Raw genomic sequence first — 72,089 nt, forward strand, 5'->3', positions numbered from 1 at the left:
CCACATCTTCTTCTTTCTTCTTCTCCTCTGCCTGAGCCGAATCCTCCTTCCCTCATCTCTCGCGAAGCCGGTTTTCTCCACACCGACGCCTCTGCCCTAGTGTCGCACAGCACCGCCGACGCCACTGCCGACACCGATTTCCCAGCGCCGACCGCCGTCGCCTGTGACTTAACATCGCTGGGTGTTGCTCCTCAGCCCTCGCGTCGGCCTTCCCTCTCCTTTCCGAGGCAGCGCCGGCCACGGGAAACCTAGCGCCGGCTATCTTCTTCTTCCTCTTCTTTGTGGAGCCGAGCCTCTTCCCTGTGCCTTAGCCGCCAGCCACCGAGCGCCTTCGATTACTGCCGCCGAGCCCTAGTCTCACTTTTCTGTGCCTTAGACTCATCATCGGGCCGATTTTTGTTTGCTCGTCTACCTGTTGTTGGCAGAGGGAACGAGGGGCTCTACCTTAGGGTCGACAACAGGTTTGTGGCAGCAAAGTCTTCCGGCTAGCATTGTCCAGCATCTGTATCTCCTGGCCGTGTGTTCACAGGGACAATATTGCACTAGGGTAAGGGCTGGAAATTTATTTCTAATTTAGTTTACTGTGAATTAATGCTGTATGGTATGGGATAATTGATTCAGAAGAGGCGGTAATGGGAATAGGGAGGACTTGCTGAGGTTTTCTTGGTTACGGCAGAAATTTCAACTAGTAGCACTCCTGTTCCAGCAACCAATAGGGTTGTGACTTCAAGGTATGTTGTAGGAATTTTAGCTACGTGTGGTAGTTATATAATGGATCATGTGTTGATGGGTTATGTGAATCTGGAGTTCGTTAATGTTAATAAGAGGTGCTAATTTAGGTGAAATCATTGAATTAAGATGAATTGGGAGTTTAGTGGATTAACTGTGTGTAGTTGTAGATCAAGGATTAAATTGAATATTGTGGTTGGTTGTTTATTTATGGTTGAGTTGTCTGGTGGTAAGTTGAAGACTGAATTGCCACTAGAATTGATTTAAGTATAGACTTAGAGTTAAATGGAATTGATACTCTAGCTTCCTAATCGGATTAGGATTTAGTTTAGCTAATTTTGTTTATAATGAAAATTAGCTAAATCTGAATATCTATTGGATACAGGATTTTGACGCGAGACGAGTATCTCGGAGTCAGATTGGACCTTTCTATTTTCGGAGGCGGGTACTTTTGACTTTTTGTCTTTGATATGCTTAGTAATGAAATTAACATATTACATTAATTATGTCCTTTATTTGTTTCGGTTAGTCACTACACAATATCTGATACATGATTGATTGATTGCTTGATTTGCATCCCATGTATACTTTATTTGTTTATACATGCTTATAGGGGGTAGTGATATACCATGCTTCACCATATTCAGGACCTAGGTTTTTATACCTTCTGTGTACCTTTGATTCGATATGATTCGTTGACCTAGGGTGCACTTTTCTATATATATGGATTAGGTCAGGATGTTTATATGGTTATTGCCATGCATCATTTGCATGATTGCATGCTGTGCGATAGTCCGCTCCATTATTGTTGAGCACATCGCCAGTTACATGGATCTGCACACACCACCACTCATGGGTTAGTGGTCGATTCAGGTAGAGTGTGTTGCAGCAGGGACTCTGTTAGGCACCGTTGGTCCGCTCATGGGTAGTGTGACACAACGTGTTATCTGGCAGGGATTCCTCCCCGTAATCGTGTACCGGGAGTTGAGAGCATTGCGCTCCCCCATCTATGATTTGGGGTAGGAGGATAGGTGTACTCCGACAGCATCCCGTCCACTCGGTCACTCATCAGGAGTAGTGACGACAGAGTGCACGGTTGTCACAGCCCTATCCACTCGACCTCACTATGTGTGTGAGATGATCGACTGGCGTCAGGGGTGACCAGGACGCATCATTGGCATCATATGCATGATGCATTTATTGCTTGTGTTTGTGGTTGCTGCATTTATATGCTGCATATTGTTTGGATAGCTATGTTTGACATGCATACAGGATTCCTATACCACTCGGACTGTTTGACCTTATACTCAGGACCTGGTTAGTACAGCATTCTCCTGTTTACTTCAGATGCAATTTTATCTTTCTTATCAGGAGATTGTACGCATGATTAGTGCTAGGTGTTGTTTCTTTACTTTGCATATCAATTGTACCTGCTGAGTGTTGGACTCACCCCACCTCCATTGTTGATATTTTCAGGTTGATGCTGTCAGGAGGGAGTTCCAGTCGCTGGTCCCCACAGCACGTAGTGCTACTCCTCTGCTGGTTTTTGAGTTGTTGTTTTATTTTAGCTTTTCACTATCAGATTTTGTTTTAGTTTTGTTTTGGACTTTACATATGGATATTGTATGGAATCTTTCCGTTTGATGGACTTTTGGTATGATTTGGATTTATTCTACTACATGCCTGCCTGGACGGCAGAAGAGGTGAGTTCGTCGGATTTGAGCTTTACGAGTGTAGTGGAGTAGGGTTGATTTCGAGTCAGGGTATAATCTATCTGTTTACTTATATAAACTGCGTGGTAATGCTTTATTTTGTTGTTATTATTCCAGCCGCCTGTGGCTGAGGTATTTGTGAGATGTAGAAAAGTTTCAGATTGTCCACCGTACAGGGGAGATGCTGCCGAAATTTTCTCGGACAGGGACTCCTCTGGGGCGTGACAAAGTAAGTTGTCAGTAACTTATTTAATTAGTGGGCATTCATTATCTTAAACACAGGGAGACTAACATACTCATAATAAGAAGGAGCCCAAAAAATTTAATTTGGGATTGGTGCGGTAGTTCAATAATATTTCTCTAGTGGAATGAATTATTATTGATAAAATTAGTTGTGTGTTCGGAGCGAACACGGGATGCTTAATTTTATCGGGAGACCAAAACCAATTCCTCCTCTCTGTCCCTATCGTAGCCTCTTAATTATAGAGTACTATACCCTCCTATACTCACCTTCATACCCATCTAGAAGGGGTCGGCCAAGCCTTGCTTGGAGCCCAAGCAAGGGGCCGGCGAAACCATGTTTAGATGGGAATGATTGCGGCCGCCCCAAGCATGGGTTCAATCTATGTGTAGCCGACCATTAAAAATAGAAAAGGAATTTTAATTTTAAATTTTTTCTTATGTGGAATACATGATTTAAAAGAGAGTTTAAAAATTAAAATATTTCCTTTTATAAGATTCTACAAAAGATTAAGAGAAGAGTTAAATCTCTTTCCTTATTTGTAGATTAAAAGGTTGATTTTAATTTTGGTAAAAACTTTCCTTATTTATAAATCATCCACATGTTGAAAAGATAAATTTTAAAATTATAGAAATTTCCTTTTATAACATCAACCATGAAGGGATTATTAAAGATAAATTTTATTTTAAAATTTTTCCGGAAGCAAATTAGGAAGCTTTAATTTTTCTAGCGAAAAATTTCCTTATTTGCTTGTTTCGATGTGGCCGGCCATATGCATTAAGAAAAGGATTTTAATTTTAATTAATTAAAATTTTTCTTTTCAATGGCAAAAGAATTAAGGAAGGTTTTATTAAATTTTCCTTATTTGCCAAGGCTAAGGATTATAAAAGAGGGGGTTTGGGTGCCTTCAAGAGACACAACCTCTATTCTATTTCTCCCTCTTTTCTACCCTTTTTTTGGCCGGCCTCTTCCTTTTCTCTTCTCTCCATCTTTGTGGTAGAACCTCCTCTTCCTCTTGGAGATCAAGTGGTGGCCGGATCCTAGCTTGGAGAACAAGAAGAGGAAGCTTGCATCCCTTGGAGCTTGGTTGGTTGAAAAGGTTCTTCATCCTTAGGAGGTTTTGTGCTTGGCTGAAACTTGAAGGAAGAAGAAGAAGGTGCTAGGTGGTTCTTGTCTCGGAAGATCGTTCCCCACACAACATCCGAGATTAGAAGAGGAATACGGTAGAAGATCAAGAGGTCATTATCTTCAAAGAAAGGTATAACTAATAATTGTTTTCCGCATCATGTTAGTTTTGTTTCTTTGTAAAAATACCAAATACAAGAGGCATGCGATTCTAGTTTTTTCGAATTAGTTTTCGAAGTTGTGTTCTTTTGTTTTTTCTTTTCCTTGTGATGTGATTGTTCTTAGTGGTTAACCTAGGGTTACTATGGGAAGGTTAAATATTTAATTTCCTTAAAAGGCTTTGTCTAGTCGGTGGTGGTTGCTCCCATATCCAAGAAGGCCAAGTGCCTCGCCATGCAGTACTGGAAGCTGATTTTGGAAATAGATATTTAATTGTGTTCGTGACCTAGGTGATTTGGATCGAACGTGTTAAGTTCTGCAGGAGATCCAAGTCTAAACCTAAAAGAACAAATAAGTTAAACTTAGGATCAAACGTGTTATGTTCGGCAGGTGATCCAAGTTTAATTTAAAAGAACACATGGTAGCTAGGAAAAGGTTCAGATCTTTGTTCAAAATTTTTATACAGTGGAACCGTTAGGCTTTCCGAGTAGCAACCAACAGAGAGTACCTCTTAGGAGAGTTTAGGAGTTACTTATCATAGGTCGGGATTCAATCCCAATTGTCTGCACCTGGTACACCCCAACAGAATGGTGTGCCAGAACGAAGGAATATGACTCTTATGGAAATAGTTAGATCAATGATGAGTTATTCAAAATTACCAAATTCGTTTTAGGGATATGCTGTGAAAATGGCAGTATACATTCTGAACATGGTACCTTCTAAGTCAGTATGCTCTACTCCCAAAGAATTATGGAATGGCCATAAGCCTAGTCTGAAACACATTCAAATTTCGGGTAGTCAAGCATATGTGCTAAAGGGAGACGCTGATAAGTTGGAATCACAAATAGAAATTCGCTTGTTTGTGGGTTATCCTAAAGAAACGAATGGAGGTTTATTTTATAGTTCTAAAGATCAGAAGGTCATTGTTAGCACCAATGCTCAATTTTTAGAAGAGGACTATGTAATGAACTACTAGCCCATGAGTAAAATTATTCTTGAAGAAATAAGAGAAGACACGTCTATTTTAGTACCAACAGTACAAGATGAGATACCACAAGAAACTACAACACGTGTCACAAATGATGGACAATTACAAGCAAGTACCACGTCGTAGTGGGAGGGTTGTTCGACAACCTGATAGATTCATGTTTTTGGGAGAGTCTTCGAACTTGATCCTTGGAGAACATGAACCTGATCCCTGCACATATGATAAAGCACTCCAAGATAAAGATGCAGCATCTTGGCAAAGTGCAATGAACTCTGAAATAGAATCTATGTATTCTAATCAGGTCTGGGAGCTTGTAGAACCACCAAATGGTGTAAAAGTTATTGGGTGTAAATGGGTCTTCAAAAGAAAAAGAGGGACAGATGGGAAGGTGGAAACTTTAAAAACAAGGCTTGTTGCAACAAGGTATACTCAGAAAGAAAGAATCGATTATGAGGAAACCTTTTCGCTGGTAGCCATGCTTAAGTCTATGCGGATTCTTTTATCTATTGCTGCTCATAAGCATTATGAGATTTGGCAAATGAATATCAAGACAACTTTCCTTAATGGAAGTCTTGAAGAAAACATCCATTTGAAGCAGCTAGAGGGATTCATTACGAAGGGAAAAGCGCATCTTGTATGTAAGCTCAATCAGTCTATTTATGGACTAAAGCAAGCTTCGAGATCTTGGAACATTCGGTTTAATGAAGTTATCCAGTCTTATGGATTCATTCAGTGTCCAGATGAGTCTTGTGTATACAAGAAGAGTGACAGAAACGTGGTGGTATTTCTTATACTATACGTAGATGATATTTTATTCATTAGCAACAATGTCAACGTGTTGTCAAACGTAAGGGTATGGTTGTCCAAGCAGTTTTGATATGAAGGATTTGGGAGAATATGGACATATTCTTGGGATCAAAGTAATAAGAGATTGTAAGAAAAGAATGTTATCCTTATCCCAAGCTTTATATATCAATAATATCCTAGCTCGTTTTAGCATGCAAAACTCCAAGAAAGGTTTTCTTACCTTTTCGGCATGGAGTACCTTTATCTAAAAGAGATGTGTCCTAAGACATCAAAGGAGATAGAGGACATGAAGGAATGCTTCGGCTGTAGGGAGCCTAATGTATGCGATGTACAAGACCAGATATCTATTTTGTCATGGGCATGGTTAGCAGATATCAAAGTAACAAGGACAAGGACATTGGACTGTCGTAAAACATATATTGAAACACCTAAAAAGGACTTGAAATTATATGCTGGTTTACCAGGCAAATGATTTGCTCCATGTGAGTTACATGGATTTTGACTTCCAATCAGAAAGGGACAATAGTAAGTCTACCTCGGGGTTTGTGTTTACTTTGGGAGGGCAAGCCATAACATGGAGGAGTGTTAAGAAGAAATGTGTTTCGGACTCCACCATAGAAGCTGAGTATGTGGCAGCCTCTGAGACATCCAAAGAAGCTGTATGGCTCAGAAACTTCATGATGGATTTAGGTGCGATTCCTGGTTTACCCAAAATTATCATAATTTATTGTGATAATAGTGGTACAGTAGCAAACTCGAAGGAACCATGAGCCCATAAGGCAAGTAAACACATTGAGTGCAAGTACCACCCGATACGAGACATCATAAACCAAAGAGAAGTTGTTGTCACCAAGATTGCATCAGATGATAACCTGGCAGATCATTTCACTAAGGCCTTTCCGGTGAGAGCTTTTAATGGGCATGTTGAGGGGATGGGAATCAGATGTATGGCAGCATAGTCTTTTAGTATAAGTGGGAGATTGTTAAGATGTGTACTAAAAGCCTAACTTTTTGTATGAACATTTATATTTTGAAATAAGAATACCATTGGTCAAATATCTACATTTATGTTAAATGTAGTTATCCATTTAATTTATATTATAGATAACATGATGTGTGGTGTAACACAGAAGATCATGTTATCAGTTCCTTATAAATTATAAATAGTAGCTCACAACCAAGATGGATTGGGACAAACTATTGGAATGGTTGTAGTGTAATTAGGTATCAGTTTATCCTGACTATAAAAATATACTATTACACGATAAGTGTATTGAGCAGGACCATTTGAGGTTGTTCTTTCATACTGACAGCATAAAAGAACAAGACCTCTGTTATTATAGAAGTGTATACTCATAATCCCAATATAATAACAACCACATATACTTAGTATTTATTTCTTTTGTAAAATACGACAACAAAATAATAATTAAAAATAAAATTATTTGAGAAATAATCTTAACGGAATTTTTAGGAATTTTTAGAACTTTTTTTGGAATTAATCGGAGCTTGTGCGGCGTATTTTGAGTAGATGCATTTATAGGCTCGAGGAAAGCCTGTTTGGAATACCCAAAAATAGGAGTTAATTGAGGAATAAACTTAGGTCTTGATTTATCGAAACCTAAGTTCTAAATATAAATAGCTCCTCTCCTAAGCTCTCAGCACCAAACCCCTTGCCTTGCCCGTGCCCTAGCTTCCCCTCCCTTGCCACCAAATCCTTACCTTCAGTCGCCAATCCAGCTTCAAGACCGGTGCTGGAATTGAATCCCTATTCCGACAAAAAATTCTAACCAGGCATAGTTGATTCGACAATGTAACCGAAAGGTGAGTGGTTGAGTATGTGATCTTCTGCCTAGTTAAGGAAGTGTTAAATTTTGATTTAGGGTGTGGGTTGGGTTGCAGATTTTTGATTGTGGTCATCCTTGTGGTGTGGAGGATTGCTGTTACAGATATGGATTGAGGTAAGTTATGGTGGATTCATACATGTAGATTCAAATTGGAACAGTGTAATTGTCAATTAGATGTTATGGACAATGATTACTTGTTTTGAAACATGGATTAAATAACGGCATGAGTTAGGGAGGTTTAATCTTTTATTTAATGGATCGGTTGATGAATGAGTGTTTAATAGTTGAGTTTGATGAGTACAGGATTGTAATCAGATTCTTTGGATTTGGATAGGTTTAACTAGGGTTTCTTGGTTAGAATTGGATTTAGGTAACTATTTAATGTATGGAGGGATTTGCTTGTAATCGTACGATTTATTGCAGGACACTGATACGAGGCAAGTGTTCAGAAATAAAGAAAATACAATATGATCTACAGTTAAAGGCGGGTATTTCTTGCTTTGTTTTCTTTTAGTACTTTGACCTTAGTGCATGAATTATTTTGGATAAGGACTGTTTTTACCTTGACTCCACTCTTACTTTCCTGCGCTTGATACTTCCACGCAATCTTTGAGAAATTTGTTCCATATCTATACAGTCTCTTGTTGTTGTCCATGATTAGTAGCAGATACTAGATACCATGTTTATATGCTTTCACTGTTGTTTATTATGTACGGTATTGAGCATGTTGGCTTCATGTAGCATACCTGTTTCTGCTTATATATATATATGATGACTGTTGCATTGTTCGCATCATGTCATTGCATGCATGCCGCATCCTCGGCCACTCGAGAGAGTGGTAGTTGGAGTTGATGCCGCTTGTCCTGTCGTGCCGCACTCGGCCACTCATGGAGAGTGGTAGCTGGAGTTCGAGCAGCAGGGACCCCATCGGAGATGTAGCTAGTTAGCTACTATGCAACTGTCCCCTCGGCCATTCGTGTGAGTGGTAGCTAGAGTGGTGTACAGTCTGTCACTGACCTGACCTCTTGACCATACAGGGGTCATGATGCAGAGAGGTGGGCGGGAGTGACCATCCGTGCATACGCTATTGTTATTGTATTTATTTTGGCTGTTGCTGTTTGTTTATGCTGTTATTCTTACTTACTGATGTTGTTCACATATGCTGATATGCTTACTTGTGTTGAGATATATTCTCATTATAAATGTTTAGTCATTGGAAATTTGTATATACCTTGCTTATTACCTCTATAATTATGAGCAGTACTGTAGCATATTAGTATCAGTTCTGACCTACTATACCTAGCCTAGGATATGGTTTCAGGTATGGGCATTTATTTTGGTTCTATTGTAGTATCTGCTATTCCTTTTATGAGACTCTATACTCTTGACTCACTTTCTAGTTGTATTATATGTTCATGCACTATCTTTCCTTACCCGCTGAGTTCCAATACTCACCACCTCGCAAATTGGTTTTCTTTTGCCAGGTAACAGGTAGATGAGTCATGGGTACTTGGAGAGTCCCGGCTGCCAGTCCCACGTCACACTCGAGGATGTTTTCGTTTTGGTTTTGTTATCGCTTGGTGTGGTACATTGATTTTGTGTATTACGTTTTTCAACAAGTCGATGTGAATTTTGGGTCAAGTCTGTGATGACAGGTATTTTGTTAGTGCCATTGTTGGTTTTTTGTTCGTATCGTTTTATGTCTTCCGTTGCTGTGTGTTTATGTTCAGCCATGTATGCTTATTAAACTGCATGGTTGTATTTATTTTGTTCCAGCCGAGTGGCCTGATGTTATAAACTACGTGGTTATGTTATTTCTATTTTGCATATATATTCCAGCCGAGTGTGGCTGAGGTATATTTGTATGTAGTAATGCTTCAGATTGTCACCCGTACAGGGGAGATGCTGCCGGATTTTTGTCTGGCAAAGACTCCTCTGGGGCGTGACATCTTTAATTTATAAATGGGTGAAATTTATTCAATTGGGTCAATAGGCCCGATAAGTTGAGAAATATTATTATTTATATGGTGTGTTGCTGATTATAGAAGGAAATTTTGTCCTAATAATCTAGGATGATGATGTCCACTTGAGGAGCTCATAATGACTGTCAAGTAAACCCTGCAGGTGGACCTAATCCGACATGATAATGAAGTTGAGTGGTGATACTCTTGGATCTAGTTGTTAATTAAGTGAGTGACAGTAACTCATTTGATTAATGAGCATTTGATATCTTTAACACAGGGAGATTAACGCACTCATAATAAGAAGGAGCTCATAATGTAATATGGGATTGGTGCAATAGTTCAATAATAACTCTTTAGTAGTATGAGTTATTATTGATGAACTTGAGTTGGGTGTTCAGGGCTAACACAAGAAGCTCAAGCTCATCGAGAGACCAAAACCAATTCCTTCTCTCGGTCCCTGTTGTAGCCTCTATAAAGCCTTGTATCCACCAAGTCCACTCTTGCCCAATTAATGGGTCGGACACATCCTTGGTTGGAGCAAGGGGGCCAACCAAGCATCAACTTGGAGCCCAGGAGGTGGCTGGCCAAAACCAAGCTTGGTGTCCAAGCATGGGGCCGACCACACCACTAGGATTAAAGGGAGATTTTATTTTGTTAAAATCTTTTCTTTTGTAGCCATTCATGAAGGAATTTAAAAGAGAAATTTTAATTTTAAAATTTCTTTTTATAGTCATCCTCATGGTTTTAAAAGAGAGTTTTAAAATTTTAAAATCTTTCCTTTTATGGCTATCTACAAAAGATTAAAGGAAGATTTTAATTTTTGTTAAATCTTTCCTTATTTGTAGTTATCTATAATGTTTAAAAGAGAGATTTTAATTTTTGATAAAACTTTCGTTTTTGTAACCATGATTTAAAAAGAGAAGTTTTAATTAATCTTTCCTTTTTGTAGTTGTCTACATGTTTCAAAAGAGAGTGATTAATTTTAAAACTTTCCTTTATTACCATGTACAATAGGAAATTTAGAAAAGAGATATTTTAATTGTTGTTAAAATTTTCTTTTAATGGTAGGTCACAAATAAGGAAGTTTTAATTATGTTTAAAACTTTCCTTTTTTTTCATGACCAAGAATTATAAAAGAGAGGAAGAGGTGCCTCATAAGGGGAAAACTTTAAGCCCTCTCTCTTTTCCTTGGTGTGGCTGGCCCCTTCCCTTCTCCCGTTCTCTTTGGTCGGCGCCCCAATTATCTTCTTTTTTACTTCCTTAGGGTCGGTGGTATCAAGGATTGAAAAGTCCTTGTGGTCGGTTGCTTGGACAGGAAGAAGAAGAAGAGGAGAAGCACTTGGTGGCCGGTTGCTTGGAGGAGAAGAAGAGGAAGAAAGTTTCCTATTTTGGCATCCCTTGGTGGCTCAAGAGTCTTGAAGGAGAAGAAGTGGTTTGGGTGGATTCCATCTTGGTAGATCGTTGCCCATACAACATCCAAGAGGTGAAGAGGAATACAATAGAAGGTCAAGAGATCTTTAACTACAAAGAAAGGTATAACTAACTAATGGTGTCCGCTTCAAATTAATTAGTTAGTATTCTCTCTATGGTGTTAGGATGTATACTAAAAGCCTAGCTTTTGGTATAAACATTTATCTATAAATAAGAATCACATTGGTCAAATGTCTACATTTATGATAAATGTAGTTCAATTAATTTATATTGTAGATAACATGGTGTGTGGTGTCACACTCAGAGGATCATGTTATCAGTACCTTATAAATTATAAACAGTAGCTCACGACTAAGATGGAAAGGAACAAACCATAGGAAGGTCGTAGTGTAATTAGTTATTAGTTTATCTTAACTATATAATTACACTAGTACACTTAGAGTGTATTGAGTAGGACCATTTGAGATCGTTTCTTTTATACTGATTTAATAAAAGAACTAGACCTTAGTTATTATGGAAGTGTGTGCTCTTAATCCTAATATAATAACAAGCACATATATTTAATATTTATTTCTTTGACTTATCAAAGGGTGAGATTTAGTTCGATAAATCAAAATGCCCGATAAGTTGGGAAATGATGTTACTTATAGTGTGACTTGTTGTTTATAGAAGGAAACTGTGTCCTAGTAATCTAAGTTGATAATGCCCCCAAGAGGAGCTCATAAAGATTGTTATGTTAAACCCTGCAGGTGGACTTAGTCCGACATGACGATAAGGTTGAGTGGTACTACTCTTGGACTAAGATATTAATTAAATGAGTTGTCAGTAACTCACTTAATTAGTGGACATTCGACATCTTAAACATAGGGAGACGAACACACTCATAAAAAGAAGGAGCCCAAAATGTAATTTGGGATTGGTGCGATAGTTCAATAATAATTCTTTAGTGGTATGAATTATTATTGATGAAGTTAAGTTGTGTGTTCGGGGCGAACACGGGAAGCTTAATTTCATCGGGACATAAAAACCAATTCCTCCTCTCGGTCCCTATCGTAGCCTCTTGTATATAGAGGTTTATACCCACCACATGCCCACCTTCTTACCCATCCAATGGGCCCGGCCAAGCTAGCTTGGAACCCAAGCTAGGGCCGGCCAAGACCAAATGGTTGAGCCAAGTTGGTAGCCGGCCAAAGCTTGGGTCCCAAGCTTAGGTGGCCGGCCACTAGAATATTAAAAGGGTTTTTTATTAAAATTATTTCTTATGTGGATATCATGATTTAAAAGAGAGTTTAAAAATTAAAATTTCCTTTTATAGCTTTCTACAAAAGATTAAGAGAAGAGATTAATCTCTTTCCTTATTTGTAGATTAAAAGGAAGGTTTTAATTTTTATTAAAAACTTTTCTTATTTATAAATCATCCACATGTTTAAAAGAGAGTTTAAAAATTTGAAATCTTTCCTTATTTGATGATTAAAAGGTGGATTTTAAATTTTAAGAAAACTTTCCTTTTTAAACATGTTCATTATTTAAAAGAGAGTTTAAAAAATAAATATTCTCTTTTATAAATTTCTATAAAAGATTAAGAAAAGATTTGATATCTTTCCTTATTTGTATATTGAAAGAGATTTTAATTTTTAGAGATAACTTTCTTTTTATCCACATGTTTAAAAGAAAAATTTTAATTTATAAAATTTCTTTTTTATTAACCACCATGAAGGGAAAAATTATTTGAGAAATTTTTATAAATTTCCGGAAGCAAATTAGGAAGTTTTAATTCTTGTGTGAATTAAAATTTCCTTGATTAAGGGATTAAAGGTGGCCGGCCATTATCATGATGAAAAGAAAATTATTTTTAATTAAATAAATTTTCCTTTTCAATGGCATGAGAATTAAGGAAGTTTTTATTAAATTTTCCTTATTTGCCAAAGATCAAGGATTTTAAAAGAGGGGGTAGAGGAGGCTTCATTAAGAACAACTCTATTATTTTTCTCCCTCTTTTCTTCCTTGGGTGTGGCCGGCCCTTTCTTTCGTCTCCTGTCCTTTGTGTAGCCGAAACCTTCTCATGGTGGAGATAGCTTTGGTGGTCGGATCTAAGAAGGAGAAGAAGGAGAGAAAAGAAGCCTCTTTTCTAGCATCCCTTGGAGCATGGTGGTGGTGGCCGAACCTCTTCATCCTAGGAGAAGTTTTGATGGCTGAAACTTGTAAGGAAGAAGAAGGTGCTTGGTGGTTCTCATCTCGGAAGATCGTTGCCCACACAACGTCCGAGGTTAGAAGAGGAATATGGTAGAAAATCAAGAGGTCTTTCTAAAAGGTATAACAAGTATTTTTCCTTTCCGCATCATACTAGTTATTTTTGGAAATAATACCAAATACAAGAGGCATGCGATTCTAGTATTTCGAATTTATTTTCGATGTTGTGTTCTTTGTTTTTTCTTTTCCTTGTGATTTGATTGTTCCTTTCGGTTAACCTAAAGTTATTTTAGAAAATTAAATATTAGCTTTCCTTAAAAGGTTTTGTCTAGCCGATGGTGGTTGCTCCCATATCCAAGAAGGCCATGTGCCTCGCCAAGTCAGTACTGGGAACCAATTATGGAAATTAATATTTAATGGAATTAATAACTTAAGTGATTTGGATCGAACGTGTTAAGTTCCGCAGGAGATCCAAGTCAAAACCTAAAAGAACAAATAGATTAAACTTTGGATCAAACGTGTTAAGTTCCGCTGGCGATCCAAGTTTAATTTAAAAGAACACATGGTAGCTAGGAAAAGGTTCAGACCTTAGTACAAAATTTTTGTACAGTGGAACCATTAGGTTTTCCGAGTAGCAACCAACAATTGGTATCAGAGCTAGGGTTTTACCTCTGTGTATTTGGTATTAGTTTAATTATGCACATGTCATACATAATTTAAGCAGGATAATAGTAGGATGTGCTAACTTTGTGGATGCAGGATCCAACTATTATGGCTTATAGATATTGTGTGTGTGATTGGACCCTTGGACATGTCAAGGGCATTTTATTGTGTGTGCATGATTGTATTATAAAATACAGCAGGAGCTGTATTTAGTTTTATTAGGATTTTATTTTTTGATCTAGTTACATGTACATTCCTTTTATGGAATATAGGATCGATGGATGTAAATTTTATTTTATGTTCGATCTAGTTTACATGTATATTCCTTTGAGGAATATAGGATCGAAAAATGTAAAATTCTATTTATGTCACGGATCGAATCTTGCAAGGCGTGGAACCTTTTGAGGATCAGAGGCGTAGCGGAACAAGGAGCAAGATGGATGCGACAACTAGACCCGGTGGCAGTGGCCAAAGATGGCAACAGCTAGGGTTAGCGACACACGGAGGACAACAATAGATAAAAAGCCATAATAGTTGAAAATTAGTTTTTCTATTTATTGCTTTTTATGTTGTGTTGTGTGTGCTTGCTAGTACGCATGCTAAGTAGGGTAGCATAGTCAAAATTCCTCACTTTAAATAACTAAGTGGGAGAGGGATTTATTTTTAAATAAATTCTACAGTCTCCATTACTGGTTTATAAGTGATGCAACAAGCTTGCGCGTTGGCTCTGAGTGCCTTCCTCCATATCGGATGAGCTTGTTTGCGGATCACTAGCTTAAACTTCCATTTTGGATTACTATAGGAAGTTAATTAAGAGCGTGTGATCTTCCCCATCGGAAGGGGCACAATCTTATTAATGGACTTAGTGTCAAGTAATGGTAAACACTTAGGCATGTCTAATAGTATCCTCCCCATCGGAGTCACTGCCATTATTTGTGTGACCGAAGAAAACCAACTATTAATTTGTCAAATAAATAGGTTGACAAGATAATAAAATTAAAAACTTCTCTTACAAATGTTTGATTTTATATATGTCCACACTATCGTGGCATACAAAATTCACGGTGTTTGAGGTAATTTTATTTGTCATAAAGATTTATTGATAAGATAATTAATGGGTAAACCCCTCTTACAAATGTTTAATTTTGTATACGTCCACACTATCGTGGTATGCAAAATTCACGGTGTTTGAGGTGTTGGTGAATTTAAATAATATTGTTTGAGGAATCAATGTTATTTTAAATTCAAAAGTTTTGATCAAATATTTGATCAAAGACAGATTAACTATTAATTTTATTCATCATAAAGAAAAGATGCTGAGATAATAAAATTAATGGATAAAATCTCCTCTTTGATTTTGTATACGTCCACACTATCGTGGCATACAAAATTCATGGGAATTTTAAGGAGTTGATCTTGTCCAAATATTTTTGTGACTCTTAGGATTTAAAATGTTTGTCAATTCCCTAGTTGTTATACTATAGAAAAGACTTAGTAGTCCCAATTGTAATGATTGGAAATAGGACTTGGACATCAAGGTAGATTGTCTTCTTAGAACTAAGAACAATATAGGTGTATTTAATTTATTAGTTGAAACATGTCTAGTGGTGTTATCTACCAGAACCTGGAGTGTAGATACAGATGTAACACCCACGAAATCATAAGATAGGTATATCAATATTATTTTCCTTAGAGCATAGAAATAAAAAGAATAAGAGAAAAAAGAAAATGAAAAACAAAAGAAAATCTAGAATAAGAAGAGGTGAGGTCAAAGATTGAACCTTGAACCTCCCACACTTGATGGAGATAAATTGATGAATGATAACCATTAGGATAAGGAGAAATGATTAGATAGAAAGGCATGAAAAATTTAGTTAAAGGAGAAAAGAAAACTAAGCAAAAAGAACAAGAGAAAACCAAGTTGCTTACCTTCTTTTCCCTCTTGGTTAAGAAAAGGAAGCAAGCAAAAGAGGGATTGTCTACTCCCCTCCCTCTCTCTATTTTCGTGGGAATTAAAGGAGTGGGGGAAAAGAGGAGTTGAGGGAATGAATGGGGACATGTTTTATTTGGCAAAGGGATAAATAGGGTTAGAGAAGAAAAACAAAGGATTTAATTCATTTTCTTCTTCCTCCTTCTCCCTTCTTCATTCTCACCGAACCAAGAAACCCCTTTCCTCTCCTCATACCAATTTCTAAGTTAAGTTCTTCTCCAAGAAAGCTAATTTCCGAGAAGAAACCTTCAAGTTCTAGCCCTTACAAGCAAAGGAAACAAAAGGAGGTACAAGAATAAGAAGCTTCCACCTTCCTTATCACCTAGAACACTTTTCTCTCTAAGGAAAACCACAAGCGAAAGGATGTAAGTTCCCCTCACCTGTGGTACAATAGCTCTTATTTTTCCATGAAGATTCGGTCACATAAAAAGCTAAGAAAACATCATGAAGAAATTCTAACCAAGATAAGACCAAAGGAAGGACCTAGAGAATGAAAGGACCTAAAATTAATATGCTTGATATTTCTCTTGTAGCATGTATTTTATGGTAAAGATTTATCTATGTTAAAATGTTTGGTAGAACTTAGATTCATGAGTATTCGGCCATGGTAGAACTAAGGGCCTAGGAGAACTTTAATTTAAAACTAAGTATGCCAAGATCTCCTTAAGAGAAGATATGAAACTATTATGATATGCCCATGATTATATGTTAAGTTAAACTCTATTTCATGTCCATGAAGGTTCGGTTAGGTTTGGATATTTAAAGCCTTGGAGAATTTAAAGCAAATCTAAGATGCTCATGATCTCCTTGATGAAATGTTATGTAGCTAATCTAATGTGCTTATGTTTATTGTTGTATGGAAATTAAATTCATGCTCTATATCATTCGGCCACTTCATGATTTAGGGCTTAGGAAACTTAGAACCAAACTCAACTATGCTCATGTTATTCCTTAATATATTTGCTATGAAAGTTGCTTAAGGTTCTCATGTTTTTAGGGCACTTGAACCCTAATATCAAGCCCTAAAAGTTTCATCCACTTCATGATTTAGGGCTTAGGAAACTTAGAACCTAACTCAACTATGCTCATGTTATTCCTTGATATATTTGTTATGAAAGTTGTTTAAGGTTCTCATGCTTTTAGGACACTTGAACCTAAGTTTTTACCTCTATAACATTCGGCCATTTCAGGATTTAGGGCTTAGGGAACTTAGAACCTAACTCAACTATGCTCATGTTATTCCTTGATATTTTTGCTATGAAAGTTGTTTAAGGTTCTCATGCTTTTAGGACACTTGAACTTAAATTTTAAGTCCTATAACATTCGGCCATTACATGATGAAGGACTTAGGAAACTTAGAACCTAACTCAAGCATGCTCATGTTATTCCTTGATATATTTGCTATGAAAGTTGCTTAAGGTTCTCATGCTTTTAGGGCACTTGAACCCTAATTTGAAGCCCTACAGGTTTCGGCCACTTCATGATTTAGGGCTTAGGAAACTTAGAACCTAACTCAACCATGCTCATGTTATTCCTTGAAATGTTTGCTATGAAGGTTGTTTAGGGTTCACAAGCTTAAATGATAGTTTTTAACCCAATGTATGCTTGATAAGTTTCGGCCATGATAAGTTGTAAGTTTAAGTAACCTAGAACTCTACCTAAACTTGCTCATGATAGTTCTTATGGTATAAGAAATGATGCTTACTTAGGGTTCACATGTTGGGATGAAGTTTTACCAAAAAACCCAACCTATATGGTTCGGCCACTAAAAGACATTAGGGTTAGAGATCGAATTATGTTTTCCATGTATCTTATATGCCATGATTTTGAGATATCTATGCTTCTATGTTTAATTATGCACACTTATGATCTATTCATGATGGAAACCCTTATGCTATGGTGTGTATTATTTATGATGAAGCTATGTGCAAATTATCCATGATATATGTGATGAGCTGTGTGCCCAATTTATGCATGAAACGTATGATGTGCTGTGTGCCCAATTTATGCATAAAATATATGATGTGCTATGTGCCCAAATCTTTACATACCATTATGATGAGCTGTGTGCCCAAAAGTCTATATGGTATGATATGATATGTGACACGATGTACAAGAAAAGATAAGAACCATGATATGTAAAAACATGCTATTTTACTTTATGTATGGCTTGTACCAAGGGTGGGCTCCATAAGCGCCCCGGGGTCGATGGACTAAGAAACGGGCCTCGTTAGGGATGGGCTCCTAAGTGCCCCTAGGTCGATGGACTAAGAAACGGGCCTAGTATGTATGCCTTGTAGGGTTTAAGACTTGCTACCTTGGACCTACATAGGACGTGCACATTTATGTATGTGGTACAAGCCGGGGCCCTAATCATGTTAAGATTATGTTTAAGTATGTATATTATAAGTTTTCAAAGGACATATTGCATATGTTTTCATGATACATGTTTAGGAATTCACATTGCATATACCATATGATTATGCCATGATATTTATGATGATGTTATGATATGTCAGGGTGCAATTGATGATTATGTTATGTTATGCCATGATACCTTACGCTTATGTTATGATATGCCATGATATGTAACGCCCCGCCCCTCCTGCTAAGGCCACGGGGGTTACTCTACCCTACTTAACAGCTTATTAACTTATTACAGCGGAAGTCTTACTTGTAAATTTTTTTGAAACATAGAATCCATATGTCATACCTTACATTATTTCAAAACATGTAGGAATTAACATGATAAAATGTCATGGAGTTACAATCATAAAAATATCGACCAAGCATAATTCATATTTAATGAAAGCAGGTCTTTTCTTCTTTAGCCAGTCACTACCACACACATCCTGCTAGCCCCTCCTGCTGCTCCCCTAGTCCATCCAACCTTCGCCCTTATCTGTGGTACAAGAAAGTAAGTTGTGAGCACTCATGGCTCAGTAAGTTCCTTTCCTACTCACAAAATCTGTATAGCATGTCAACAATCATAAAGCATATAATATCATAGCATATCGTACATGATCATTATATATATCATGAGCACAATCATAGATATCATGGCATAATCATAGCATAAACACAAGGTAGCATGGCATATCATAACATGATCATCATACTCATCATGGCATATTCATAAAGTATGTGCAAGGTGAACCTTTAAAACATGCATCATGTCTTTTTAAAACGTATAGCATAAATACTTAAACATAATCTCAACATAAGAGGGGATCCCGGCTTGTACCACGTACATAAATGCGCGCGTCCTAGTAGGTCCAAGGTAGCAAGTCTTGAACCCTACAAGGCATATACTAGGCCTGTTTCTTAGTCCATCGACCTAGGGGCACTTAGGAGCCCATCCCTAACGAGGCCCGTTTCTTAGTCCATCGACCCCGGGGCGCTTATGGAGCCCACCCTTGGTACAAGCCTTAAAAGTAAAATAGCATGTCATATTTACATAGTCCATATCACTCATGTCATATTCATGTCATGAAGAGTGCTATTGATCCCACTTATAGGGAAGCAACTCTTTTAGGCATAGCTTAAAGCATGTATAATTGAGCACACAGCATATCATGATTTTGAGCACACAGCATATCATGAACACATGCATAATTAAGCATACAACCTATCATGATCTTAAGCACACAGCATATCAAGAATTTGAGCACATAGCATATCATGAGTTTAGGCACATAGCATATCATGAATTTGAGCACATAGCATATCATGAGTTTAAGCACATAGCATATCATGAATTTGAGCACATAGGATATCATGAGTTTATGCACACAGCATATCATGAATTTGAGCACATAGCATATCATGAGATTTAGCACAAAGCATATCATAAAAGAAATAAGCACATAGCATATCAGGAAACTTAGCACACATCATATCATGAATAGGACCTAACATATATAAATGAACATCACAGCATGTCATACTCTTCCACATATCATAAAGCATTGCATGTGAAGTTCATGGAAGAACACAATTAGGTATCTATCCTAGTGACAAGTGGTGGCCGAAACATGTAGAGATGGTTTAGGTTATCAAGCAACAAAAGAACATATGAACCCTAAACATCTATCATTCCTTATGACATAAGAGACATCTTAAACATGTTAGGTATAGGTTCCAAGTTTTCTAGGTCCCTTTTCATAACCTGGCCGAAACTTATTAAGCCTCCTTTTGGGTTATTAACAACATATAAGCATGAACAATCCTAACAATTTTCATATCATATTCCATAAGAAACCACTTGAACATATTTGATTTAGGTTCCAAGTTCTCTAAGCCTTTAACCCTAACATGGCCGAAACCCTAGCAACATGTTTCTAGGTTACAAGCAACATGAAAAGGCTGATCTTCATACTAACATATCAATACATATTATGAGAATCACCATAAGTACTTTTAGTCTAAGTTTCAAGCTTCTCAAACCTTTTAACCTAATGTGGCCGAATCTTGTAAGCATGAGAATTAAGTTTCTAGTGGCATATTAGCATGAAGACCATAAGAATTTTCCTAGCATTCATTTCAAAGAATAACATGGACCACTTAGTTTAGAAATTTAAGCATCGTAGGTCTTAAAAACAATTGTGGCCGAATGCTAAAGAACAAGAATTCAAGTTTCAAGCAACATGTGAACATTAATTTATTTCATATCTCTTCATCAAGTAGATCATAAGTATCTTAGACTTGATTTAAACTTTCCTAGGGTTCAAGTCCTAAAATGGCCGAACCATCATATACATAAAAAGTATTGTTCAACTTAATCTAAGATCATGGCATGTCATATTAGCTACATATCTTGTCTTATGAGAATCATAGCATGCTTAAATTTTTAGGTTTAAAGCCCTTCTAGGCTCTCAACTCTATCATGGCCGAATATACATGAATATGAACTCAAGTTTAACTTGACATACAAGTGGGAAAAACATTAACAACACCATTTATCATTAGGTACATATCATAAGAACAAGGTAGCATGCTTGGTTTAGGTTTAGAGCTCTTCTAGCTCTTTTGTTCCTTCTATGCCGAAAATCCAAGTTCATAAATTTATGTTCTAACCAAACATTCTAGCATGAAAATATTAGTTTAACCCTCCCACCATAAGGTACATAACATAAGCAACATCATGAACATATCTTAGTTGGTTTTCAAGGTTCTTTAAACTCCTTCTTTTTGTTTGGCTGAAACCCTCATGAAATAACCATAGGTTTTTTTTTTAAACAATATTTTCACATAAAAATCACATAGCTATTGTACCACAGGTGAGGGGAACTTACATACTTTCGCTTGTGGTTTTTCTTAAGGAGGAAAGTGTTCTAGTTGTTAAGGAAGGGAGAAGTTTCTTCCTCTTGTGCCTCCTTTGATTTCCTTTGCTTGGGGAGGGCTAGAACTTGAAGGTTTCTTCTTGAAAATTGGCTTCCTTGGAGAAGAAATTGACTTAATGCTCGGATCAAGGAGTGGGTGGATCTCCTAGTCTCGGTGAAGAAAGAAAAGAAGGAAGGAGGAGGAAGAATGAGGAAAATGAGAGGTTTACTTCTCATTTTTTTCTATTTATTCATCATGAGAGAAATTTATGCCCCCATTAATTTTCCCTTTAATTCATCCATTATTCTTCTCTTGATTCCCATGAAAAATGAGGAGAGGGAAGGGTGAGGAAAACAACTTGTCTTCTTCTTATTCCTTCTCTTAATCAAGAGGGAGAAGAGGTGAGCAATTTGGTTTTCTCTTGCTCCTTGTTTTATTTTTCTTCTCTCCTTTAACTAATATTTTTATTCCTTCCTATGCATATGTTACTTTCTATCCTAGTGGTGATCATGCCATTAATCTTTCTCCATTATTGGTGGGAGGTTCAAGGTTCAATCCTTGGCCTCCACCTCTTACCTCTTATTTTTATTTTGTTTCTTACTCTTCTTTTTCTCTTATTCTTTTTATTTATTTCCATGCTCTTAATGAGAATAATACCAATGTATTTATATAACAAAAATTCATGGGTGTTACATGATATGCTGCATGATATAATGAATTGCCTCCATGTGTTATGTCTTGAGATTTGGATATGTTATACGTTTTTTTTTGTGAGTAGGAAAGGAACTTACTGAGCCATGAGTGCTCACAGCTTACTTTCTTGTACCACAGATAAAGGCAAGGAATGGATGAACTAGGGGAGCAGCAGGAGGGGCTAGAAGGATGTGTGTGGTAGTGTTGGCTAAAGGAGAAAGACCTGCTTTTGTTTAATAAGAACTATGCCTAGTTATGTTACTGCATTATGACTCCATGACATTTAATTTTGTGTTTGGGCATTATGACTTAAAATCATGTTAAGTATGCTATGTGGTGTTATCCAGGTGATTAGTCATGTTGATTTTAAAGAAAAGAAAAGTTTTTAACTTCTATAAATAAGACTTCCACTGTAATAAGTAGGTATGTATAGGTATGTGTAAGTAACCCCCGTCACCTTAGCAGGAGGGGCGGGGCGTTACAGTTTGGTATCAGAGCCAAGTTTAGCCAATTCACTACACACATGTCAAGCCTCCATCCTGCCGCTCCATGTAAGAATCTATGTGCTTAATTTAATTTGTTGTTGTTTGTTTTATGATGCTTTAATATTATGCATGTTTATTTATGTCGTTATTTAGTTTAGGTATGCATGATGGTAGGATACGAATAGTACTAACCTTTTTGGCAACCGAATAGGAATAACGATAATTTATTGTTATTTAATGAAGATAAGCATGGCTAAGAGACGTACTACCCGAACAGACGAGACACCGACTCCACTAGATCTGACCCAGGTAGTCATCGATCTCCAGCGTCAGATCACGGAGCAACAACAGCTGATCACTACGCTAATGGGTCAACAAGGAACTCCTACCACCCCACCAGTAAATCAGAATGCGATGCTCATCGTGCCAATAGTTGCACCAGTACCACCGGTTGCCCCTGCCCCAGTGGCTCGAGTGGAAACCTACTTGATACAGTGGTTGAGGCTGAAGCCGGAAAACTTCTCGGGTACTTGCGAGCCATGGGATATCCAGGCCTGGTTCAAGACAGTAGAAAGCATAGTGGAACTGCTGGACTGGCCCGAATCAGAGAAGATCAAGTGTGTATCTTTCTGTTTTTCCGGAGACGCGAGAATGTGGTGGGAAAGAGTGAAAGCAAAGAGACAGATTAATCTGATGAACTGGACGAACTTCGAGACAGAGTTCTTTGAGGAGTTCTGATGTGTGTAGATTATATACTCTTTTATACATGTTTTTACGCACATTTACATACTTTGAGCATGCTTGATCTATGTATTTTTATACTTCCAGCTTTCCTTTTAGCATATTTACTCTTTTGGTTAGGAGATCTGCTTTTTGTGCATTTTCTGTACACAGGAGTCAAAATTGGTGAAGACTATGCGTCCTCGAGCAAGCTTGGAAGGAATTGAAGGGAGAGAGCATCAGCCCGTGTACCACACACAGCCGTGTAGTTTTAACAGGAAGGGAAGAGGACATGGCCGTGTGAATCTCACACGGCCGTGTCTTGATTTGAAGAAATTAGAGCAGATGCCTTACATGGTCGTGTAGATCTACACGGCCGTGTGAGGTTTCCAGAGGCCAAGCAGGTGGTGGCCGTGTGCGCCACACGGCCGTGCAGCATTTCCAGAGAACAGAAGGGTCCTGGCCGTGTGGAGTCACACGACCGTGCAGCTTTGGCAGAGAAGGAAAAGGACATGGCCGTGTGAATCTCACACGGCCGTGTCACGGGGCCGTGTGGCTCCCGATTTCCTCCTCTATTTAAACCCTCCTTCATGAATTGAAAGGGGATCTCTCCCCCTTTGGGAGAAGGCAAGATTTGGTGGTATCCTCCCATTCTTGGGAGGATTTCTGGGCGATTCGAGGGGAGTTCTTGACGATTTCGACTCCGGAGCGAGGATTGGATCCGAAGATGAGGCTTCTTCGTAGATAAGTTTTCTCTTTCCCCCTTTTCTTGGTTTCTTGGATTGGGGATTTAAGAAATGCTTGTAATCTTTATTTCTTCGGTTATTCTTCCTCGATTCATGGAGTAGATCTTGTATTCTAGGATTAAGGGAGTATTTGTATGATGGATTGATGTAATCTCTTGTGGATTTGCCATTTTCTTGTTTCAATGACATTGTCTTGCTTGTATCAATTAGATCTTGAATGATTAATGGTGATTTGTGCTTAATTCTCATTCTTGATTGATTGTTTGGATTTCTTGTAGACTTTGTAAAGATAAACTCTCACTCGATCATCCGAGGGATCCACGTGACAGGTGCAAGCCCATGTAAGGACGTTTGAGAGATAATCTTGAAGAGGAAATAGGAATATTCATGAGAGTAGGATGGATCTTGTGATTAGTTTCTTGTATCTTAATAGATTAATAAGTTGTGGGCTTCTATGTTGATATCCGAGAAAGGCATAGTAATAGGTGCGCTTCTGTGTAAGGACAACGTAGGTTCATGTCTAATTGATCATATTTAGATACATTTCTCAGTCCTTAGCCGGTTATCTATTGCAAGAGAGAACCGACAACTTTCTACAAGTGTTTGGCAATTGAGGGATAAGAATTGGTGAACCATTTACATTCAAGAAATCTTAGAAAGAAACCGAAACTCCTAGAATCTCCCTTTATCATAACCCAAAACACTAAACTCTTGTTTGTTGATCTTTAATATTAGATTTGTTTACCTTCACTTTGCATTTGAAACAATTGGATAGTTGTTTAGCTAATTCGCATTGAGACATTTCTAGTGCTTATTCCAGTCCCTGTGGATACGATAATCTTTTATATTACTTGCGACATTTCTGTACACTTGCGGAGGGTAACAAGTTTTTGGCGCCGTTGCCGGGGACAGCGCTATAACATTAGGAATTATCAATTGAGTTAGACTAAACATAACATTTGTTTTCCTTTCATATTGCATAGTTGTAACTAATCATTAGATTTCTGTTTTTACTTTCTTGTATAACTTTTACTTCTTGTTAATTCTTTTTGTACAAATTCAATTCTGCATTTTTGATTCTTTTATTTTTCTTTTTCTGTTGAATTGTCATTTGCTATCTTCTTCTTGTGTATGCGAAGATCTAACTTTGCAGGGGAATTCTTTCCTTTTGACCCATAGATTGACAGAACTTTCCATAAAGAAGAATTCTGCAAAGGCAAATAGAAGAACAAGAATATCTAAACATGGTGTGCAAGTCACTAGGAGATTATGGAGCTCCGAAGTCTGCAAAACAAATGGGAGCAATTGTTTACCCTAACATACAAGCAAGAAATTTTATACTCAAACCATCTTTTGTTTCCATGGTTCAGAAAACTCAGTTTGGAGGATTGGAGATTGAGAACCCTTATTCCCATTTGATGGAGTTTTATAGATATTGTTATACTTTGAAATATGAAGAAGTTTCATCTGATATTGTTCAGCTACTTGCTTTTCCTTTTAGTCTGAAGGATGCTGCAAAAAGATGGTATAATTCTCTAAAGTCGCAAAGTATCAAAACATGGGATGAGTTAGAGCAAAAATTCCTTGACCAATATTTCCCTCCAAGGAAAACTACTTATTTGAGAAGTCAAATTTTAAATTTTAAGCAATTGGATGGAGAAAAATTATACCAAGCCTGGGAAAGATATTCTTCTCTTCTGTAGTTATGTCCACATCATGGAATTGAGAAATGGTTAATTATGCATTTGTTCTATGTTGGGCTTTCTTTCTCAAATAAGAATCAACTGGATTTAGCATCTGGAGGATCATTTTTGAAAAAAAGTCTAGAAGAAACTTTTGAGATAGTTGGCAGAATTACGCAAAATTCCAATGATTGGGCAGAGCAAGATAGCTCATTCTTAACAATGGATATCATTAGAGAAAAGGATGATGTTGAAAAAGGGCTTATCTTGAATCAAAACGATTTCCAAACATTATTTCCTTGGTGCTGTGAATCATTATCAAAAATGTTTGGTGAAAAAGCATTTTCAACAGAAAAGGGGGGATGTCTTGGTGATCATAAGGAGGATGATCTGTCTTTAGATAATGAAGAGTTTTTAGAAGAAAGCTTGGCTAAGGAGGAGACTATGTTGATAGAACAAGAGCCAGTTTTACCAGAAATAGTACCACCTCAACTTGAACTTAAACCATTACCACCAAATCTTAAGTATGAATTTCTTAGGCCGAATTCTACTTATCCAGTTATAATTAATGCTCAGTGAAATGAGTTTGAAACAAAGAGACTGTTGGATGAGTTAAGGTTGCATAGAAAGGCCATTGGATATACAATTGATGATATAAAAGGGATTAGTCCATCTCTCTGTATGTATAGAATTTTACTTGAAGAGGGGTACAAGAACTCAATTGAGCATCAAAGGAGACTAAATCCAAATTAAAAGAGGTAGTAAAGAAGGAAGTGATTAAACTTCTTGATGCAGGGATTATTTACCCAATTTCAGATAGTGAATGGGTGAGTCCAGTCCACGTGGTTCCAAAGAAAGGAGGAATGACTGTTATCAAGAATGAAGCAGATAAGCTAATTTCAACACGAGTGACGGGGTGGCGAATGTGCATTGATTATCGGAAGTTGAATAAAGAAACAAGGAAGGATCATTTCCCTTTACCATTTATTGATGAAATGCTTGAAATATTGGCTAAACATTCCTACTTTTGTTACTTGGACGGATATTCTGGATTTTTTCAAATTCCAATTCATCCTCAAGACCAGGAGAAGACTACTTTTACTTGTCCTTATGGTATCTTTGCTTATCGTCGGATGCCATTTGGACTTTGTAATGCTCCAGCCACTTTTCAGAGATGCATGATGGAAATTTTTTCAGATCTAATAGAAAAAATTATGGAGGTTTTCATGGATGACTTCTCAGTTTATGGAAATGACTTTGATTCTTGTTTGTCAAATCTTTCTACTGTTCTAAAAAGGTGTGAAGATACAAACCTAGTGTTGAACTGGGAAAATGTCATTTTATGGTTAAGGAAGGAATAGTTTTGGGGCATAAAATTTCAGAGCGTGGTATTGAGGTAGATCAAGCAAAAGTGGAAGTAATAGACAAATAACCCCCACCCATCAATGTAAAAGGAGTTAGGAGTTTTTTAGGACATGCTGGTTTCTATAGACGTTTTATTAAGGACTTTTGAAAGATTTCCAAGCCATTAACTAATCTGTTGATCAAAGATGTTGAGTTTTGTTTTGATAGCGAATGTATTGAAGCCTTCAATAACATCAAGAGTGCTCTTACAACAGCTCCAGTCATTCAAGCACCTGATTGGGATCTTCCTTTTGAAATAATGTGTGATGCTAGTGATTTTGCTGTAGGAGCAGTTTTGGGACAACGAAGAAATAAGATTTTACATGCGATCCATTATGCAAGTAAAACACTTGATGCAGCCCAAGTAAACTATTCTACTACAGAAAAAGAATTATTGGCAGTGGTATTTGCTATTGATAAATTTAGATCCTATCTAGTAGGATCAAGAGTAATAGTATATACTGATCATGCAGCTATTCGGTATCTACTTGGAAAGAAAGACGCTAAACCTAGGTTAATCAGGTGGATTTTACTTTTCCAAGAGTTCAACCTTGAGATTAGGGATAAGAAAGGAGCTGAAAATGTAGTAGCGGATCATTTGTCTAGAATATCTCAAAAGTCAAAAAATGAGGTGGATTTTGATTTACCTATTGATGACATATTCCCGGATGAACACTTATTAGCTTTATCAAGTGTGAAAACTCCTTGGTATGCAGATTTTGTGAATTTCCTTGCTAGTGGAGTGTTACCTCCAGATTTTTCTCATCAACAAAGGAAAAAGTTTTTTTCAGAAGTTAAGAATTATGTTTGGGATGAACCTCTCCTGTATAAGAAGTGCAATGATGTGATTTATCGAAGATGTATACCTGAAGAAGAAGTTAGAGATATCTTGTTTCATTGCCATTCTTCGTCCTATGGGGGACATTTGGGTAGTTCAAAAACGATTACGAAAATTCTTCAAGCAGGATTTTATTGGCCAACCTTATTCAGGGATGCTAAGTTGTTTGTTCAGTCTTGTGATTAATGTCAGAGAACTGGGAATATAACTAAAAGAAATGAAACGATGTTAAATTACATTCTTGAGGTTGAGTTATTTGATGTTTGGGGAATTGATTTCATGGGACCTTTCCCTCTTTCATATGGGAATAGGTATATTCTTGTGGCGGTAGATTATGTGTCCAAATGGGTAGAAGCTGTGGCATCTCCTACGTGCGATGCGAAAACAGTTATCAAATTATTTAGGAGTATTATCTTTCCAAGATTTGGGGTGCCAAAGGCAGTCATTAGTGATGGAGGATCACATTTTATAGAGAAACAGTTTGAAAACTTACTTAGAAGATATGGAGTGAAGCATAAAGTAGCAACACCTTATCATCCTCAAACTAATGGGCAAGCTGAGATATCTAACCGGGAAATTAAGTCCATATTGGAAAAGACTGTATCCACTTCAAGAAAGGATTGAGCATTGAAATTAGATGATGCTTTATAGGCATATTGAACTGCTTATAAAACACCCATTGGGATGACCCCATTTCGATTAGTTTATGGTAAGCCTTGCCATCTTCCAGTTGAACTAGAACATAAGGCTTATTGGGCAATTGCAAATTTGAATATGGATTTAAAGGAAGCGGGGGAGAAAAGGAAGCTTCAGTTGAACGAACTTGATGAATTAAGGATCGATGGATATGAGCATGCTAAATCTTACAAAGAAAGGACGAAGAAATGGCACGATCAGCACATTCTTCGTAAAGACTTTAATGTAGGAGATTTGGTTTTGTTGTTCAATTCAAAATTAAAACTTTTTCCTGGGAAGCTTAAGTCAAGGTGGACGGGTCCATATGAGGTAAAGAAGGTTTATCCTTTTGGAGCTGTAGATATTTGGAACAAAGATTTTGGGATAATTAAGGTAAATGGTCAACGTCTGAAAAAATATATTCATGGTACGAAAATAGAAGAGGTACAAAGGTTGTATTTTTTTGACCCTCGCCCTCTAGATTGAATTCTTTTAGCTAGTATAAATTCATTTTGTTGGTTTTTACTTGCTTTTGATTTTGTTTTCAGGTTAGGTGCAAAACAGAGCCCGGCCGTGTGCTATACACGGCCAGGCAAAGGTTGCAGAGAAGGAAAGTGCTTGGGCCGTGTCATCTAGATACGGCCGTGTAGGATCTCCCGAGGAGAAAAAGGTCTAGGTCGTGTCTCAAACACGGCCGTGTAAAGAATCCCGAGGAGAAAGATGGAGAGGCCGTGTCCCAGACATGGCCGTGCGAAGAAACCCGTGAAAGAAGAGTTTTAGGTCGTGTCCCAGACACGGCCCGTGTCTGGAATCCAGAGAAGAAAGAGAAGGGAGCCGTGTCACAGACACGGCCGTGCGATGAGAAATGAATATAGCCGTGTGATATCACACGGCCTGATCCACATCTTCTTAGGGAATTAGGGCACGGGGTGTGGGCGGCACACGGCCGTGTACCGCCGCTCGTTTCTCTTTCCTATTTTCCCATTTCTAAAGGTTTAAACTACTTCTTCTAATTTTTCCTTCTCATTCTTCTTAAGGAGATTTGATTTTCTTCCATGGAAAACGTGATTGAGGAGATTTTGGCCACAAGAAAAGGGAAGGAGAAGGTGGTTGCAAGAAAGGAGAGGAATGTTTGCTTTAAAGGTATTTCTAATGACTTTGGTATTGTTTTCTCTAGTGATGAGCAACGGTATAGATATTCTTCTTTATGTAAACGACCTCTTTTAGGCACTAGGTTTCTTGATGTTGAAACCTTAGAAACTTTGGGGTTTAAGGATGATTTAGTTTGGTTATTTGAAAGGATAGGATGAAGTGGTTTAGTAAACATAAAATATCCTACTTATCCTAGAATTGTTTTTGAATTTTTAAGCTCAATAGAGGTTGATAATGTTCAAAGTGGGGGGAAGTTTAAATTTCGTTTGTTTAATGAAAGTTATGAATGGACGTTGGGAGATTTTAATACTTGTTATGAATTGCCAAAGAATGGTGTGTCTGTGATTTTGCCCCAATTTGAGAATTCACATTTTTGGCGACAAATTTATGAACAACCGCTATTTGATCCTCATAATTCTAGAGTTTTCCAAATTATCAATCCAATTTTTAAATATGCTTACTTATTCATGAAAAACACTATATTTGGAAGGGAGGACAAAGAGGGATCAGTAAGACTTATAGATTTGTATTGTTTGTGGGCAATGGTCGAAAATGTTCAAATTAATTCTGGTTATTTCTTTCTTAGACATTTGGCAAAATTAGGGAAATCAAATTCTACCACACCTATTATTTTGGGGGGATTACTTACTCAATTGGCCTTAGTATTAGGATGTGATTTGAGTGAATTAGAAGTGGTGGAGAATTCTTGTACATTGGATTTCAATTCATGTTTAGCAATGAAAATGATTAAGCATGAAGAGCATGGATTTAGTTTATTCATTAAAAATGGTTTCCCTTTAAAATTGCCCAATCATGATTTTACTACAATTCATAATAAAGAGAATTGGTGTTTAAAGTTAGCTAGGCAACAATCTAGAGCTTTGTCAACTTTTACTCCAAGAAATGTTTCTAAGGGTAACCAAGAGATTCATAGTTTTATGTTTCAAGAACTTAATTATGCTTTAAAGAATATTCATAGTGATTTAGATTCAACTAATGAATTTCTTGAGAATAAGAAGCTTATGGAGGAGGAACTATTTAAAAAGCTACAAGATTGTTTCAAGAGTGAAAGAGAATTGTGTGATAAGATTTCTAAAATGATGAATGCTTATAAGGCTAAAATGGAATTTCATGAAGATCTTAGAGGTTTTATGAGATTTGTGCAGGATGATATTGATAAATTGTTTGAGTATCATAATTTTTTCAGAAACGAAGTTAAATGGTTTGTTAAAGATTTTGCATTTTCCTTCCCTGATTTTCCTCATTTTCCACCTCCTCCACCATATTGATTTCATCGGGACGATGAAAAGTTTAAGTCTGGGGGGGTGTCATGTACTGTTTAGTTTGGTTTTCAATTTTTAGTTTTTGTTAGTTTTTCATGTTGGTTCTTATTTTCATTGCTTGTTGCTTTATTTTGCTTGTTTTTTAAATAATCATGGCAATTTTTGAGAACATCAAATCTTCACTTATATGCTTTCTTGGATTCAAGTGAAATGTTAGTACGATTATTGTTTTGATTCATGATGTTCGAATGATGCTAGTAGTAAACTTTGTGTAGTTCTTTTTTCTATCTTGGGAAGCATTAATAAGCTAAGAATCTTATGGTGATGAGTTTTAGTTTTGGTTCAACCTTAAGGATTTTATCTTCACTACACTTGTGCTTGATGCTCGAATAGTTGATGTCATTGAAATAGTCATGATTCATCTTGTTTGCTTAGTACTTGGTTTCCATGGTGATTTCTCAACTTTCATTTTGGTTACTGGATGAGGCTCAAATCATTAAAGCTCATTTGGAAAAATCAAAATATCCCAACATGTGTGCTAAAAGTACATTTGTGAATAAGTTTTACACAATGCAAACACTTATAAAAAATAATAATAATAATAAAAATAAGGGATATAAAAAACAGTTGTCATGAGTGGAATCTAGCAAGTCACCCCTTTGAGACCGAGTTGGGTTACTGGGGAAATGACTGCTTAGCTTCCCTTGAGATTGAGCACACCTTTGAGACCTTGGGTTAGTTGAGAAATATGAACCAAGTGAATGGTGAGTAAGTGCCTATCACTGGTTACTTGTCTTTCACTGGAAACACTAGGAATTCAAATTTGATGACGACTTGACTAGGACATGGATTGAAACTTGAAGGGTGTTGAGTTACTTTTATACTGCGCACAAGATTCTTATGCTTGAACCATACTTTACTTGTTTCCATGATCACGCTTGTTAATGAAACTTTTTGATAGAGTTAGGAAAGTGCACTAGGTTTTATGAATGTGTTGTAGAACATATGAATTTAGACTGCAGCATTTTGCTTGAGGACAAGCAAAGGTTTAAGTCTAGGAGTGTGATGTGCGTAGATTATATACTCTTTTATGCATGTTTTTACGCACATTTACATACTTTGAGCATGCTTGATCTATGCATTTTTATACTTCCAGCTTTCCTTTTAGCATATTTACTCTTTTGGTTCGGAGATCTGCTTTTTGTGCATTTTCTGTACACAGGAGTCGAAATTGGTGAAGATTATGCGTCCTCGGGCAAGCTTGGAAGGAATTGAAGGGAGAGAGCATCAGGCCGTGCACCACACACGGCCGTGTAGTTTTAACAGGAAGGGAAGAGGACATGGCCGTGTGAATCTCACACGGCCGTGTCTTGATTTGAAGAAATTAGAGCAGATGCCTTACACGGCCATGTGAGGTTTCCAGAGGCCAAGCAGGTGGTGGCCGTGTGCACCACACGGCCGTGTAGCATTTCCAGAGAACAGAAGGGTCCTGGCCGTGTGAGTCACACGGCCGTGCAGCTTTGGCAGAGAAGGAAAAGGACATGGCCGTGTGAATCTCACACGGCCGTGTGGCGCCCGATTTCCTCCTCTATTTAAACCCTCCTTCATGAATTGAAAGGGGATCTCTCCCCCTTTGGGAGAAGGCAAGATTTGGTGGTTTCCTCCCATTCTTGGGAGGATTTCTGGGCGATTCGAGGGGAGTTCTTGACGATTTCGACTCCGGAGCGAGGATTGGATCCGAAGACGAGGCTTCTTCATAGATAAGTTTTCTCTTTCCCCCTTTTCTTGGTTTCTTGGATTGGGGATTTAAGAAATGCTTGTAATCTTTATTTCTTCGGGTATTCTTCCTCGATTCATGGAGTAGATCTTGTATTCTAGGATTAAGGGAGTATTTGTATGATGGATTGATGTAATCTCTTATGGATTTGCCATTTTCTTGTTTCAATGACATTGTCTTGCTTGTATCAATTAGATCTTGAATGATTAATGGTGATTTGTGCTTAATTCTCATTCTTGATTGATTGTTTGGATTTCTTGTGGACTTTGTAAAGATAAACTCTCACTCGATCATCCGAGGGATCCACGTGACATGTGCAAGCCTGTGTAAGGACGTTTGAGAGATAATCTTGAAGAGGAAATAGGAATATTCATGAGAGTAGGATGGATCTTGTGATTAGTTTCTTGTATCTTGATAGATTAATAAGTTGTGGGCTTCTATGTTGATATCCGAGGAAGGCATAGTAATAGGTGCGCTTCTGTGTAAGGACAACGTAGGTTCACGTCTAATTGATCATATTTAGATACATTTCTCAGTCCTTAGCCGGTTATCTATTGCAAGAGAGAACCGACAACTTTCTACAAGTGTTTGGCAATTGAGGGATAAGAATTGGTGAACCATTTACATTCAAGAAATCTTACAAAGAAACCGAAACTCCTAGAATCTCCCTTTATCATAACCCAAAACACTAAACTCTTGTTTGTTGATCTTTAATATTAGATTTGTTTACCTTCACTTTGCATTTGAAACAATTGGATAGTTGTTTAGCTAATTCGCATTGAGACATTTCTAGTGCTTATTCCAGTCCCTGTGGATACGATAATCTTTTATATTACTTGCGACATTTCCGTACACTTGCGGAGGGTAACAAGTTCTTCCATATGCAAGTGACGAACCGACACTATGACGAGTTCACCGAGTTTCGGAAAGGTGACCTATCGGTAAACGAAGCAGTAAAACGCTTCAATCGTTTGGCACGCCTATGTCCAGAATTGGTTCGCACAGAAAGAGAAAGGGTCAGACTGATGTTAAAAATGCTTCGACCCGAAATAGCACTGAACGTGGCCGGCGGAGTTAATAGACCTCAGACTACAAAGGAATTGGTCAGCAGTGCCCTCATCACAGAACATTATCAGAATGTAATGAACGGAAATAAGAGTCAGGTCCGAACAGAAGGATAGAAATCCTCAAGTAATAAGACAAGCTGGAAAGGGACCTCCACTGGAAAAAGGAAACAATGGGACAATGCAAAAGGTGGCTCAGTGAATAAGCAACCGAAGTACCCCCAGTGCACTATTTACGAAAAGCTGCATTCCGGAGTATGTCATAAGGGTACCCGAAGGTGCTATAGTTGCGGAGGAGAAGGACATCTTGTCAGAGACTGCACCAACCAGTTCCAGGCACCACCCCAACAGAACAACCAAAACAGGAATACCCCCTAACAACTACATCAGATGCAAACTACTATTGAAGGAACACTGATCAGCCAAGGGAGATTGGAAGCTCCACCAACTACAACGAACGCCAGGGTTTTCTCGCTTACTAAGGAGGATGTGGCAAGCGTCTCTACTGTCATTACAGGTCAGCTACCTATTTTCAGTCAGTATGCATTAGTATTGTTTGATACGGGGGCGACACACTCGTTCGTCTCAGCATCATTTACCAAGAGATTAGACATACCGCCCTAGACACTAAATATCACGTTCCTAACAACCCTACCATCCGGGGAAGTTATGCCATCGGATCGTATGCTGCGGGCCGTACCTCTCCGAATCGCAGATAGAGAACTCTACTGCGATCTGATAGTACTTGACATGCGGGATTATGACATTATACTGGGCATGGATTTCCTGGGCAAGTACGGCGCCTGAAGCTGAGCCGATGTTTGAATTTATTAGGGAATCAGGGAAAGAACCTGAAAGATTCTTATCAGCTATAGAGGCACAGAGTATGTTGGACAAAGGATGTACTGGATTTCTAGCACACGTAGTTGATTCAAAACAAACCGAAGCCAGAAGCCAGAAGAAGTCAGGGTAGTATGCAACTATCCGGAAGTATTTCCTGATGAGCTACTTGGATTATGTAACGCCCCACCCTTCTTACCCAACCAAAGGCGGCGCTACGTTCTTATACTACTTACGTACATGTTTTACTATAACAGCGGAAGAATAAAAACTTTAAAGAATTTAATTTATTAAGCATAATATCACATATTCTGATTTGTTCAAATATTGATTCTATAACTAATCATATTAATTTGTCCGAATCGTTCTTTGCCGAGCCACCACCACACACATCACTATCTGCTCCTCCTGCTGCTCCGTTGTTCCGAATATCCGTCCCCCATATCTGCGGTACAAGGAAAGTAAGCTATGAGCACTCATGGCTCAGTAAGTTCCTTTCCTACTCACTGAAACCGAAAATCATCGTATATCAATATCATGCGTAATATCATAAGCATACAACATACAAGGGTATCATATTCATATCATATTATCACATGACATTATATCTAATCGTCAGATAATTCAAGAACATATGTAGGCAATGCATCATGAATTTGAAAACTTATACTAATAAGTACTTGAAATTAATATCATCATTAAGGGGATCCCGGTTTGTACCACATACATAATACGCGCGCTTCATAGGTAGGTCCAAGGTAGCAAGTCTTGAACCCTATCATGCATACATACTAGGCCCGAGTCTTACTCCATCGACCTAGGGCATTCAGAGGCCCATTACTGACGAGGCCCGAGTCTTACTCCATCGACCCCGGGGCGTTTACGGAGCCCACCCATGGTACAAACCCATACAAAAAATAACTTATCATGCATAACTATCATATCATGTCCTTAACAATCTTTAATGCATTTCTTTTCATTATGTATAGCATTTCCTATGCTATCACATATTACGGCATATTACATAACATAATTTCATTTCTTCATTTTGTATAGCATTTCCTTATGCTATCACATATCATGGCATATTACATAACATTATGTATAGCATTTCCTATGCTATCACATATTATGACATATAACATAATTTCATTTTCTCCTCATTATGTTTAGCATTTCCTATGCTATCACATATCATGGCATATTACATAACATTATGTATAGCATTTCCTATGCTATCACATATCATGGCATATAACATAATTTCATTTTCTCCTCATTATGTTTAGCATTTCCTATGCTATCACATATCATGGCATATTACATAACATTATGTATAGCATTTCCTATGCTATCGCATATCATGGCATATAACATAATTTCATTTTCTCCTCATTATGTTTAGCATTTCCTATGCTATCACATATCATGGCATATTACATAACATAATTTCATTTCTTCATTTTGTATAGCATTTCCTTATGCTATCACATATCATGGCATATTACATAACATTATGTATAGCATTTCCTATGCTATCACATATCATGACATATAACATAATTTCATTTTCTCCTCATTATGTTTAGCATTTCCTATGCTATCACATATCATGGCATATTACATAACATTATGTATAGCATTTCCTATGCTATCACATATCATGGCATATAACATAATTTCATTTTCTCCTCATTATGTTTAGCATTTCCTATGCTATCACATATCATGGCATATTACATAACATTATGTATAGCATTTCATAGAAGGAACCTTGCACTAGTTCGGTTAGACAATAAGCTTACTCACCTCTTTAAAATATTTTTGGTTGAAATCCTAAGGTTAGATACTCCTCTGATCATACATCATATCAATATAAAATCATGGAAAGGAATCCTTCTACATAGCATAGAAAATCTTATCATGAAATGAGGTCTTGTTTAAATCATCCTAGATTTGAAAACCTTTTCTTTAGCCGAATTTTCTTAAATTCTTTCCTAGGTTTTCTAATCCTTATAATTCCGAAAATCACATAAAAACCTTGTACCACAGGTGAGGGGAAGCTTACCTTCTTCGCTTAACTTTCCTAGAGTTGAGAACTTGCTTGGACCTTTCTTCCTTGCTTGCTTTGCTCGGCACCAATGGAGGAGAGGAGTGGCTAAGTCTTTTGGTGGAGAGGAGGAGGAAGAAGAGGCTTCTCTTCCTCTTGTGTTGCTCGGCAACAACAAGAAAGAAAAGAGGGGGAGAGTGAGGAGGAAGAAGGTGTTCTTCCTCTTGTGTTGCTCGGCAACAAGAAGAAAAGAGAGGGGAGAGTGGGTCTCGGCACAAAGGGAGGAGAGGAGGATGAGTGGGTTGAGGATGAAGTTGAAGTCCCCCCTCCATGCCTATTTATACTAAGATGAGGGGAGGAAACTTGACTTGATTCATCCTCCTATTCATTTCTCCCTTAAATGACAAGAATATTCTAGAGAGATGCCTTTTGAGTTCTCTCTTTTCTTTCCCTTAATTTTTCTCTTTTCTCTCCTTTAATAAAATTTTCTATCTCTCCTCTTACAATATCCTCTTCTATCCCACTTGGTTAACACATGCATGCATCCACAAGAGAACCAAGGATCAAAACTTGGTTATGCATATTTTTACTTCTTTTTACTTCCTTTTCTTTTAAGTAAAAAGAATCCTTTCTTATTCTTAACTACTTAGTCCTTTCTCTCCTTATCAATAATTCTCCCATCCCCTTTGGTATCCTATACATGTTCCTTACAAGAGATCCAAGGTTCAATCTCTCTTCTAACATTTTATTTTCTTTTGTATATAATAATTCGTATATTACTATATTATGCATTATGCATAAATATTTCATACATATATATATTATCTCATATTTCTTCCTTTTGTCCATATTAATTCCATACATTTTAAATCATGCATAGATGATTTATACTCTCAACTTTATTTTTCTTTCATAAAGTTTTAATCATCTAAATCCTTCCCATCTTAATATTCAACTTAGAATATTTACACCTTCTTTTCACTACCTTCGTACTCTCATTGCCCTTACTTTATCTAGGCTTTCTAGGGGTGTTACAAACTCCCCTACTTATTGAAAGTTCGTCCCCGAACTTAGAATAACAATTTTTGCTCCGATTCATTATTCCTCTTATGTTATAGCCCAAGGTTCTTGTATCTAGGCTACCATTCATGCATCCTACTTATCATCATGCACCATTCTCTAGGGTATAGCTTAAGGTACCCTTCCTAGGCTACCATTCATGTATCTTAGAGTATCATACTATTTTGCATACAAATAAATTATGCAACTGTACTTACTTGGAGCGACAGGAAGGAGCTTGATGTGTGTGTAGTGAGCTGGCAAAACTTCGCTCTGATACCACCTGTAACGCCCACCCTTGGTACAAACCATAAAATAACTTATCATGCATAACTATCATATCATGTCCTTAACAATCTTTCATGCATTTCTTTTCATTATGTATAGCATTTCCTATGCTATCACATATCATGGCATATTACATAACATAATTTCATTTTTTCATTTTGTATAGCATTTCCTTATGCTATCACATATCATGGCATATTACATAACATTATGTATAACATTTCCTATGCTATCACATATCATGACATATAACATAATTTCATTTTCTCCTCATTATGTTTAGCATTTCCTATGCTATCACATATCATGGCATATTACATAACATTATGTATAGCATTTCCTATGCTATCACATATCATGGCATATAACATAATTTCATTTTCTCCTCATTATGTTTAGCATTTCCTATACTATCACATACCATGGCATATTACATAACATTATGTATAGCATTTCCTATGCTATCGCATATCATGGCATATAACATAATTTCATTTTCTCCTCATTATGTTTAGCATTTCCTATGCTATCACATATCATGGCATATTACATAACATAATTTCATTTCTTCATTTTGTATAGCATTTCCTTATGCTATCACATATCATGGCATATTACATAACATTATGTATAGCATTTCCTATGCTATCACATATCATGGCATATAACATAATTTCATTTTCTCCTCATTATGTTTAGCATTTCCTATGCTATCACATATCATGGCATATTACATAACATTATGTATAGCATTTCCTATGCTATCACATATCATGGCATATAACATAATTTCATTTTCTCCTCATTATGTTTAGCATTTCCTATGCTATCACATATCATGGCATATTACATAACATTATGTATAGCATTTCATAGAAGGAACCTTGCACTAGTTCGGTTAGACAATAATCTTACTCACCTCTTTAAAATATTTTTGGTTGAAATCCTAAGGTTAGATACTCCTCTGATCATACATCATATCAATATAAAATCATGGAAAGGAATCCTTCTACATAGCATAGAAAATCTTATCATGAAATGAGGTCTTGTTTAAATCATCCTAGATTTGAAAACCTTTTCTTTAGCCGAATTTTCTTAAATTCTTTCCTAGGTTTTCTAATCCTTATAATTCCGAAAATCACATAAAAGCCTTGTACCACAGGTGAGGGGAAGCTTACCTTCTTCGCTTAACTTTCCTAGAGTTGAGAACTTGCTTGGACCTTTCTTCCTTGCTTGCTTTGCTCGGCACCAATGGAGGAGAGGAGTGGCTAGGTCTTTTGGTGGAGAGGAGGAGGAAGAAGAGGCTTCTCTTCCTCTTGTGTTGCTCGGCAACAACAAGAAAGAAAAGAGGGGGAGAGTGAGGAGGAAGAAGGTGTTCTTCCTCTTGTGTTGCTCGGCAACAAGAAGAAAAGAGAGGGGAGAGTGGGTCTCGGCACAAAGGGAGGAGAGGAGGATGAGTGGGTTGAGGATGAAGTTGAAGTCCCCCCTCCATGCCTATTTATACTAAGATGAGGGGAGGAAACTTGACTTGATTCATCCTCCCTATTCATTTCTCCCCTTAAATGACAAGAATATTCTAGAGAGATGCCTTTTGAGTTCTCTCTTTTCTTTCCCTTAATTTCTCTCTTTTCTCTCCTTTAATAAAATTTTCTATCTCTCCTCTTAAAATATCCTCTTCTATCCCACTTGGTTAACACATGCATGCATCCACAAGAGAACCAAGGATCAAAACTTGGTTATGCATATTTTTACTTCTTTTTACTTCCTTTTCTTTTAAGTAAAAAGAATCCTTTCTTATTCTTAACTACTTAGTCCTTTCTCTCCTTATCAATAATTCTCCCATCCCCTTGGGTATCCTATACATGTTCCTTACAAGAGATCCAAGGTTCAATCTCTCTTCTAACATTTTATTTTCTTTTGTACATAATAATTCGTATATTACTATATTATGCATTATGCATAAATATTTCATACATATATATATTATCTCATATTTCTTCCTTTTGTCCATATTAATTCCATACATTTTAAATCATGCATAGATGATTTATACTCTCAACTTTATTTTTCTTTCATAAAGTTTTAATCATCTAAATCCTTCCCATCTTAATATTCAACTTAGAATATTTACACCTTCTTTTCACTACCTTCGTACTCTCATTGCCCTTACTTTATCTAGGCTTTCTAGGGGTGTTACAGATTAACACCCTACAGGGAAATAGAATTTACGATTGAAGTGGTTCCGGGTACTAAACCGATTTCTAAAGCACCTTACCGGATGGCACCCACTGAGTTGAAGGAACTTCAAGAACAAATACGGGAGTTGCTCGACAAGGGACTTATTCGCCCCAGTCACTCTCCGTGGGGAGCTCCAGTACTATTTATGAAAAAGAAGGATGGATCTATGCGAATGTGTATAGATTACCGAGCATTAAACAACGCGACGATCAAAAATAGATACCCCCTTCCGCGGATCGACGATCTGTTCGACCAATTGAAGGGAGCAACTGTCTTCTCAAAGATTGATCTAAGGTCCGGCTATCATCAAGTGAAAGTGAAACAAGATGATATACCAAAGACAACCTTTCGAACAAGATACGAACACTATGAGTTCGTGGTTATGCCCTTCGGAGTGACCAATGCCCCTGCTGTGTTCATGGACTTGATGAATCGGGTATTTGCGGCATATCTCGATAAATGTGTGATTGTCTTCATTGACGATATCCTCATCTATTCAAGAACCCAAGAAGAACATGCCGAACATCTAAATATTGTATTGCGGATCCTCCGAGAGAAACAACTATATGCAAAGTTTTCCAAGTGCGAGTTTTGGCTAGATCAAGTAATATTCTTGGGTCATGTCATCTCCAAGGATGGAGTTATGGTAGATCCAAGCAAGATTGAAGCCATAAGTAACTGGAACAGACCGAAGACTGCCAGCGAAATCAGAAGTTTTCTGGGATTAGCAGGCTACTACAGGAAGTTTGTAGAGTATTTCTCCAAAATCGCAGCCCCCATGATGAATCTCACCAAGAAAAATAAAAAGTATGAATGGACGGATGAATGCGAGAAGAGTTTTACAGAACTAAAACGGAGACTGACCAGTGCCCCGATTCTTACTCTTCCAGAAAGCAACAAAGGCTTTGATATGTATAGCGATGCTTCCTTATTAGGATTGGGAGTTGTACTCATGCAAGATGGCAAAGTCATCGCCTATGCCTCCAGACAACTCAAAGAGCATGAAAGAAGTTACCCTATTCACGATCTGGAACTAGCAGCTGTAGTCTTCGCTCTAAAAACATGGAGGCATTATTTATATGGAGCCCCGTGCAGGATTTATACAGACCACCAGAGTCTGAAATATTTCTTCACGCAAAAAGACCTAAATATGAGACAACGCAGATGGCTCGAGTTAGTCAAGGATTACGATTGCGAAATCTTTTATCATCACGGGAAAGCGAACAAGGTGGCCGATGCACTCAGCCGGAAGTCCGGTACAACCTGACATCGCAATTCAAAGTTTGAGGACGAACTTTTTATGAGGTATGGGGTACTGTAACACCCACGAAATCATAAGATAGGTATATGAATATTATTTTCCTTAGAGCATAGAAATAAAAAGAATAAGAGAAAAAGGAAAATGAAAAACAAAAGAAAATCTAGAATAAGAAGAGGTGAGGTCAAGGATTGAACCTTGAACCTCCCACACTTGATAGAGATAAATTGATGAATGATAACCATTAGGATAAGGAGAAATGATTGGATAGAAAGGAATGAAAATTTTAGTTAAAGGAGAAAAGAAAACTAAGCAAAAAGAACAAGAGAAAACCAAGTTGCTTACCTTCTTTTCCCTCTTGGTTAAGAAAAGGAAGCAAGCAAAAGAGGGATTGTCTACTCCCCTCCCTCTCTCTATTTTCATGGGAATTAAAGGAGTGGGGGAAAAGAGGAGTTGAGGGAATGAATGGGGACATGTTTTATTTAGCAAAGGGATAAATAGGGTTAGAGAAGAAAAACAAAGGATTTAATTCATTTTCTTCTTCCTCCTTCTCCCTTCTTCATTCTCACCGAACCAAGAAACCCCTTTCTTCTCCTCATACCAATTTCTAAGTTAAGTTCTTCTCCAAGAAAGCTAATTTCCGAGAAGAAACCTTCAAGTTCTAGCCCTTACAAGCAAAGGAAACAAAAGGAGGTACAAGAAGAAGAAGCTTCCACCTTCCTTATCACCTAGAACACTTTTCTCTCTAAGGAAAACCACAAGCGAAAGGATGTAAGTTCCTCTCACCTGTGGTACAATAGCTCTTATTTTTCCATGAAGATTCGGTCACATAAAAAGCTAAGAAAACATCATGAAGAAATTCTAACCAAGATAAGACCAAAGGAAGGACCTAGAGAATGAAAGGACCTAAAATTAATATGCTTCATATTTCTCTTGTAGCATGTATTTTATGGTAAGGATTTATCTATGCTAAAATGTTTGGTAGAACTTAGATTCATGAGTATTCGGCCATGGTAGAACTAAGGGCCTAGGAGAGCTTTAATTTAAAACTAAGTATGCCAAGATCTCCTGAAGAGAAGAAATGAAACTATTATGATATGCCCATGATTATATGTTAAGTTAAACTCTATTTCATGTCCATGAAGGTTCGGTTAGTTTTGGATATTTAAAGCCTAGGAGAATTTAAAGCAAATCTAAGATGCTCATGATCTCCTTGATGAAATGTTATGTAGCTAATCTAATGTGCTTATGTTTATTGTTGTATGGAAATTAAATTCATGCTCTATATCATTCGGCCACTTCATGATTTAGGGCTTAGGAAACTTAGAACCTAACTCAACTATGCTCATGTTATTCCTTGATATATTTGCTATGAAAGTTGCTTAAGGTTCTCATGTTTTTAGGGCACTTGAACCCTAATATCAAGCCCTACAAGTTTCGACCACTTCATGATTTAGGGCTTAGGAAACTTAGAACCTAACTCAACTATGCTCATGTTATTCCTTGATATATTTTTTATGAAAGTTGTTTAAGGTTCTCATGCTTTTAAGACACTTGAACCTAAGTTTTTAGCTCTATAACATTCGGCCACTTCAGGATTTAGGGCTTAGGGAACTTAGAACTTAACTCAACTATACTCATGTTATTCCTTGATATTTTTGCTATGAAAGTTGTTTAAGGTTCTCATGCTTTTAGGACACTTGAACCTAAATTTTAAGTCCTATAACATTCGTCCATTACATGATGAAGGACTTAGGAAACTTAGAACCTAACTCAACCATGCTCATGTTATTCCTTGATATATTTGCTATGAAAGTTGCTTAAGGTTCTCATGCTTTTATGACACTTGAACCCTAATTTGAAGCCCTACAGGTTTCGACCACTTCATGATTTAGGGCTTAGGAAACTTAGAACCTAACTCAACCATGCTCATGTTATTCCTTGAAATGTTTGCTATGAAGGTTGTTTAGGGTTCACAAGCTTAAATGATAGTTTTTAACCCAATGTATGCTTGATAAGTTTTGGCCATGATAAGTTTAAGTTTAAGTAACCTAGAACTCTACCTAAACTTGCTCATGATAGTTCTTATGGTATAAGAAATGATGCTTACTTAGGGTTCACATGTTGGGATGAAGTTTTACCAAAAAACACAACCTATATGGTTCGGCCACTAAAAGACATTAGGGTTAGAGATCGAATTATGTTTTCCATGTATCTTATATGCCATGATTTTGAGATTTCTATGCTTCTATGTTTAATTATGCACACTTATGATCTATACATGATGGAAACCCTTATACTATGGTGTGTATTATTTATGATGAAGCTATGTGCAAATTATCCATGATATATGTGATGAGCTGTGTGCCCAATTTATGCATGAAACATATGATGTGTTGTGTGCCCAATTTATACATAAAATATATGATGTGCTGTGTGCCCAAATCTTTACATACCATTATGATGAGCTGTGTGCCCAAAAGTCTATATGGTATGATATGATAAGTGACACGATGTACAAGAAAAGATAAGAACCATGATATGTAAAAACATGCTATTTTACTTTATGTATGGCTTGTACCAAGGGTGGGCTCCATAAGCGCCCCGGGGTCGATGGACTAAGAAACGGGCCTCGTTAGGGATGGGCTCCTAAGTGCCCCTAGGTCGATGGACTAAGAAATAGGCCTAGTATGTATGCCTTGTAGGGTTCAAGACTTGCTACCTTGGACCTACATAGGACGTGCACATTTATGTATGTGGTACAAGCCGGGGCCCTAATCATGTTAAGATTATGTTTAAGTATGTATATTATAAGTTTTCAAAGGACATATTGCATATGTTTTCATGATACATGTTTAGGAATTCACCATGCATATACCATATGATTATGCCATGATATTTATGATGATGTTATGATATGTCAGGGTGCAATTGATGATTATGTTATGTTATGCCATGATACCTTACGCTTATGTTATGATATGCCATGATATGCTGCATGATATAATGAATTGCCTCCATGTGTTATGTCTTGTGATTTTGATATGTTATACGTTTTTTTTTGTGAGTAGGAAAGGAACTTACTGAGCCATGAGTGCTCACAGCTTACTTTCTTGTACCACAGATAAAGGCAAGGAATGGATGAACTAGGGGAGCAACAGGAGGGGCTAGAAGGATGTGTGTGGTAGTGTTGGCTAAAGGAGAAAGACCTGCTTTTGTTTAATAAGAACTATGCTTAGTTATGTTACTGCTTTATGACTCCATGACATTTAATTTTGTGTTTGGGCATTATGACTTAAAATCATGTTAAGTATGCTATGTGGTGTTATATGTCCAGGTGATCAGTCATGTTGATTTTAAAGAAAAGAAAAGTTTTTAACTTCTATAAATAAGACTTCTGCTGTAATAAGTAGGTATGTATAGGTATGTGTAAGTAACCCCCGTCGCCTTAGCAGGAGGGGTGAGGCGTTACAACAGATGCCATTAATCATGTCTGCAATTCATTGCAGGGTTCCAGGAAACCCGACAACTAAATGAAAATTAAAACACCATCCACATGGGCACTACTGTAAAAGTAGCAGCTGTTGTAGTGGGAGAGGTTTATTCTCTAATGGGAATAAAATATGGATTATTAGAAATTGTCTTTACATACTAAGTTTAGAAAGAACCTGATTTCAGTTTCTAAACTATTATAGAATAGATATTGTGTCTATTTTGATAACAAAGTTGTTATCAAGAAAAATAGGGAAGTTATCTATTCTGGTATGTTGGTTGACAAATTATAATCCAATAACTCCCACGATGCAACAAACGGAAATTAGTAACACATCTTCTAACTTTAAGAGAAAGCAACCTTCGGAAAAGAACCAATTATATCTTTGGCATCTAAGGCTAGGTTATATTAACTTGAGTAGGATTCATTGGTAGCTGATGAACTTTTGGGTTCATTAGTAGTGGAAATCTTTCCAACCTGCGAGTCTTACTTGGAAGGAAAAATAACCAAGAAGCTTTTAAGTCTAAGGGGTATGGAGCCAAAGATATATTGAATTGGTTCATTCTGATTTGTGTGATCCTATGACTATCCAGTCAAGAGGTAGTATCGAATATTTTGTCTATTTTATAGACAACTATTCAAGATACAAATACATTTACTTAATGTGCCGCAAGACTAAGTGCTTTGATTAGTTCAAAGAGTACAAGGCTGATGCGGAGGAACGTTAAAGTAAAAGTATCAAGTCACTATCGTAAGATCGTAGTGGCAAGTACCTCTTAGGACAATTTAGGAGTTACTTATCAGAAGTAGGGATTCACTCCCAACTAACTGCACCCGGTACACCCCAACAGAACGGTGTAGTAGAAAGAAGGTATAGGACTCTTATGGAAATAATTAGATTGATGATGAGTTATTCAGAAAATTACCAAGTTTGTTTTAAGGATATACTCTGGAAAAGAAAGTGAACATAGTACCTTCCAAAGTCAGAACTCTCTACTCATATAGAATTGCTGAATATGCGTAAGCCTATTTTGAAGCATATTCAGATTCGGGTAGTCCAGCACATATGCTGAAGAGAGACAATGATAAGCTGGATAGGAATTCACTTATTTATGGGTTATCCTAGAGAAACGAAAGTAGGTTTATAGTCTTAAAAATCAGAAGGTCATTGTTAGCATCAATGACTGATTTTTAGAGGACTATATAATGAACCATAAGCCTATAAGTAATTTGTTCTTAATAAAAGACATGTCTAATCTAGTACCAATTGTACAAGATGAAATATCACAAGAAACTGCAACACGTATCACAATTGATACACAATGCATCATTGTAGTGGAAGAGTTGTCAAACAACCTAAAAGATTCATGTTTTGGGAGAGTCTTTTGGACTTGATCCCAAATGAACATGAGCCTGATCCCGGACATATGATGAAGCACTCCAAGATAAAGATGCAGCATCTTGGCAAAGAGCAATAAATACAGAATTAGAATATAATAAAATCTGGAAGCTTATAGAATCACCAGATGGTGTTAAAGACATTCAGTGAAAATAAGTCTACAATAGGAAAAGATGGATAGACAGAAAGGTAGAAACTTTCAAAGCAAGGCTTGTGAGATCTTGGGAAATTTAAATAAATAGGGTTATTTCAGAAATAGCCTTATAAATTTTTTCTAGAATTTTTAGAAATTTTCTGGGAATTTTTCGGAGCTCATTTTACGGATTTTAAGGGGATCAATTTCGGGTTCGGATAAGGCCTATTTGGGATACCCGTTTAAGCGAGGGAATGTTTATTTATCAATATTTCCTTTTCTTATTACCTCCACACACGCCGAACCCGTCCCAATCCCTCTCTTCTTCCCCGCCTCCTCTCTGCCCTATCCTCGTCTCTGCTCCGACGACGCCGACGCCGACGTCGACGCCATGGAGTAGATCGTCGGTAGCAATCTTCCTCTTCCGAGCACCGTCAAACTCAAGCGCCGGTCGTCCCCTCTCGGTGGCCTCGGTTGCTATGGCCGACATCAAATGCCAGCCAACGAGTCGATCCTCTCTCGCGTGGACGATGCGACGCCGACGATCGTCGGTGTAGACCTATCCTCGGAGCTTGCCGGAGATCAATCAAGGAGGCACGGATCATCTTGATTTCCTCTTCTCAACTCTTCCCCGATCTGATTGTCGGCTTGAAGATGCCCTAGGGTTTCGAGGGTAAGCAACCAATCGTCGGATTTCACTAGATTAGGGCTTGATTTTGGTTGTCTCCGGCCGATTGACCATCGTTTCCTCCTTCTTGAGTTGTTCACAGAATGATCCGTGTATCGTCAAGTTGGATCGGATCGGGTGATACCTTCTCGAGACAATCGATTGAGGTAAGCTTAGGTCTTCTTCTTTATTACCGATACTCTATTCTTGATCCTCATCTTCTCGTGGTTGATTTAGGTCTCAGTTGAAGATGATGGGATCATTTGAGCTGTCGGCAGAGGCTAGGAGAGTTCTTGCTTGATTCAATTGATCTAGTGAGGTTAGGTTCTGTGATTCGTGAGGTGAATCCGTCAGTGAGGACCTGTTGAGTGTGATCTTGGTTCCAGTGGTGTTTCCGTGCCAGCAGTAATATCATCTAGCAGATTGCTTGGTTTCAGCAATCCACAGTAGCTTGATCGAGGTAAGGTGTGTAGGTTTTGTTCTTTGTTTTAAATGATTGATCTTAGTGTGGATGAATGAGGTTTATGTGTAAGTTTGAATTGGAGATGATATGGATTACTAGATGGTTAGTATATCATTAGTTGATACATGTTGTATTTAGTTGCTAATTTGTAATTAGATTTATTTGCTTAGATTTAATCTAATGGAATGATTAGGGTTAAGACAATTAACCCTAGTCAACTATTGGATTTAATTTAAGTTTATATTTCTAATCTAATTGGTGATTAGGTAACTAACCCTAATTGACCGTTAGGTTTAATTAGATAGGTTGAGATTGTGGATTAAGGTTTTACCCTAATTTAGTGATAGAGATTTTATTTAGCTATTCATATGGATTTAGCTAAATAAAATATATATATGTTGTTTGACGCAGGATTCTGATTCGAGACGGGCGTCTCGACCTTGGATTGTTTGACTTGTACCTTCTATTTGAGGCGGGTACCCTTTGACTTATCTTTTCGATATTGTCTTATGATATGTGTAGTTTATATATAATTACTAGTGGTAGATGGTAGATTATCTCTTCCCTGGTCTTGGCTTAGTTGATACTTATCACATGCTTCTTCTGTTAGTTGCTTTACTTTAGAACTAGATGCTTTTATCTTTTGCCATGTGTATATATGTTCATAGAGATGGATATTTATGATGCTTATCTACACTTGATTTGTTGCTGGAGATACTTGTTATATGTTGTTGGATTTGCATTGCTTATATCATTGTTATACATATGCGTTTGTTTTATTAGCACCTATGCATATGGAGGAGGATATGTTTAGGTATGACATACTGTAGCTGCACGCACCATATCGCATGATTGCATGCTGGGCGATTGACGACTCCATTGTTGAGCTCGTCGGCCGGCTACATGGACCTCTACACACGTGACCACTGCATGGGTAGTGGCACAGCACTTAGGGTGTGTATGGTAGGTTGCTCGGTGGTGCACCGCCGGGGTGCTCATGGGTAGCACGATACAGCGGGGTTGCAGCCGGGGTGCCTCCCCGTCATTGTGTACCGGGAGATGAGAGCATTGCGCTCCCTCACTATGTCTGAGGTAGGAGGATAGGTGTACTCCGACAGCATCCCGTCCACTCGGTCACTTATCAGGGGTAGTGACGGCAGAGTGCACGGTGTCACAGCCCTACCCACTCGGTCTCACTATTGTGTGTGAGATGGTTGACTGGCTGATAGGGGTGACCATGTCATATTACATCATATGCACATATTGCATTTATTGTGATTGTTGCATATTGGATGATGCACTTGGGTGACTGCATATGATTGACATGCATACAGGATACATGCTTATTTGCTCTGACTATCTTTGTCTGTGTATGTCCACAGTCATTTGCCCAAGCCTCGTAGGTGAGTACAGTTTATTTCAGTTATGCATTTTCTTATTATTCCTGCTATAGACTGTACTTTATGCCTCTTGTTGGTTATTACAGTTTATTTCAACTATGCATATCTGTTATACTGTTAGAAGACTGTACTATAGGTTGTACTGTTAGGAAACTGTACTGTAGGCTCTATGGTTTAGTGTACTGTACCATAGGATGTTAATGGTGATTATATGTTGCTGTACATATCTATTGGATTACCTGCTGAGTTCTTTGAACTCATCCCGTTGTTACTATTTTTCAGGTTGAGGCCATCAGGAGAGATTCCAGTCGCTAGCCCCTTTATCGCGAGGATTTCCTGTTGTCGGGATCTATTTTGTTTTTGCATCTTATATACTTGTGATGTGGGTTTTGTATTGTGGACTTTATATCGAACACTTGGATTTACTACTTTTGGTTTTCCGCTGCGAATATATTTTCATTACTTCATGGATTTGGTCTTTCTTCGTTGTAGTGGAGTAGGATGTTTACATATATCTTCGAGATTCTATATCGTCCTTCCTTATTAAACTGCATAGATTGATTATATATTGAATTGTGTGGAATGTTGATATAAACTGCGTGGTTTGTTTCTTATTTATATTGTATTGTTCCGGCCGTGTGTGGCCGAGGTATAGATATATGTATTCTGGATTCATATTGTCACCCGTACAGGGGAGATGCTGCCGAAATTTCTTTGGACAGGGACTTCCTGGGGCGTGACAATTTATTTGGTATCAGAGCAGGTTACGATACTTGCTAGGCATTCTGTATTTTCAGGATTTTATCTGATATCAATTTATTTGGTATCAGAGCTAAATTTTTGATTTAGCTTGGATATTTCTGTATTTCGGATTTGTACGGATTTCTGTTGATTTTCTCATTTCGGAATTCTGAGGTATTTTGACGAGGTTCTATTGGTTCTATTTGGGGGCTAAGCAGCGACAGGATATCTCCAGATGGCTAATAGGTAAAACAGGTAATTTTATAGTTTTTATACCTATAGTGATATCTGGGTAATATTTTGTTTACTGAAATGACACATACACGTGTTCTAGTACCGAGATGTGGTCGTCCACGTAAGAGGCCGATAGATTCTCTGGAGATAGAGTCTTCGGAGAGATCTGCTTGGGTCGAGCTTGTCCATTAGGGACAGACTCCTCAGGGTATTGGGAGCACGTCAGGTCCTTAGATCCTGACGGTTCCGACTTCAGAGGTATATACCTCGACTATACCACTAGTGGTATCACCTTCAGTTTACCCGGCACCCCCTCCAGTCGTACCTATTATTGCGTACTTGAGGTACGAGACGAGGCAGAGATCTGGTGGGACACACAGTGCTCGATTATAGGTGAGTAGCATAATACCTGGACGAGATTTAGGGAGGCATTCGAGAGTCAGTATTTTCCCAGGGCGTATCAGATGACACGTTGGCAAGATTTTCTGAGTCTTCGACAGAATAACCACTCAGTGATGAAGTATAATGTCGAATTTAATCGGTTGGCCAAATTTTGTCCTGAGTTGGTTGCCGATGACAGATCTCGTATGCTTCAGTTTGTCCAAGGACTAGATGGACATCTTCAGGTGAAGATTGCCAGTCTTGGTATAGCATTATACATAGAAGCACTGGATAGGGCTCTTATGATTGAGTCAGCTCATCAGAGAGTGAATGCAGACAAGAAAAGGAAGCAGACTGATCGGACTTCCAGTCAGACCCAGCAGCCACAGACTACTGGACAGCAACAGAGCAGTCGCCTTCAGACGGGTCAGAGTACTTCTGGGTCATCTGGCCGACCCCAGAAGTCAGGACGATCTTCATCTAGACCTTCCCAGTCTGCCCAGCAGAACCGGAAACAGTCCGCCGGTGACCCTCACTATATCCGATGTGGATCCTGAGATCACATCATCTCTGCATGCACTCTGGGACAATCAATTTGCTATTATTGCAAACTGCTTGGGCACTTGAGCCAAGACTGTTCGCTGAAGGCTCAACATGTAGCTTCCAGGATTTCTGTTCCGGAAGGACAGTTTGGTCAGTCTGGGACTTAGCGAGGCGGGCCGAAAGCCCAATCTTCGCATCATCAGCAGAGGACAGCTCCCCCTGCAGTAGCTGCATACGGTATGCACGTGTAGGAGCATTCCAGTGTCCTTGTAGAGAACCCCACGGTATTCCACCTTAGTGTTCTCCTGTACTATTCGTCAAGAAGAAGGATGGTACTCTGAGGTTGTGCATCGATTATAGTCAGTTGAATGCAGTGACTATCAGAAATAAGTACCCTTTGCCCCGGATTGAGGATTTATTTGATCAGCTCAGGGATACATCAGTGTATTCTAAGATCGATCTGCGGTCTAGATATCATCAGCTGAGAGTTAGAGATTCCGATATTCAAAAGATAGCATTTCGCACCAGATACGGACATTACGAGTTTTTGGTAATGTCATTCGGGCTTACCAATGCTCCCACAGTATTTATGGATCTGATGAACCATATCTTTCTGGAGTACCCAGATCAATTTGTTATTGTGTTTATCGATGATATATTGATCTATTCGCGTTCTGAGGAGGAGCACGCGCAGCATCTTCGCATAGTCTTGGAGACTCTGCGATGACATCATCTGTATCCGAAGTTCAGTAAGTGTACATTTTGGCTATCCTCAGTTGGTTTTCTGGGACACGTGGTATCCAGCCGAGGTATTTCAGTAGATCCTCAGAATATCGAGGCTATCACCAGCTGGGAGCAGCCGAAGTCAGTCCAGGAGATTCGTAGTTTCTTGGGCTTGGCTGGATATTACCGATGATTCGTTGAGGGTTTCTCCAGCATTGCTATGCCGTTGAGACTTCTGACCCGGAAAGGCGTGAAGTTCACGTGGTCAGAGGCTTGCGAGACCAGCTTCTAGGAGCTGAATCGGAGATTAGTATCAGCACCAGTTTTGGTTTTACCTTCTGGTGATGACGGATTCGTACTTTACACAAACACATCTCTTCAGGGCTTGGGTACTGTTTGATGCAGCACGATAGGGTAGTCTCCTATGCTTCTCGTCAGTTGAAGGAGCATGAGAAGAACTACCCAGTACATGATTTAGAGCTAACCGCTATTATCTTTGCTTTGAAGATTTGGCGACATCATCTTTATGGTATTACTTTTGAGATTCTTACTGATCATAAGAGTCTCAAATATATTTTTACACAGAAGGAACTCAATCTCCGACAGAGGAGATGGATGGAGTTCCTGAAGGACTATGATTGTATTATTAGCTACCATCCGGGTAAAGCTAATGTGGTTGCTGATGCACTTAGCAGGAAGTCCAGAGGGACTTTAGCTTGTCATCGAGTTTTAGTCACGGACTTGATTCAGGGATTCTCCGAGTTGGGCCTTGAGGAGCAAGGATGGACAGAGCAGGGTATTCTGGTTACCATGGTTGCTCAGCGTCGATCAGGATGAGGATTCGAGAGGCCCAGGCCGGAGATCAGCATTTACAGTTCATTAGCGGCCAGATAACTTCCGGACAGCAGACTGAGTTTACACGAGATGATGAGGGGATTGTTTATTTTCGAGGCAGATTATGTGTACCTCAGTCTCACCCGGTCATGGAGGAGTTACTTCAGGAGGCTCATCGTTCTAGATTTGCTATCCACCCAGGTGGGACCCGTATGTATCGTGATTTGAGGCGTTCCTATTGGTGGAACGGTATGAAGAAAGACATTGCAGATTCTGTAGCTAGATGTCTTGTCTGTCAATAGGTGAAGGCTGAGCACCAGAGACCTGCTGGTTTACTTCATAGGATCCCTATTCCAGAGTGGAAGTGGGAGCATATTAATATGGATTTTGTGGTAGGATTGCCTAGGACTCGACGAGACCATGATGCGATTTGGGTAATCGTTGACCGATTAACCAAATCCGCACACTTTTTAGCGATCCGGAAGACTAATTCTCTGGATCGATTAGCTGAGTTATATTGTCGAGAGATTATCAGATTGCATGGAGTTCCGTTGAGCATTATATCTAATAGAGACTCACGGTTGACGTCCCGATTCTGGCAGAGTCTGCAGTAGGCCTTGGGCACACAGCTTCGTTTAAGTAAGACATTCCATCCGCAGACAGATAGGCAGTCAGAGCGGACTATTCAGACTTTGGAGGATTTACTGAGGTCTTGCGTTATGGACGTCGGAGGCAGTTGGGAGGACCACTTGCCATTGGTGGAGTTCGCCTACAACAACAGCTATCATTCGACTATCCAGATGGCACCGTTTGAGGCGTTGTATAGTAGACCGTGTCGGACACCCATCCTTTGGGAGGAGGTTTGGGAGGCCCAGCTGCAGGACCTCAGAGAGCTCAGCAGGATGCAGAGTTAGTTCGCACTATCAGACGGAGGATGTCTGAGGCTCAGGACCGTCAGAAGAGTTATGCTGATCAGAGACGGAGACCCCTAGAGTTCTCCATTGGTGATCATGTATTTCTTAGAGTTTCACCCACGGAAGGGGTGAAGAGATTTGGTCTCCGAGGTAAGCTAGCTCCCCGATATATTGGGCCATTCCATATCTTGAAGAGGATTACAGCAGTAGCTTACCGTCTAGCGCTACCACCATCTCTAGCTGGCATTCACGATGTATTCCACGTATCTATGCTGAGGAGATACGTATCCGATACAGCACATGTACTATCAGATATATCAGTTCCCATTCAACTTGACATTACTTACGAGGAGGTTCCTGTACAGATTCTGGACCATAGAGAGCGTCAGTTGCGAAACAAGATTGTTCGGCTAGTTAAAGTCGGATGGCAGCATCATTCTGACGAGGAGGCTACTTGGGAGCTGGAGGATACGATCCGAGCTCGATACCCTCATCTTTTTACTTGAGGTATGTGGGTTAGAGTTTCTTTTGGCATTTATACCGTTTGGTTATATTCTAGTGTTTGCTGTTGGTTATAGCAAAATTTGGGGACTAAATTTTTATTAGTAGGGGAGGATGTGAGATCTTGGAAAATTTAAATAAATAGGGTTATTTCAGAAATAGCCTTATAAAATTTTTCTGGAATTTTTAGAAATTTTCTGGGAATTTTTCGGAGCACGTTCGACGGATTTTGAGAGGATCAATTTCGGGTTCGGATAAGGCCTGTTTGGGATACCCGTTTAAGCGAGGGAATGTTTATTTATCAATATTTCCTTTTCTTATTACCTCCACACACGCCGAACCCGTCCCAATCCCTCTCTTCTTCCCTGACTCCTCTCTGCCCTATCCTCGTCTCTGCTCCGAAGATGCCGACGCTGACGTCGACGCCATGGAGTAGATCGTCGGCAGCAATCTTCCTATTCCGAGCTCCGTCAAACTCAAGCGCCGGTCGTTCCCTCTCGTTGGCCTCGGTTGCTATGGCCGACATCAAATGCCAGCCAATGAGTCGATCCTCTCTCGCGTGGACGATGCGACGCCGACGATCGCCAGTGTAGACCTATCCTCGGAGCTTGCCGGATATCAATCAAGGAGGCACGGATCATCTTGATTTCCTCTTCTCAACTCTTCCCCGATCTGATCATCGGCTTGAAGATGCCCTAGGGTTTCGAGGGTAAGCAACCAATCGTAGGATTTCACTAGATTAGGGCTTGATTTTGGTTGTCTCCGGCCGATTGACCTTCGTTTCCTCCTTCTTGAGTTGTTCACAGAATGATTCGTGTATCCTCAAGTTGGATCAGATCGGGTGATACCTTTTGGAAACAATCGATTGAGGTAAGCTTAGGTCTTCTTCTTTGTTACCGATACTCTATTCTTGATCCTCATCTTCTTGTGGTTGATTTAGGTCTCAGTTGAAGATGATGGGATCATTTGAGCTGTCGACAGAGGCTAGGAGAGTTCTTGCTTGATTCAATTGATCCAGTGAGGTTAGGTTCTGTGATTCGTGAGGTGAATCCATCAGTGAGGACCTGTTGAGTGTGATCTTGGTTCCAGTGGTGTTTCCGTGCCAGCAGCAATCTCATCTAGCAGATTGCTTGGTTTCAGCAATCCACAGTAGCTTGATCGAGGTAAGTTGTGTAGGTTTTGTTCTTTGTTTTAGATGATTGATCTTAGTGTGGATGAATGAGGTTTATGTGTAAGTTTGAATTGGAGATGATATGGATTACTAGATGGTTAGTATATCATTAGTTGATACATGTTGTATTTAGTTACTAATTTGTAATTAGATTTATTTGCTTAGATTTAATCTAATGGAATGATTAGGGTTAAGACAATTAACCCTAGTCAACTATTGGAGTTAATTTAAGTTTATATTTCTAATCTAATTGGTGATTAGGTAACTAACCCTAATTGACCGTTAGGTTTAATTAGATAGGTTGAGATTGTGGATTAGGGTTTTACCCTAATTTAGTGTTAGAGATTTTATTTAGCTATTCATATGGATTTAGCTAAATAAAATATATATATGTTGTTTAACGCAGAATTCTGATTCGAGACGGGCGTCTCGACCTTGGATTGTTTGACTTGTACCTTCTATTTGAGGCGGGTACCCTTTGACTTATCTTTTCGATATTGTCTTATGATATGTGTAGTTTATATATAATTACTAGTGGCAGATGGTAGATTATCTCTTCCCTGGTCTTGGCTTAGTTGATACTTATCACATGCTTCTTCTGTTAGTTGCTTTACTTTAGAACTGGATGCTTTTATCTTTTGCTATGTGTATATGTGTTCATAGAGATGGATATTTATGATGCTTATCTACACTTGATTAGTTGCTGGAGATACTTGTTATATGTTGTTGGATTTGCATTGCTTATATCATTGTTATACATATGCATTTGTCTTATTAGCACCTACGCATATGGAGGAGGATATGTTCAGGTATGACATACTGTAGCTACACGCACCATATCGCATGATTGCATGCTGGGCGATTGACGACTCCATTGTTGTTGAGCTCGTCGGCCGGCTACATGGACCTCTACACACGTGACCACTGCATGGGTAGTGGCACAGCACTTAGGGTGTGTATGGTAGGTTGCTCGGTGGTGCACCGCCGGGGTGCTTATGGGTAGCATGATACAGCGGTGTTGCAGCCAGGGTCCCTCCCCATCATTGTGTACCGGGAGATGAGAGCATTGCACTCCCTCACTATGTCTGAGGTAGGAGGATAGGTGTACTCCGACAGCATCCCGTCCACTCGATCACTCATCAGGGATAGTGACGGCAGAGTGCACGGTGTCACAGCCCTACCCACTCGATCTCACCATTGTGTGTGAGATGGCTGACTGGCTGACAGGGGTGACCATGTCATATTGCATCATATGCACATATTGCATTTATTGTGATTGTTGCATATTGGATGATGCACTTGGGTGACTGCATATGATTGATATGCATACAGGATACATGCTTATTTGCTCTGACTATCTTTGTCTGTGTATATCCACAGTCATTTGCTCAAGCCTCGCAGGTGAGTACAGTTTATTTCAGTTATGCATTTTCTTATTATTCCTGCTATAGACTGTACTTTATGCCTCTTGCTGGTTATTACAGTTTATTTGAGCTATTCATATCTGTTATACTGTTAGGACACTGTACCATAGGTTGTACTGTTAGGAAACTGTACTGTAGGCTCTATGGTTTAGTGTACTGTACCATACGATGTTACTTGTGATTATATGTTGCTGTACATATCTATTGGATTACCTGCTGAGTTCTTTGAACTCACCCCGTTGTTACTATTTTTCAGGTTGAGGTCGTCAGGAGAGATTCCAGTCGCTAGCCCCTTTATCGCGAGGATTTCCTGTTGTCGGGATCTGTTTTGTTTTTGCATCTTATATACTTGTGATGTGGGTTTTGTATTGTGGACTTTATATCGAACACTTGGGTTTACTACTTTTGGTTTTCCGCTGTGGATATATTTTCATTACTTCGTGGATTTGGTCTTTCTTCGTTGTAGTGGAGTAGGATGTTTACATATATCTTCGAGATTCTATATCGTCCTTTCTTATTAAACTGCGTGGATTGATTATATATTGAATTGTGTGGAATGTTGATATAAACTGCGTGGTTTGTTTCTTATTTGTATTGTATTGTTCCGGCTGTGTGTGGCCGAGGTATAGATATATGTATTCTGGATTCATATTGTCACCCGTACAAGGGAGATGCTGCCGAAATTTCTTCGGACAGGGACTTCCTGGGGCGTGACAAGGCTTGATGAAAAAGGAAACTTTTTCACTGGTAGCCATGCTTAAGTCTATCCGGATTCTTTTATCTATTTGGCAAGTGGATGTCAAGACAGCATTCCTTAAATGGAAGTCTTGAAGAAAGCATCCATATAAAGCAACTAGAAGGGTTCATTGCAAAGGGCAAAGAGCATCTTGTATGCAAGCTCAATCAGTTTATGGACTGAGGCAAAGCTTCAAGGTCTTGGAATATCCGGTTTATCAAAGTAATCCAGACCTATGGATTTATTAAGTAACCGGATAAGTCTTGTGTACACAAAAAGTGTGATGGAAACGTGGAGGTATTTCTTATACTACACGTACATAACATTTTTGGTAGTTGGAAACAATATCAAAGTGTTGTCAGAAGTAAGGGTATGGTTGTCCAAACAATTTGATATGAAGGACTAGGGAGAATGTATATATTCTTGGGATCAAAGTAATAAGGGATCACAAGAAAAGAATATTTTACTTATCCCAAGCTTCATATATCGAAAAAAATCCTTGCTCGTTTTAAGCATGCAGAACTCCAAGAAAGGTTTCTTACCTTTTGGGCTTGGAGTAGCTTTATCTAAAGAGATGTCTTCGAAGACATCAAAGGAGATAGAGGAAATGAAGGCAGATCTTTATGCTTCGGCTATCGGAAGCCTAATGTATGCTATGCACGAGATCAGAAATCTGTTTTGCCAAGGGCATAGTTAGCAGATATCAAAGTAACCCTTGACAAGGACATTGGACTGCAGTAAAACATATATTGAAGTACCTTAGAGGCACTAGAAATTATATGCTAGCTTACAAGGCAATTGATTTGGTCCCTATGGGTTGCACGGATTTTGACTTCCAATCGGATAGGGACAATAGTAAGTCAACCTCTGGGTTTTGTGTTTACTTTAGGAGTTAAAGTCATAACTATGGAAGAGTGATAAACATAGGTGTTTTTCTGGACTCCACCATAGAAGCTGAGTATATGGCAAGCCTCTGAGGTAGTCATAAAAGCTGAATGACTTAATAACCTCAAGATAGACTTAGATATGATTTCTGGTTTGTCCAAATATTATTACAATTTATTGTAATAATAGTGGTGCAGTAGCAAACTCGAAGAAACTGTAACGCCCCGCCCCTCCTGCTAAGGCGACGGGGGTTACTTACGACATACATGCTTACTTACAGCGGAAGTCTTACTTAGAGAATTTAAAAACCTTTTCTTACTTAAAAATCACCTAGCATCAACATGGCATAAAAGAACCACATAGCATACCTATCATAATTTTTTTGAGTCTTAATACCCAAACACATACTTAAGGTCATGGAGTTATAAAATAAAAACATCAACATGGCATATTTCTTATTAAACAAAAGCAGGTCTTTTCCTTTAGCCAGTCCACTACCGTACACATCCTTCTAGCCCCTCCTACTACTCCCCTAGTACATCCATTCCTTGCCTTTATCTGTGGTACAAGAAAGTAAGCTGTGAGCACTCATGGCTCAGTAAGTTCCTTTCCTACTCACAAAAATCGTAGAGCATATTAAAATCACAAGTCATAGGGCATAAAGACAAATGTATCATGTCAAGAGCATATCATGGCATATCGTAACATAACATAAAGTATCATGGCATAACATAACATGATCATCAAAACGTATCCTGTCATAGCATAACATCATCATAACTACCATGGAATGATCGTAAGGTATAAGAAAGGTAAATTCCTAAACATATATCATGCCACATATGCAACATGTCTTTTGAAAACTTATAAAATACATACTTAAACATAATCTCAACATGATTAGGGCCCCGGCTTGTACCACATACATAAATGCGCGCGTCCTATGTAGGTCCAAGGTTGCAAGTCTTGAACCCTACAAGGCATACATACTAGGCTCGTTTCTTAGTCCATCGACCTAGGGGCACTTAGGAGCCCATCCCTAACGAGGCCCGTTTCTTAGACCATCGACCCCGGGGCACTTATGGAGCCCACCCTTAGTACAAGCCATACATAAAGTAAAATAGCATGTCATACATATCATAGTTCTTATCCTTTCATGCATATTATGTTTCTTAATATATCATAAACATGCATATTTGGGCACATAGCACATGCATGAATCATAACATACATCATGAACATATCGCTTATCATATCATAAAGCATGCATATTTGGGCACACAACACATGTATGAATCATAAGCTTGCATAATGAACATATCATCTTATCATATCATAAAGCATGCATAATTGAGCACATAGCACATACATGAATCATAAGCTTGCATAAGAGAGCGTATCACTTATCATAAAAAGACATAACCATTCATGGAATCATTAAATAACATCTCTTGATTCATTCATAGCATGTGAGGTACATCTAGGTCACTAAACCCTGTTGGGTTCTTCGGGCCGCGAAAACCGCTTTTCGCGTCACGGAAACCCCGAATCACCCAAGGCCAACGGATCCGTGCAAGGAAAACCGAAAGATAAATACGAGTATGAGTTTGAAAAACCTTTTAGATCTACTCCTAGATCTACATATTAAGAACTTTACCCTTGTTGCGTGCCCTTTCGCGTTCCCGCTCTTCCAAGGAGTTGCCGGATCTCAAGACCATCAAGCGCCGGTCCTCTAGAAGTATCCACACGGACACGTAGGTGGAGAAACCTCACACAAAAGGTGTGCTAGCACCTTGGTGAGATTCGGCCAAGCAAAGAGGAGAGGGAGAGGGAGAGCTTGAGGAAGAAGAAAGGAGTAAATAAGGCTTGAATCAAAAATTCATTTCATTCACCTCACTAAAGTGGCCGGCCACATTTTGTTGTGTAATCCCCATTTCCACTTAATTACAATTAAGTGGAGGCCATTAAGAGGTGTTGTGTAACTCCTATGATGTGGCACATCATGAAGATGTGGATCATTACCATTGGTCCACATCTTGCCACCTCACAATGATGTGGCAAATGAGTAACCTCCACTCATTTAATGTGGCCAACCCACATTAAATGCAATGGAGGCTTGTAACCTCCATGAGGTGGCAAAGCAAGATGATGTGGAACAACACTATTGGTCCACATCTTGCCACCTCACTCATGATGTGGCAAAGAGTCAAGTCAAACTTGACTCTTCCTCTTCCTCTCTAGTCAAGTCAAACTTGACTCAATCTCTCTCATGGTTAATCTAATCTAACCATTTGATTCAAGCCAACTTAATATAATGAAACTAATTCATTAAATTAAATTGATCTAATGAGTCATAATCTAAATTAGACTCATTAAATACATGAATCAACTTGAGTCTAACTCAATTAGTCCAATTTGGATTACTCTTAATCCAATTTGATTCATCAAATGAATCTAATCCTTTTGGTTCATCGTATGAACCAAATCTCCATCTAATTGTCCTTAGTGTGTGACCCTATAGGTTCTTGTAACGTTGGCAATGCCCCTAAACTCATTTAGGAGCATAAGTAATGAGCGGTATCTAGCAACACATCATTACTACCCAAGTTACAAGAATGTTGAGATCCAACATCACCTTGTGACTCCTCACAATATGTGACATTGTCCTCCTATCCTAGACATCTAGATTGATCAATGTGAGGCATAGACCGTGTCATCCTCTAATCAATCTAAATCTTGAACTCCAAGTAGACTCACTCAATCAAATGAGCGCAACATCTCATGTTGACTCACTTGGGCATGTCCATGCACTTCGTAGTCTAACTCTATCAAGAATATTGATGTCGCTCCCGTCATATGGGAGGGATAGATCCCATCTACATCACTCACATCCCTCTGCATAGTTTGTTACAAACCCAGTAATCGCCTTTATAGTCCACCCTGTTACGGGTGATGTTTGACGAAACCAAAGTACATAACTCCTTATGTAGGGATCCATGGTGACTTCAGGTCAAAGGACTAATAGTCATACTAATAGCCACATGAGAAAGTATATGACACTCATATAACGATCCATGATACTTTCTCATGGCGGGTCATTCAGTATACATTCTCTAATGCATACCCATGTGTCAAATTGATATCTCTATATCCATGACTTGTGAGATCAAGTCATCGAGCTGACCTACATGCTAGTCTTATTATATTAACATTGTCCCTGAATGTTAATACTCGACTAGGAATGATTTAGAGTAGTGTTCCCTATATCATCTCACTATCGATTCAACCAATCGATTGATATCGGTAAGAACCTTTTACTCAAGTACGTTACTATACTTATTTTATCTGGCACTAATACAAATAAGCATAATAACCAAAAACCAAATGCCTTAATATATATACAAGAATATGATATACATGAGTCCATACAATCATCAAATGATTGGCTCTAGGGCTCTAACTAACAATCTCCCACTCGCACTAGTGCCAATCAGTATAGGCTCTAAGGCCTAATGACCTAGTGTGACCATCATGCTTTCTATGTGCCAAAGCCTTGGTCAAGGGATCTGCGATGTTAGCCTCTATAGGTACTCTGCAAATCTCCACATCTCCTCTATCGGTAATCTCTCGAATGAGATGGAAACGTTGTAGAACTGCTGTGAACTCTGCCAGCTCATAGCACTACCATTCAAGCAAAACACGAACCTCGACTGTGATCTTTAATCATCCTGATCGGTCTGGAAGCTGGCATCACTGTAACCCTTTACAGTTAGCTCATCATTGCCTCCATATATCAAGAAATATTCTTTAGTCCTTCATAAGTACTTAAGAATATTCTTGACCGCTATCTAGTGACTTTCACCTGGATTTGACTAGTATCTGCTCATCATGCTCAAAGCATACGAGACATCAGGTCGAGTACATAGCATGGCGTACATGATCGATCCTATGGCTGAGGAATAAGGGATCTGATCCATGCGGTCTCTCTCCTCTCTAGAAGAGGGACCTTGAGTCTTCGAAAGACTCACGCCATGTGACATCGGAAGAAATCCCTTCTTGGAGTTCTGCATGGCAAACCGTAGGAGTACCTTGTCAATGTATGTACTCTGACTTAGGCCAAGCAATCTCTTAGATCTATCTCTATAGATCTGTATCCCAAGAATGCGGGATGCCTCACCTAAGTCCTTCATTGAGAAGCAACTCCCTAGCCAGGTCTTGACAGATTGAAGCATAGGGATGTCCTTCCCAATGAGTAGTATGTCATCCACATACAATATGAGGAAGACAACTATATCCCCTACAACCTTCTTGTAGACACAAGGCTCATCTTCGTTCTTGATGAAACCAAACTGTTTGATTGCATCATCGAATCGAAGATTCCAGCTCCGAGAAGCTTGCTTTAGTCCATAAATGGACCTATGCAGCTTGCATACTCTGCTAGCATGCTGTGGATCTACAAAACCCTCAGGTTGTGTCATGTACACATCCTCGAGCAGGTTTCCATTCAGAAACGCGATTTTGACATCCATCTGCCATATCTCATAGTCATGGTTGGCTGCAATAGCAAGCATGATCCGAATAGACTTAAACGTCGTTACTGGAGAAAAGGTTTCATCATAGTCAATACCATGAATCTGCTTGAAACCTTTAGCTACCAAGCGACCCTTATAGATAAGTCCATCCATGTCAGTCTTTCTCTTAAAGACCCACTTACACCCAATGGGTTTTACCCCTTCAGGTGGATCAACCAAAGTCCATACTTGGTTGGTGTACATGGATTCCATTTCGGATCTCATGACCTCTAGCCATTTCTCAGAATCTGGTCTCATCACAGCTTCCTGATAGGTGGTAGGCTCATCCTCTATGAGCATAACGTCATCATGGTCAGAGAAGAGAAATGAGTATCTCTCAGGCTGACGACGTACCCTATCAGACCTGCGAAGAGGTATGTCTACTTGAACCGGTTGTTGTTCCTCAACTCCTTGTGGAACAACATCATCCACAACACTTTGTGGTTCCAGTTCAATTTCCATCGAGGCATCAGTGCTATTGTTCGCATCTTGAACTTCTTCAAGATCGAACGTGCTCCCACTATTCTTTCTAGAAAGACCCCAGTCTTTGCCACAACTACCTTGTGTTGACTGGGAATGTAGAAGTAATATCCCTTAGTTTCCTTGGGATATCCGATGAAATAGCACTTGTCGGATTTGGGTCCTAATTTTTCTGAGACTTGACGTCGTACGTAAGCCTCACAGCCCCAAATTCTCATGAAAGACACCTGGGCATCTCTCCCAGTCCATATCCTATATGGTGTCTTTATCACGGCCTTGGATGGAACTCGGTTGAGAATGAAAGCTGCCGTGTCTAGAGCATATCCCCATAGATATGTCGGAAGATCTGTGTGACTCATCATAGATCGTACCATATCTAATAAGGTACGATTCCTCCTTTCGGATACACCATTCCACTGTGGTGTTCCAGGAGGAGTGAGTTGAGATAAAATCCCACACTCAGCTAAGTAGTCACGAAACTCATGGCTTAAGTATTCACCACCTCGATCTGATCGAAGTACCTTAATACTCTTGCCAAGCTGGTTCTGTACTTCATTCTTGAATTCTTTGAACTTTTTAAAGGATTCAGACTTATGTGTCATCAAATGCACATAACCATATCTACTGAAGTCATCAGTAAACGTGATGAAGTATCTATAACCACCTCTAGAAGCGACATTGAAAGGGCCACATACATCACTATGTATGACTCCTAACAAATCAGTCGCTCTCTCGCTCTGCCCACTAAAGGGAGTCTTGGTCATCTTGCCTCGTAGGCATGACTCGCATATCTCATATGATTCAAAATCAAATGAGTCCAGCAAACCATCCTTATGGAGCTGGGATAAGCGCTTGTCATTTATATGACCTAAGCGACAGTGCCAGAGATAGGTGTGGTTCATATCGTTCGATTTGAACCTCTTGGTACTAACGTTATAGATAGAGCTCTCAAGGTCTAGAATATAGAGTCCGTTTATCAGAGGTGCACTACAATAGAACATATCGTTTAAATAGACAGAACAACATTTGTTCTTTATTATAAACGAGAATCCTTTCTTGTCCAAACAAGAAACTGATATAATGTTCTTAGTCAATGCAGGCACATAACAACAATCGTCTAACTCTAGTATAAGCCCAGAGGGCAGAGATAGAAAATAAGTCCCTACAGCAACAGCAGCAACCCGTGCTCCATTGCCTACTCGTAGGTCTATCTCGCCCTTTGTCAATGCTCTGCTATTTCTCAGTGCTTGTACATTAGTACAAATGTGCGAAGCACATCCGGTATCTAATACCCACGACGAAGAAATAGAGAGGTTGACTTCTATAACATTTATACCTGAAGTAGAAATCTTATTTCTCTTCTTGTTAAGATCTTTCAGGTATCCTGTGAAGTTCCTCTTCCAATGCCTTGCTTGACCGCAGTGGAAGCAGGTAGCATCCTTGGCGACCCCTCCTTTAGGCTTCAGTGCCTTGCCTTTGCCCTTGGTTTGGGACTTTCCCTTACCTTTGGGCTTGCCCTTGCCCTTGTGCTTCTGGACCACCAGAATGGGCTTAACCTTCTTAAGGTTAATCTCAACAGTTCGTAACATACTAAGTAGCTCGGGCAGTGGCTTGTCAATCTCGTTCATGTTATAGTTGAGAACGAATTGACTATAGCTATCCGGCAAGGATTGCAAGATCAAGTCAGTGGCCAGCTCTTGGCCAAGTGGGAACCCAAGTCTTTGTAGGTTCTCTATGTACCCAATCATCTTGAGTACATAAGGACCTACAGGAGCCCCGTCTGACATCTTACACTGAAATAGTGCCTTAGAGATCTCAAATCTCTCATGCCTCGCTTGTCCCTGATATAGTTGGCGAAGATGCTCAACCATATCATAAGCGCCCATCAACTCATGTTGCTTCTGAAGCTCTGAGTTCATGGTCGCGAGCATTAGACAGGACACATCTAATGCGTCGTCTTGATGCTTCTTGTAAGCATCTTTGTCGGCTCGCGGGGCATTGGCAGGAGGAGCCTCCGGAATGGGCTGCTCCAGAACGTACAGTTTACGTTCTTGGGTGAGAACTATTCTCAAGTTCCTGTACCAGTCCAGGAAATTCGCTCCGTTGAGCTTGTCCTTCTCAAGGACAGATCGCAGGGAGAAGGAATTCGTGTTCGACGTCATGGTTATCTACAACAGAAAATTTGCAGAAATAAATATCATATTCTTTTAAAATCATTTAATTAGGCCTTTAACTAAATGATGCTCCCACTTAATACTATAATTCTTGTGGGACAAGATCCACATCATACTAACCCTTGAGTTAGCTTTGGCTAATACGCCCAAGGCTTAGTATGATCGGTAGGTAATGATTACCAATTACATCTCTATGCAACTCTTGTTTATAGAATAAAATCCGCATTTATATTAAAACTCGAGTTAGCTTTGGCTAATACGCCCGAGAATTAATATAAACGTGATTTTGTCCTACCTTTCCAACCATTGGAAGAATGCCTATAGTTGACTCGATCCAACCGAGTAACTAGGAATACTCAATCTAATTGAGTTTGTATTCACCCATGCGTTGATAGGCGGGACCAAGATTGTCCCTCCGTACCCTACCAAGATAATATGTATTGCTCTGCTTTGGCAGATTCAACAATACATGTGATCGAGGTAGTGATAGGTATCACGGCACGGCTAGGCATTAGAGTTGAGTCGATTGAGATCTAATCCAATCGAAAAGGATGCATCTTGTGCATGACTTAGATATAATCTAATCGCAAGGGTGCATCATGTGCACGACTTAGATCTAATCTAATCGTAAGGCACTAATTAATTAACTATTATTAAATATGCATCACATACACAAGCAATTAATTAATCTATTTGTGATTTAGTTATGGCCCTACTACGATCTTCTCAAGCCAATGAGAAGATTGATTGGTCAACCTAGGGTCAACAGCTTCTCCAAGCTCCTCCATTTGACCACCTTGTGTTGCTCGTGCCCGCCTCGGAACTCCGTCTCGTGTGGACCCTCCACCGCTCCAATTTGTACATTACAATTTGAAACTCGAGTTACATTCGAGTCTAAATCTAATTTACAACAAGAATATAAGAGAAGGCACGACGCGCAGGTCGCGAATATAATACAACACTCGCAAACACATAACGGCACGCAGGCCGTATTATGAATTACAACACAATCCAATCATATTGGGTTTTTGGGCCATGACTATCACAAAATTAATATATAATTCAAAATTATATATTTTTCATAATTTTCTGTAATTTAAAATTAATTTTTACAATTTTTACGAGTAAAATTTCCCGGCGGACGCGTTTAGCGGTTTCGGGCGCAATCGCGGAACGAATCCCCTTGCGGGGCCAAGGGCAGCACCCCTACCCACGATCTAACCATCGCGAGGGTTCCTTTGCGATCCAACAGCTCCTAAACCCGCTGTCCCAAAACGATTTGGGCCGAGACATTGCCGTTTCGGAAAAATCTTCCCGGCGGGTTCGTTTTTAGCGATTTCGGGTGCAACCGCGGAGCAAATCCCCTTGCGGGGTTAGGGGCAGTACCCCTACCCACGATCTAACCATCGTGAGTTGCTCCTTTGCGATCTAATGGCACCCAACCCCGCTGTCCCAAACATATTTGGGGCAAAACGAAGCCGTTTTGGAAAAATCTTTCCGGTAGCCGAAGCCTACAAGTGCCGAGACACTTGTGCTTCGCTTCTACGGAAAAATTACCCATAAAAACTCGAAAATCATAATTTTACACAAAATTACAGAAACTTTTAGTTTTCATAAAACCAAAAACAAACTCGTACAAGCCTTGCACGTGGCTCTGATACCACTGTTGGGTTCTTCGGGCCGCGAAAACCGCTTTTCGCGTCGCGGAAACCCCGAATCACCCAAGGCCAACGGATCCGTGCAAGGAAAACCGAACGATAAATACAAGTACGAGTTTGAAAAACCTTTTAGATCTACTCCTGGATCTACATATTAAGAATTTTACCCTTGTTGCGTGCCCTTTCGTGTTCCCGCTCTTCCAAGGAGTTACCGGATCTCAAGACCGTCAAGCGCCGGCCCTCTAGAAGTATCAACACGGACACGTAGGTGGAGAAACCTCACACAAAGGTGTGCTAGCACCTTGGTGAGATTTGGCCAAGCAAAGAGGAGAGGGTGAGGGAGAGCTTGAGGAAGAAGAAAGGAGTAAATGAGGCTTGAATCAAAAATTCATTTCATTCACCTCACTAAAGTGGCCGGCCACATTTTGTTGTGTAACCCCCATTTCCACTTAATTACAATTAAGTGGAGGCCATTAAGAGGTGTTGTGTAACTCCTATGATGTGGCACATCATGAAGATGTGGATCATTACCATTGGTCCACATCTTGCCACCTCACAATGATGTGGCAAATGAGTAACCTCCACTCATTTAATGTGGCCAACCCACATTAAATGCAATGGAGGCTTGTAACCTCTATGAGGTGGCAAAGCAAGATGATGTGGAACAACACTATTGGTCCACATCTTGCCACCTCACTCATGATGTGGCAAAGAGTCAAGTCAAACTTGACTCTTCCTCTTCCTCTCTAGTCAAGTCAAACTTGACTCAATCTCTCTCATGGTTGATCTAATCTAACCATTTGATTCAAGCCAACTTAATATAATGAAACTAATTCATTAAATTAAATTGATCTAATGAGTCATAATCTAAATTAGACTCATTAAATACATGAATCAACTTGAGTCTAACTCAATTAGCCCAATTTGGATTACTCTTAATCCAATTTGATTCATCAAATGAATCTAATCCTCTTGGTTCATCATATGAACCAAATCTCCATCTAATTGTCCTTAGTGTGTGACCCTATAGGTTCTTGTAACGTTAGCAATGCCCCTAAACTCATTTAGGAGCATAAGTAATGAGCGGTATCTAGCAACACATCATTACTACCCAAGTTACAAGAATGTTGAGATCCAACATCACCTTGTGACTACTAATTGTGACTCCTCACAATATGTGACATTGGCCTTCTATCCTAGACATCTAGATTGATCAATGTGAGGCATAGACAGTGTCATCCTCTAATCAATCTAAATCTTGAACTCCAAGTAGACTCACTCAATCAAATGAGCTCAACATCTCATGTTGACTCACTTGGGCATGGCCATGCACTTCGTGGTCTAACTCTACCAAGAATATTGATGTCGCTCCCGTCATATGGGAGGGATAGATCCCATCTACATCACTCACATCCCTCTGCATAGTTTGTTACATACCCAGTAATCGCCTTTATAGTCCACCCTGTTACGGGTGACGTTTGACGAAACCAAAGTACATAACTCCTTATGTAGGGATCCATGGTGACTTCAGGTCAAAGGACTAATAGTCATACTAATAGCCACATGAGAAAGTATATGACACTCATATAATGATCCATGATACTTTCTCATGACGGGTCATTTAGTATACATTCTCTAATGCATACCCATGTGTCAACTTGATATCTCTATATCCATGACTTGTGAGATCAAGTCATCGAGCTGACCTACATGCTAGTCTTATTGTATTAACATTGTTCCTGAATGTTAATACTCAACTAGGAATGATTTAGAGTAGTGTTCCCTATATCATCTCACTATCGATTCAACCAATCGATTGATATAGGTAAGAACCTTTTACTCAAGGATGTTACTATATTTATTTTATCTGGCACTAATACAAATAAGCATAATAACCAAAAACCAAATGCCTTAATATATATACAAGAATATGATATACATGAGTCCATACAATCATCAAATGATTGGCTCTAGGGCTCTAACTAACAAACCCATATGGCCGAAAGTCATGAGTAGGGCATGATCTCTAGACAACACACAAACATAAAAATCTCATGATATCTTCACCTTCTAGCATAAGAAAGGTCATAAGCATGTTAACCTAAATTTTTAAGCCCTCCTAGGTTTCTAATTCTTTCATGGCCGAAACCTTCATGAGAAGCAATCAAGTTCTAAGCAACATGCAAACATGTAAACCCTAAACTCATATCATACCATATTTCATAAGGAACAACTTAAACATATTTAGTTTGGGTTCTAAGTTCCTTAAGCTCCTAACCTTATCATGGCCGAACCCTAGCATGTCTCATTCTAGGTCACAAGTAGCATGAAAGTGTTGAACCTTAAGCCAATATCTTATACATTTCATGAGGAACATCATAAGCACATTTGTTTTAAATTCTAAACTTCCTAAACCCATTAACCCAAGGTGGCCGAACCATATCTATCTTGGAACTAGGTTTTTAGTGGCATAAGAGCATGGAAACACAACTACATTTCATAGCATACATCACAAGACATCATAAGCATATATAAGTTGGGTTCTAAATTTTCTCTAGGCCTTTAAACTTGTAGTGGCCGAAACATATCAAGCATGGAACTAAGTTTCTAGTGGCATAAGAGCATGGAAACCACAACTACATTTCATGGTACTTTCACAATAAACATCATGGACATATATAAGTTGGGTTCTAAATTTCTCTAGGCCTTTAAACTAATATTGGCCGAAACCTATCATGCATGAAACTAAGTTTCTAGTGGCATAAGAGCATGGAAACCACAACTACATTTCATAGCATACATCACAAGAACATTATAAGCATATATTCTAAATTTCTCTAGGCCTTTAAACTAGTAGTGGCCAAAACATGAGAGCTTGGTTTTGTTTTTCATATGGCCTAAAAGCATGGAAACCCTACACAATTTTCATGGCATCATTACAAGGAACAACATGAGTAAACTTAGTTAAAAATCTAAGCATCCTAGCTTTAAAACTTAATGTGGCCGAAAGTTACATGTAACCAAAATTCTATGTAACAAGCAACCATAAAAACATCAACTAGTTTCATATCATTTTATCAAGAAGGTCATGAGCCTCCTAGCCTTGGTTTAAACCTTCCTAGACTTCAAATCTCATCATAACCAAATCTTCATAAGCATGAAATAGGATTCATAACTAACATACAATCATGGCATAACATTTTAGCTTCATGTCTTGTCTTAGGAAAAATCTTAGCATGCTTAGTTTTAGGTTTAAAACTCCCCTAGGCCTTTAGTTCTTCCATGGCTGAACATTCATGAGCATGGAAATGGAGTTTCAAGCAACATACAAGTAAGAGGAAAAATTAACAACATCATTATCATAGGGTACATAAATACAAGAATAAGGAAACATGCTTAGTTTGGGTCTTAAGCTTACCTAGTCCTCTTTTTCATGCTTGGCCGAGAGTCTAAGGTTCATGGATCTAAGTTTTCATTATTCATTCTAGCATGGAAACCTTAGATTAACTTCTTACATAAAATACAAGTCACACGAAAAATCATAAGCATAATTAGTTACAAATTTCTTAGACTCTTCTTGTTTTTGGCCGAATTTTCATAAAGCAAGTCCTAGGTTTTTAAGCTATCTCTCTTCATGGGAAACCATATAAACTATTGTACCACAGGTGAGGGGAAGCTTACCTAGTGTTCACTTGTAAATCTTTAAAGAAAATGGTACCCTTGGTGAAGAGGAAGTAGGGAGCTTCTTCCTCTAGCACTCCTTTTGATTTCTCTTGCTTGGAAGGGTACACCTTGAAGGCTCCTTCTTGTAGTTTAGTTTTCTCTTAGGGAGAAACCTAAACTTGGCTTGTGGAGATGAGGGAGAAGGGCTTCTAGTTTCGGCAATGGTGGGGGGAGAAGGAAGAAAAATGAAATCCTTTTCTTCTTTTCCTTTTTATGCTAAGTGGGTGGAAGTTACAAAGATGAACTTTGCTTCCCTTCCTCCTTAATACATGAATGTATTTTTTTCCTAATGAGAATATGTCCTCATTCCTTTCCCCTTAATTCTTCTCTTCATGGTTCTCTTAAACTCCATGAAAATAGAGAAGAAAAGGAAGAAAGACAACTTGTCTTTTGCTACTCCTTTTCTTAACCAAGAGGTAAACAAGAGGAAGAAAGCTACTTGATTTTTCTCTTGTTCCCTCACTTAATTATATCTTTACTTTTAACTACCATTCCCATCATTTCCCATTCACATGTTATTCATTATCCTAGTGGTTATCATACATAATTCTATTTCCATCCTTTGTGAGAGGTTCAAGGTTCAAACCTTCACCTCTTCTTTTATTTCTCTTATTCTTTTTTTTTCTTTTTGATTCTTCTAACCTTTATGCTCTAAAGCAACCAACACCCATATACTTATCTTATAATTTTGTGGGTGTTACAGAAACCATGAGTCTATAAGGCAAGTAAACACAATAGAGCGCAAGTACCACCCAATACGAGAAATCATATAAACGAGGAGAAGTTGTTGCTGCCTAGATTGCATCAGATGATGACCTATAGATCTTTTCACTAAGGCCCTTAAGGCAAGAGTTTTTGATGGGCATGTTGAAGGGTTGGGAATCAGATGTATGGCAGCAGATATAGCAGCTTAGTCTTTTAGTATAAGTGGGAGATTGTTAGGATGTATACTAAAAGCCTAGCTTTTGGTATAAATATTTATCTAGAAATAAGAATCACATTGGTCAAATGTCTACATTTATGATAAATGTAGTTGTTCAATTAATTTATATTGTAGATAAAATGGTGTGTGGTGTCACACACAGAGGATCATGTTATCAGTACCTTATAAATTATAAACAGTAGCTCACAGCTAAAATGGAAAGGAACAAACCATAGGAAGGTCGTAGTGTAATTAGGTATTAGTTTATCTTAACTATATAATTACACTAGTACACTTAGAGTGTATTGAGTAGGACCATTTGAGATCGTTTCTTTTATACTGATTTTATAAAGGAACAAAGACCTCAGTTATTATGGAAGTGTGTGCTCTTAATCCTAATATAATAACAAGCACATATATTTGATATTTATTTTTTTAATTTATCAATGGGTGAGATTTAGTTCGATAAATCAATAAGCCCGATAAGTTGAGAAATGAT

The sequence above is a fragment of the Zingiber officinale genome, chromosome 7A (genome assembly GCF_018446385.1).
Source record: "Zingiber officinale cultivar Zhangliang chromosome 7A, Zo_v1.1, whole genome shotgun sequence".
Classification (NCBI taxonomy): Eukaryota; Viridiplantae; Streptophyta; class Magnoliopsida; order Zingiberales; family Zingiberaceae; genus Zingiber; species Zingiber officinale.